The sequence below is a fragment of the Sceloporus occidentalis genome, unplaced genomic scaffold, assembly GCF_023333645.1.
Source record: "Sceloporus occidentalis isolate IW3139 unplaced genomic scaffold, rSceOcc1.0.p SCAF_17, whole genome shotgun sequence".
Taxonomy (NCBI): Eukaryota; Metazoa; Chordata; class Lepidosauria; order Squamata; family Phrynosomatidae; genus Sceloporus; species Sceloporus occidentalis.
The window spans coordinates 11,095,217-11,167,305 of record NW_028316997.1 but is presented as its reverse complement, the minus strand read 5'-3'; the positions used below and the strand labels follow the sequence as shown (position 1 = coordinate 11,167,305).

General features: G+C 40.3%; 3 protein-coding genes across 3 annotated transcripts; 1 reads left to right on the top strand and 2 right to left on the bottom strand.

The window, feature by feature from the left end:
• Window positions 1–16,239: 16,239 nt before the first annotated feature.
• Window positions 16,240–22,154, top strand: LOC149302842 (angiopoietin-related protein 5-like). Its single transcript, XM_089482015.1, has 6 exons — window positions 16,240–16,245; window positions 19,965–19,989; window positions 20,567–20,658; window positions 20,781–20,901; window positions 21,365–21,550; window positions 21,859–22,154. Exons 1-6 carry the CDS (start codon window positions 16,240–16,242, stop codon window positions 22,152–22,154), a joined length of 726 nt encoding a protein of 241 aa, XP_089338141.1.
• An 8,631-nt stretch (window positions 22,155–30,785) lies between these two features.
• On the bottom strand, window positions 30,786–49,323 carry LOC149302841 (gamma-tubulin complex component 6-like). The gene is made up of 25 exons (XM_089482013.1): window positions 48,577–49,323; window positions 48,054–48,217; window positions 47,204–47,414; window positions 46,439–46,612; window positions 45,665–45,786; window positions 44,705–44,780; window positions 43,352–43,461; window positions 42,674–42,765; window positions 42,458–42,597; window positions 41,855–42,004; window positions 41,172–41,253; window positions 40,998–41,086; window positions 40,575–40,690; window positions 39,588–39,726; window positions 39,342–39,455; window positions 37,243–38,527; window positions 36,284–36,296; window positions 35,826–35,953; window positions 35,565–35,733; window positions 33,353–33,494; window positions 32,518–32,712; window positions 32,207–32,339; window positions 31,804–32,017; window positions 31,034–31,233; window positions 30,786–30,877 (listed from the first exon to the last, which is right to left on the bottom strand). Exons 1-25 carry the CDS (start codon window positions 49,321–49,323, stop codon window positions 30,786–30,788), a joined length of 5,097 nt encoding a protein of 1,698 aa, XP_089338139.1.
• A 4,391-nt stretch (window positions 49,324–53,714) lies between these two features.
• Window positions 53,715–67,243, bottom strand: LOC149302840 (polyamine deacetylase HDAC10-like). The gene is made up of 20 exons (XM_089482012.1): window positions 67,179–67,243; window positions 66,635–66,769; window positions 65,890–65,986; window positions 65,394–65,491; window positions 65,136–65,240; window positions 64,656–64,724; window positions 63,870–63,996; window positions 63,061–63,126; window positions 61,432–61,491; window positions 61,258–61,347; window positions 60,558–60,664; window positions 60,133–60,200; window positions 58,858–59,084; window positions 58,361–58,465; window positions 57,325–57,410; window positions 56,215–56,271; window positions 56,035–56,119; window positions 54,994–55,182; window positions 54,615–54,777; window positions 53,715–53,722 (listed from the first exon to the last, which is right to left on the bottom strand). Exons 1-20 carry the CDS (start codon window positions 67,241–67,243, stop codon window positions 53,715–53,717), a joined length of 2,007 nt encoding a protein of 668 aa, XP_089338138.1.
• Window positions 67,244–72,089: the final 4,846 nt, after the last annotated feature.

The window sequence follows — 72,089 nt, the reverse complement described above, 5'->3', positions numbered from 1 at the left end:
GCTCTGATGCTCCAGTCATCAGCTGTCCTACTCAGAGTCTGTTGTGGTGTTCCAGTCGTCTGCCGTCCTGCTCTGTGTCTACATCTTAACCCTTTGTTAGCTGTGGTGCTCCAGTTGTCTCCTTCTCAGAGTCTGCTGCTACTTCTGGCTCACCACACCTTGTAAGAGAAAGACCTGTGTGTTGAAACGTTGCCTGCGTGAAATAAACTCACCTTATCATTTGAGTGCTGAGCCTCTGCTTCTTTATTTTGGATCCAGCTAGGTAGACAACATGGCAGACGCTCTTGCGGAACCCTGAGAGTGACCACGAGGACGGAGAGTCCTTGCATAGCGTGGAGGCGGAAGAGTGGAGACAGAGGATTTTACACATACCTACCAGGGCTGATTTGAAGGCTCTGACACAGCAAATCAAGCTGGATTTCGCAAAACACTTTCTGAAAGTCTTCAGAATACAATTAAAGATGCTCTCTCAGAGATTAAATCTGATCTCACAAGCCAACAACAGCGGATAAGTGTCCTGGAAGAGGGTCATGTGGCCCTCCAGATGGCACTGCGGTTTATGGAAGCTAAATTATTCACACAACAACAGGCCATCTCTCATGTCATGACACATCTTACAGACCTGGACAACAGAGGTAGGCGGTGTAACATTCGCATCAGAGGTCAGCCAGAGAGAGCCGCTGGGGAAGATTTAAGGTCCTTGGTGCCCATGATTTTTATCACGCTACTAAAAAGGGACGGGGCCAAAGCATTGACATAGATCGTGCACACAGAGCCTTGAGCAGTGGCGTCGCTATTCCTTGCCCCCCCACCGAATTTGGAACCACCCAACGGATTGCCCAGGACAGTCCCGCAATGGGACTTTAAGTCCCGGGCAGCCTCAAACGCTTTTTTTTTTGTTTGCTGACACGGAGGAGAGAGAGGGGTGCCTAGCAACCGCTCGGCTCCCCTCAGTCTCCTCCATGAGGCCTCTACCTCCGTCGGGGTGCCAGCGTTTCATGTTGAGCGGCAGAGCAGGAAGACATAAGCTTCGTTCTCCGGCCACAGAACTTAAAGGTGAGTGAACTACAAAGGGGGAGAGGGTAGATAGTAGGGAAAGAGGAGGGAGAGGGGTTAGAAAGTAATAAGGGAGGCAGGCAGAAGGGGTAGAAAGTGATAAGGGAGGGAGAAGGGGTAGAAATTGATAAGGGAAGGAGAAGGGGTAGAAAGTGATAAGGGAGGGATGAATGTGGAGGAATTGTCTGAATGAGGGAGAGCATGAGTTAATATGTGGATGCGTTGTCTGAATGAGGGAGAGCATGAGTTAATGTGTGGATGAATTGTCTGAATGAGGGAGAGCATGAATTAATATGTGTATGAATTGTCTGAATGAGGGAGAGCACAAGTTATTGTGTGGATGAGTTGTCTGAATGAGGGAGAACATGAGTTAATATGTGGATGAATTGTCTGAATGAGGGAGAGCATGAGTTAATATGTGGATGAATTGTCTGAATGAGGGAGAGCATGAGTTAATCAGTATGTGTGTATCATAGATGTATAATTGTGGAAGGGCAAAGATGGCACTAACAGGATGTTTGAGCCTTGGGGACAAAGATGGCACAGGGCAGGCTCTTTGGGGACAAAGTTAACTTGTGCTGGGCTATTTGGGGACAAAGATGGCAAATCTTATGTGTGTTATCTGGGTGCTGGTCAGTTTCTATGTGGGCAGTGAGGATGACAGGGCTGACTTTGGGGTGTGCAACCTGTGATCTATGCCTGTAATTTAGGGGGTTTTAAATATACCTTTAATGCCGTGTTTTTATGTGAATTCCAATTGATCAATACCTGCAACGCTGGGTTTGTGTGTAATTCTTTATATCCATATCTGCTATGCTATGTTTCCATACATTATTTATGTATACCTGCAAATACAGGGTTTGTATGTCTTGTTCAGTTGATTAATACCTGCAATGCTGTTTCCATGTATTTATTGGATCTATACCTGCAATGCTACGTTTCATATGTTATTATTGTATACCTGCAAATACAGGATTTGTATGTCTGATTCTGTTTATTTGATATATACCTTCAGTGCTGAGATCACAAGTGAATTTCAACTGATCTATACATGCAAAGCTGGGTTTGTGTGTTAATTTGTTGATCTATACCTGCTATCGGCAGCAGGGTCTAATATGTATATATATATATATTTATATATATATCGGCAGCAGGGACTAATATTAATATATATCGGCAACTGGGGCTAATATTAATATATATGGGCAGCAAGGGCTAATATATATATATATTAGACTTGCGCATTCGTCTTCGGACGAACATGGAAACGAGCACGAAGAGGCCGTTTTTTTGTTCGCTCCAAAGACACGCCGAAGAGAATACAGTGCCGGCAAAACGTAGGCGAAGACGAAGACTCACAAACACCAAAATTTCAAACAGGAGTGAGCTGATCCTCGTCTGTCCAATCAGCTCGCTCGTGTGACGTCACGCTAAGGTTCTCATCCAATGCCTGTGCTGCTGTTTTTTGAAGACCAGAGCTTGCCTGAGAGATCCATTCATTTTTCGCTGTGACTGCTTTGGCAACACTGCTGTGCTGCATCCAAGCGTTACAGAGAGAGATAGTTCTGTTCTGTGTGAGACTGGTAAGCCTCAGCCTGCCATTTATCACAGTGTACTGTGTTCAGTTCTACTGAATTAATAATTTTATTAATTTAGTCATTTTTTTTTAATTTTTTTTTCAGTGCTTCTGTGATCTGTCTGTCATCAACTGTGTAGTGCTGTTGAGTTGACAGTGCACCCAGTGCCTCACTGGCACTGGGGTGCCCTTGCCCTGGGCTGGCACTGCCTACTGCCTGTCCTGTCTTCACTTAGGTAAATTAAATAATAGAATTTATAAATAATAATTAATTAGAATATATAATAATTTAATACATTATAATATTATATATATTTGTCAGCCATATATATATATATATATACTATAGTATACTAGTGTAGCGTGTACTGTAGACATTCAAGACATCTACTAGTGTCTAATCTAAAATCATTATATTAGTAATATTATATAATTCATTTTAGCTATCTTAATAGTTAATTAGCTATAAATAAAATTCATAATTAATTACTACTATCTTATAGTTCAGCTAATCTAGTAATCGTATTAGTACTGGTGCTGCAGCTCTTTAATTTGTGCTTTGTTTTAGAAAGAGCAAGAGACTAAGTCAATTTTTCTTAATTAATAATATTTAATTTTATTTCATTTGTTTTGCTCACCTCAGTCAATCAGTGAAGTGAACTTGTTGGGCTAGTTATGCAGCCGCATAAGTGCTGTGTTCTTTTTTGATCAGCAAGCAGTGACGTTAACTGTTTTTCAAAGATTTTCTCATTTATTTTACATTTTATTTTATTAAAAGTTCCCTTAGTGTTTTGCTCACCTCAGTCCATCAGTGAAGTGAACTTGTTGGGCTAGTGAGTGCAGCTGCATAAGTGCTGTGTGTTTTTGTTCAGCAAGCAGTGAAGCTAACTGTTTTGCTGTGACATTTTATTTTCGAATTTCTTTTCAAGAAAGATTGACTGTGTGACGACAACAACTGTACTAAGCAAAGCTTCAAGGTACTAGCTGTAGTACTAAAATAATTCTAATCTTTAATCTTAATCTATAATATATTATATAATATAATATAAATTCTAATTCATAATCTATAATATAAGTAATTCTAAATTCTAATTCATAATCTATATTCTTCTATCTATAATCCATAATAAAATATTTATTATATAACATAATATAATAAATTCTAATTCATAATCTATAATACCGTATTGGCTCGGATATAGGCCGCCCCTGTATATAGGCTGCACCCTAAAAGTTTGGTGCTTTTTTAAAGAAAAAGTTTTTTTCTTTAAAAAAGCACCAAAAAAACATGCTGCCACTCTGTCCCCCTCCCCGAGATATGCTACCACTGTCCTCCCCCCCGACATATGCTGCCACTGTCCTCCCCCCCGAGATATGCTGCCACTGTCCTCCTCCTCCTCCCCCCCGAGATATGCTGCCACTGTCCTCCTCCCCCTCCCCCCCCGAGATATGTTGCCACTCTGCCCCCCCCCAACTTACCAGAGCAGACTCCCGGGTGTCTTGCGGGGCCGGCGGGGGACATCTACGCAATACGCGTATACAACTTCCGGTGCCGGCACTCAGCGGATATGCCGGCACCGGACGTTGTATACGCCTATTGCGTAGATGTCCCCCGCCGGCCCCGCAAGACACCCGGGAGTCTGCTCTGGTAAGTCTTGGGGGCAGAGGTAAAACGCATCGTGCGGACGGTCACCGGCGATGCGGGTAAACAACCTCCGCTGCCGGGACATCTGCACGATGTGCTTTAACAATCTCCCTTGCCGGGACTCCCCCCGTGGGAATTCCCGGCAAGGGAGATTGTTAAAGCACATCGTGCAGACGTGCCGGCAGCGGAGGCTGTTTACCCACATCGCCGGAGCCGGTGACCGTCCGCACAATGCGCTTAGACAACCTCCCGTGCCGGCACCCCCCCGTGGAAAGTGCTGGCAGGGGAGGCTGTCTGAGCGTATCGGAGAGTAGGATACAGGTCCCCTGCACCGCTGCAGGGGATCTGTATCCTAACCCCGCTGCCTGCCCGGCGCTAGACCCCGAATATAGGCCGCACCCCCACTTTAAAGACTTAAAGTGGGGGGGAAAAGTGCGGCCTATATTCGAGCCAATACGGTATATATAAGTAATTCTTTCTAATTCATAATCTATATTCTATATATAATCCATAATATAAGTAATTCTAATCTATTAATAATATTATATAACTTAACCTCACTTTAGCTTAGTGGGCTTGAGAGCGTCTGTGTAAGGTTTGTCTTACCAGAAGGAATCCGATATGCAGGACTGGAACACACTTGCTCAAAAACAGAACACACGCAAGGGGCCTGGTGAGGATAACAGGGCACTTGGTGGTGTAACTGTAAGCACGAGTGGTCAGAGGGCAACCGTTTAGCAGACCAGGGTCGGGACGCCAGAGGTACACGTAGTCGGGTCGGATAGCCAAGGTCAGGATGCCAGAGGTACACGTAGTCGGGTTGGATAGCCAAGGTCAGGATGCCAGAGGTACACGTAGTAGCAGGGAGAGCCAGGGTCAGGAAACCAGAGAAACACAGGAAGCCGTTTAGCAGACCAGGGTCGGATACCGGGAGAACAGGAACAAGATATATTTATATATAGGATACGGGAGGAGCTCACGTAATACGGACAGAACCAGTATAACTGGATACTGTGCTCGAGGTTTAAATAGCCCGGGGGGGCGTTCCCCGACGTCCGGGACGTGATCGCGTCCTGCGTCGCCATAGCGATGCAGCGGAATCCAGCCGGCGGTCAGCTTCATGAATATTCATGAAGCGGCCGCGTGCGTGAGCGGCTGCTTCAAGCTCCAGTCTGCGGTGCCGGCGTTTCTGCCGGGGAGGAGAAGAGGACGGCCGGGAGCTGCTTAAGGTAGGTGCCTTACAGTCTGCCTAGAGTTAGACTAGAATACTAAGGAATATAGCTTTAGGCTTAGCATAGTAGTAGGCTAGGCTCTTAGGCCCGTGTAAATTCAAATTAAAAATAAAATACTGCTAGTTAATATAGTTAATCTTGAGTTAATAATTTAAATAACTTGAGCACTTTGGCAGATTGCACACAACAGCACAGTTGCACTGAAGAGAACTTCCTCTAATTTTTTTGTCTAATTTTTTTTATCCCCTTTTTTTTTATTTTTTTGTTTTTTTATAGTTTTTTTAAACACTACACTACACACAAAATTTGAAATGGATCCTCCTTTTGGGACTAAGGAGGGACAAGCTCCATCTACCACCACGACCACCAGCACCACCACCAGTTCTAAGATGCAGCCTTTGCGTCAGTCTAGTCGGCCAAGTAGGCCAAGCTCTCTCTTATCATTTGGGGAAGCATTGCTTGAAGGATCATCAAGTAAAGGAAAGGCACCAAAAGCAGGCAGTAGTAGTGCTGCTAGGCCCACAAGCTCTATGGTTTTTTACGGAAAGCCTAAAGCACCAGAAGCATGTTCAATGTTCAAGGGTAGCACAACTAGTACTTCTACTAGCCCAGTGAGTAAAAAAGAAGTGCCTTTTGCCCCAAGCAGCATCTTCCCCATCCACAAGCAGCATGCAAGGTACCAAGCAGAGCCAAATTAGCAGCAAGACTCAGAGGGGTTTTCCCAAACCAAAGCGATCTCATTCCTTCGTAGGGAAAACCACCACCACCTCTACCGCCTCTACCACCACTAGTGCTGCGCCTACTGTTCCCACCGGTACTGCCACGCCATGTCCTCCTAGTACCTCTAGCAAGCCACCAAGTCCTTACAATATTTTTTTTGACAGTTAGAGAGAGGGCTACACATAGTGGAACTCCACCTAGCGAGGTAGCAGAGGAGCCTGAGACTAAGAGGCCAAGTGCAGAGTCTGTTCTTCCTGCTCGCTGTAACGTTCACCCTTCGCTGTATGGACTTGTTTAAACTTTGTGCTATTCATTTCATGTTTCCAGCCACTAGTGGCCGCCCTTGCCACTCAGAACCACTCAGACTGATTATCAGGTCCAGCTGCAGTTGATTACATGATCAAGACAGCCTTTACAAACCTGCCCAGCCCTGCAGTCTGGGCCTTGACATTAACGTTTGAGGACTACCTGTTTTGTTTCCTGCTTTGGTTCCTGCTTTGGTTCCTGCTTTGGTTCCTGCTTTGTTCCTGCTTTGTTCCTGCTTTGGTTCCTGATTTGTTCCTGAGTTGCGGCCAGCGCCCCACTAAGTGGACTCCCAAGTCGAGTGCCCTGCAAGTGGGCAACCTGCTGTGTGCCCTGCAAGTGGGCAACCTGCCGTGTGCCCTGCAAGTGGGCTTCTAGCCGTGTGCCCTGCAAGTGGGCTTCTAGCCGTGTGCCCTGCAAGAGGGCTTCCTGCCGTGTGTGCCCCATCCCGAGGGCTTCCTGCCGTGTGTGCCCCATCCCGAGGGCTTCCTGCCGTGTGTGCCCCATCCCGAGGGCTTCCTGCCGTGTGTGCCCCATCCCGAGGGCTTCCTGCCGTGTGTACCCCATCCCGAGGGCTTCCTGCCAAGTTACTTTCCTTGTATATATATATATTGTTGTACCATCATATGCAATACAACTCTTAATCCGCATCTTCTGTCTTTTGAGTTATTTCCTGCGCCTGTCTGTACCAACCCCAAGCCATCATGCATCGTGGGGTACAGACAGAGCCCCTCGTATCCCCTGCACCTGGGCTCCTATCAGACCTGCTCCCCCGGTTCGTGACACTCGCACTACTACTAGTCACAATATCAGTCTTAGCTCCAGCCTAGCAGGAATTCCATTTGATCTGGCTAATGAAGAACTAGACTATGAGCCAGAGGAAGTAGAGGAGATGAGTGGTCAGGAATCAGATTCCTCAGGGAGCAGTGTCCAAATGACTAGTGCAAAATTTTCCCCTGAGCCTCCACCTTCTCCGCTACGATCATCACCACCACCAGCAGCAAAACCTACCAAATCTGGCAGTCCCACTATGGCCAGTACTGGTACCACCAGTGCCACCACCACTAGTTCTGCCTCTGTTCATCCACCCCGAGCAGTAGAAGCAGCACCCAAGGCGCACTCCAAGGCTATGCGTGCCCCAATTTGGGAGCACTTTGAAAATGTTGAAGAAGGGCGCTATGGAAAGTCCAAACATTGTGGGAAACTAATAAGCAGAGGGAAAGTGTCTGGCCATTTTACCACTCAACACAACGCTGTGCTATTGGGGAAAGATGCAGATGTAAAACTTAGTGCAGGCAGCATAGCTGGTGGCCGTGGTACTACAACAACTAGTACCATCTCCAGAGAGAGTGGAAAAACCCCAACAGCTGCTTCTGAGCCAATAGCAGCAGCAGCTAGTGCTGGCAGCCAGAGACCAAGGCAGGTTGGAGCACTGCATGTCCAGCCCACTCTGGAACAATTTGTGGCATTCCACTCCAAGAGAACAATGCCCAAACAGCAGGCCAATAAAGTAACGCAACTTATTGGTCAGTTCATTGCTAATGGAGGGGCATCCTTCTCCATGATTGAAGGGGAGCCTTTCAAACAATTGATGGCGGCTGTGGCTCCACAATATACAGTTCCGTCACGTTCCACTTTCAGTAGGAACATTGTCCCCTCATTGTATCGGTCCTGTGTTTCAGACTTCCCAAAATATTCTGCATGCGATGAGGAAAATGTTTAGCCTTTGGGTGGGAGCAGAGGCAGGCACCAATGTTGAAGTTGGTTTTGTGGTAACTGACGGAGGTGCCAATATGCTGCGAGATGGTCATATTGTTGGTGTGCGCTGTGCAGCCCACATCATCCATCTTGTAGTGAAGGCAGCAATGTCAGAAGGAACTAATGTAGCAGCAGTAGTTCTGTCCCACTGCAGAAAGATCGCTGGGCACTTTTACCATAGTGTTAAGGCTAGCCAACTTTTGAGGGAAGAGCAAGAGAGGTCAGGTCTTCCCGTGCACTGCCTACAACAGGATGTCAGTACACGGTGGAACTCCACTTTAGACATGCTGGAGAGGATTTTGGAGCAGCAGAGGGCAATCCATAATCTTGCCTCAGAGCCTAATATTGAGTTTACATCTCCATTGAATAGGGAGGATTGGACAGTGATCGCCCAGCTAGTGGCAGTCGTTAAACCATTCAGGGATGCCACTGAAAATGTCCCAATGCTGCTGCTTCTGCTGCTGCTGGTGGTGGTGCCAGCGTCTCTTCTCTGCCAGTTCGCTTCTTGGCTAGTGTCATGCCTCAGATGTCCCTAATGCTAAGGGTAGTTTCTCCCCCTGGCTGCGTCTGTTTGAGGTGTGGCAACGCCTGCTACCTCCGCCAGTGTAGCAAGCTTACGCTAGGGCCTTGTGTCTGAGCTCTGGAAGTCCGCTGCCAAACGCCAAGGACTGACAGTGTTTGGATGCTTTGCTCTGGGGTGAAACAGGTGAGCGGGTCGCCAATTGCCCACTCATTCGCCTTTCCCAATGCTGCTGCTGCTGGTGGTGGTGGTGCCAGCGTCTCTTCTCTGCCAGTTCGCTTCCTGGCTAGTGTCATGCCTCAAATGTCCCTAATGGTAAGGGTAGTTTCTCCCCCCTGGCTGCGTCTGTTTGCGGTGTGGCAAAGCCTGCTACCTCCGCCGGAGTAGCCAGCTTACGCTAGGGCCTAGTGTCTGAGCTCTGGAAGTCCGCTGCCAAACGTCTAGGACTGACAGTTGTTTGGATGCTTTGCCCTGGGGTGAAACAGGTGAGTGGGTCGCCAATTGCCCACTCATTTGCCTTTTCCATTTTTCAATGCTGCTGGTGGTGGTGCCAGCGTCTCTTCTCTGCCAGTTGGCTTCCTGGCTAGAGTCATGCCCAAAATGTCCCTAATGGTAAGGGTAGTTTCTCCCCCCTGGCTGCGTCTGTTTGCGGTGTGGCAACGCCTGCTACCTCCGCCGGAGTACCCAGCTTACGCTAGGGCCTAGTGTCTGAGCTCTGGAAGTCAGCTGCCAAACGTCTAGGACTGACAGTTGTTTGGATTCTTTGCCCTGGGGTGAAACAGGTGAGTGGGTCGCCAATTGCCCATTCATTCGCCTTTTCCATTTCCATTTCCATTTAATTTTTTCCGTCTGATACACAACCTACCAAACATAACACATAACACAGTGACATAACACATAACACACATAACACACACACGTACAATTCACAAATCACAAGGACCTTTCCTCCTGTTATTTGCCCTGGCCTTCACTTCTACACTCACTAGCATTAACGCTATAACTCACACTTCACCCTATAACATTTTTCCATCCACATACCTGCCAACAGACCCAACTTTTTTAGGGACAGTCCTGCTTTTTTCCTGTCCCATCAAATTTAGCTAAACTAGGTATGCTAGTGCACATAGGTATAGCTGGGTAGGGTAGCACTACAACATTAAATAAATATAATAAAGTAAATAATAATAAATATAACTTTAAAATAAAATTAAATAAACCCCTATTTTTTTTTACACCCATTAAAATTTAAATTAAATTATTTAGACATAATACATCTTTAACCAAAACAGTGCACTGCTAATAATCTTAAACATAACCGTACATTAACCCTAAGCTATTTTTTAGTTCTTGTCCAACATTTTTCCTGCCAACACACCCAACATTTTCGTGGACAGTCCTGCTTTTTTCCAGTCCTGTCCAGTAAAAGTTGGGTTGTTGCAAAGTATGCCATTATAAATAGGTAGCAAATGTTAGGCATGTATTTAAAAGTGGTCCAAAATCGATTTAAAAATGTAAAATAATCCCTATTCTTTTATTAAACATCTATGGATGTCTGACTGTGTATGATAAAAAGGAGGCCAAGTTCCTTGGAGCATTTGTCTAGGTCTCAGACAAGACAACTGCTCGGAGGAACTTGGCCCTCAGTTTCGGGCAATGTGTATTGTGTACAGTACACCTTGGTACGTGTGTGCAACTCTATTGGTCTTTTCGGCAGGCGGCTCGCCTGCCATCAACGAATGAAGTGCATTCTGCAGTTCTGCAATTCATTTGTTGATGCCAGACCAGCCCCCTTCCGGCGACCAATAGAGTCGCACACACGTACCTTCACGGCGCGAACGCATCTGCTGCTGCTGCTGCTCCGATGTGTTCTTAACCCCGTATTAACCCTTGCTACGCAGCCGGGAGGAAAACGAAGATGAAACGAGCACGAAGAATGTCCACGAATATTCGCCCGAAAAGAAGATAGGAAAGGGCGAATATTCGCGGAATACGAAGATTTTTTTTCCCCGAAGACGAGCACGAAGACGAACACGAAGAGCCCCCTGGTGCCCAAGTCTAATATATATATATATATATATATATATATATATACATATATATATCAGCAGCAGGATCTAATATTTATATATATATCGGCAGCAGGGTCTAATATTAACGAAACTGCCAGTTCAGCTGTAATTTTGAACTCATGCTTCAATCATAGTCTTTACTCCAAAGAGATAAGTACTCATTATGTAGCTAAAAATGCATGTCTAACGCATATATGTGATGGGGCCATCACATAAATCAATAGTAAAGGGAGGGGCTTGCTGGGGGCATTAATACAAATAGTGGTGGTTGGAGGCGATCATACAAGGGTATGAGGGCACCACATTAATCTATACTAAAAGGGTGCCGGCTGGGGCATCAATACACAAGGGGCAAAAACTAAGGGGGTATAAACGACAATGCAGTGTGAAAAATCCATCCTGATGTAGATGTCTGTGATGTAGATTGTGTCCTGCTGTTTGTGTGTTTTTGGTTATCAGTGTAGCAGAGCCTGTCCTTGGGTGTATGTGTATAGGTGCTTGTGTGCCAGAGCCTGTCCTGGTGTATGTTTGGGTGTTGGTGTGACAGAGCCTGTCCTGGTGTGTGTGTGTGTGTGTGTGTGTGTGTGTTCGGGTGTCAGTGTGGAAGAGCCTGTCTTGGTGTGTGTGTGTTTGGATGTGGTTGTGGCAGAGCCTGTCCTGGGGTGTGTGTTTGGGTGTCGGTGTGGCAGAGCCTGTCCTGTTGTGTGTGTTTGGGTGTCGGTGTGGCAGAGCCTGTCCTGGTGTGTGTGTTTGGGTGTCGGTGTGGCAGAGCCTGTCCTGGTGTATGTGTCTGGGTGTCGGTGTGACAGAGCCTGTCTTAGTGTGTGTGTGTTTGGTCATCTGTTTGCTGGCACTTAACTTACAATAGGAATTATTTAATTTATACTTATCCAGAGATAAAATGCCCTCCTGAATTTGTAGTGACTTCAGGGGACAAAACGTTCAAGGCCCTGAAATCATTTAGTGAAAAAGTTAAGGTATTGTGTTATTTACTCTATAATATTTATTTCAAGGATTAGTCGTACTAAATTGTGGCTTCAGGCTTCCCATGTTGAATGATCAAGTATTATGTTAGTCCAATAACAAAAGTATCATTCCATAGCACATTACTTTTGGCAGTATATATATATATATATATATATATATATATATATATATATATATATATATATATATATATATATATATATATATATATGTTTTTTCAGTGGTATGATGGTGGAAATTATTAATGCCCCCCCAGTTTGACTGTGGTATCTTGTGTGCCCCCCCTATATATTGTTTCTAGAGTCGCCACTGGCAAAAAAAGCCTTAAGTTCCCTTTGGGACTCAATGTTCAGAAAGGAGATGTCCCGTATTCATTGCACAAGCCAGAAGAGGTTCTGGATTTCTGTAGAGCTCTGGACATACCGCATGTACAGTTACCGGACTGGTCTCAGCATGAGGCATTCACTTCTTTGCTACACCAGCTAGGGAACAATCCCTGGATACCTCGCCCACAGAGGAAGAAAAGAGCAAGAATGGAGAAGACACCTGGATCACAGCCACCTGCTCAGGCTTTCCGTGGGGGTCACTCCATGCCTGTGGACTGAGAGTCTCCGCATCCTTGGTGAATCTATCCCTGCTGGTCGACCAGTTTGGAGGAGGAAGGCTTGTCAGAGCCAAACAGATTGTATCCTTGGACATTCTCGCTATTTTGCATATATGTTCATGTCATTTTCTTTCTTATGTTAGAAGTGTTTGTTTATTTTGTTGGGCCGGACTGTCCAGTGGACAATTGGGAGGATGGGGGATGGGTAGGGGTATGAATGTTAGAGTGATGTGAGGGGGAGGGGAATACGAGGGGGGATTTTGATGCTGTGTGCGGATGGGGTTGTTATATCACTTGAGGCGGAGGGGATACCCACCATGAGAGAGCTGACTGTTTTAAGTTTGCTTTATACTGTTTTCAAATATCTGTAGCCACACTGTGCCACCTTTTGTCCTGGTGCCACGCAGAGCTCAGGTTCAGGTGGGAAAGTCTTCAATTCGGGGACCCCGACCTGTCCTTAGCACCCATAGGAAAAGGTACTGTGCTGTCAGTGCCTCAATGTTCTAATGTTTTATTTATTGTTTTATGTTATGTGAAGTTTTCTCACGGCTCGGGGGATGGCCCACTAGAAGAAACAGGTCCCTTGCATTGGTTAAACTAATCCTAAATGTCTAGGCTAGGTACACAGATACACCCCTCTCGGGTGTCAGTGATGTCCTTTAATGTAAGGGGATTAAACTCGCCTCAGAAACGCTCTTTGTTGGTACATGATTTATATAAATTTGGGGTTCACATACCTATGATTCAGGAGACGCACTTTCAGCGTCACAAGGTTCCAAAGTTCACTATTCGTAGAGACCATCATATGTTTTTCTCCCATTCGCCTTTTTGCAAAAATAAGGGTGTAGAGATTTTTGTTAGAAATTATGTTCCTTTCACACTCCTATATACGTGGACAGCGAGGGCATGGCGATCATCTAAAGGATTATTTGGGTGATGAAAAAATGACAGTAGCTAACATTTATGCTCCAAACTCTGGACAGCAGGGGTTCTTTAAAATGGTATTGAGGAAGCTGGAGACATTTGCGGAGGGCATGTTGATTCTAGGGGTGACTTTAATGTGACCATGGACCGCAGGTTGGATAGCTCTACAGGTATTACGCGTACCCGACTCTCTTATCTCCGCAAAACTAAGCAGGGACTTCTAAGGGCACAACTAATCGGTGGGCGTTCAACACAGAGGTCAAAGATTTTTCTTATTACTCAATACCTCCTAATAGGTATTCCAGGTTAGATATGATTTTCTTATCTCATAGATATCTCCACTTGGTTCTCATGCTGTCAGTGGGCTCTATAATGTGGGGTGATCATGCTCCTGTGTCCTTGCATTTAGCTAATCCCTCGAGGGCCCCTGCCCCAAGCTGTGGAGATTGAATGAATCCTTGCTGTCCGCCCCCTTGTATAAAACTCAGATAGAAGGCCATATCCGGGAATACTTCACCCTCAATGCCACTGATGATATTGACCCTGCGGTCGTCAGGGAGGCCCACAAGGCGGTGCTGAGGGGTCATTTCATAAATATGGGATCCCATGTTAAAAAGACGAGGCAGGCGGAACAAGAGAAGTTATGTGGGGAGATAGTATGCTTGGAGACCTTACATAAACAACACCTAGAGCCGGGGGTTTTGGCAAGTCTTCTTGTGGCCCAATCGAAATTAGCATATTTGCTGGTGAATCAGATACATAGGGCTCTCACTTTCATGCAGTCCAGGTATTATGAGTACATTAATAAACCGAGCAGAGCCCTGGCGAGGGGCTTGAGACATAAACAGAGTCGCTCATTTGTCCCTAAGATCAGGACCTCTAGGGGTAAACTGGCAACTAGAACATGTAGTGACCTATCCTATTTTAAAATAATTACTGTAAATCAAAAATTCTCAATGTTAATGTTCCACAAAGAAAGATCAACCACAATTCATATTTCCTTGGTATAAAAGCAGAATCAAATACTTGGGAATACACTTGTATCCAAACTTTTTATCCTTATATAAATATAATCACGTAGCTATCTTGAACACGATCAGAAATTATCTCACAAGATTGGCAGTCCCGGGCATCATTTGGTTGAGTAGGGTCAGTGTAATAAAAATAAACATCCTCTGTAGATTCCTCTATGTCTTGCAGGCCTTGCCCATCCAGGTCCACAAAGCTTACTTCAGATCCCTCTTGATAAGACATCTGGGGAGCAAGACAACCCAGGTTGGGATATGCCTACCTAATTCAAACCAGATTGAGATGCGGGCTAGCCTTACCAGACCTGGAGAAGTACTACAATACTATGTCGTTGGGTAGGATAGTGGGATGGTCCACAGCCAGACAGACGAAAGCTTAGGTTGATCTGGAGCACTTGTTTTGTGACATCCCACTCCACACCATGGCTCAATAAATGTAGACCACTCTCATGTTTCACACACCCCACCATATGACACACTCTAAGATTGTGGGACAAAGCAGGTAGGGTAGTAAAGATTAGACTTGTGCATTCGAATCAACGGTAACGAGGGTGATCTTCAAGAAACTGACAAAACCAAACTGCAAAAAGTTCATAATTTTGCTTGGTTTCGTCTGCTTTGTTGGAGGTCTAGCCTCATTTTCGTGGCTTTGCACAAATTTGCAATTTCCAAAATTGTAATATGAATATATGACTACTTTCTTCATTCAAATGGTAATGCTGTAATGCTGCGATGTTAAGGCCTTCAGCAACTCCGAGATCTGCAGGAGGGCCCGTCACCCAGATGTCAACGTCTAACATATATATATACAATATATGTATTGTATAGGGATGGACGCCCGATTAAAAAGGAGGTGATCAACAAGTTTCCAAGAGGGTCTCTCCAGACTCTCCTGAGAACGTTGGGTTGCAACCCCCCCTCAATGCAGGTTGAATACAGGTACTGCATACAGCCCAACCTTCCAAAAACAATGTGAATTAAAATAAATAAAAATAAGAAAAAAAAGACAGCCAAAAAAAATAATAAACATTTGGTAACATGTAAAAATAATTCCCTGCTAATGTCACCATCAGGGAAATCTTTCAGTTCCAACAAAAGGTTAAAAAAAAAGTAAAAAAATATATAAACATATAAAAGGTTTATTTTTATGAGCAAGTCTTTAAATTAGCTTTATATCTTCACAAAAATGCTGATATGTTAAATACCCATGGGGTGTCAAAATGTATGTGTAAAATGTATGATTTGATGGATAAACTGAGCCTGACATTGATGGTAGTGCAGCATAACCCCTATTACTTTATGCTAAGCCAGACATTGACGGGGTAGGCCTCTGCCCTCAAGACACCCTGCCTGTGCCAACACTGCATTTAAAACAAATATAACAAAATCAAATAATTAACAATAAGTGTAAAGTGCAACTTATAACACACCTCGTGAAAAAAACTTTAAATTTCCACATAATACAATATATATAATATATATAATAATACAAATAACAATAAACATAAAGGTATAGGCGCACATGCGCTTACACCTTTATGTTTATTGTTAACTGCATTTAAAACAGCCTGACTGTGACACCTCTGCTCTTAAAACAGCCTGCCTGTGCTACCTCTGCCAATAAAACAGCCTGCCTGTGTCACTGCTGCCCCTGAAGCAGCCTGCCTGTGCCAACTCTTTCTCTTTAGCTACATGTCTGTGCCACCTCTGCCCCCTAAACAGTCTGCCTGTCCCATTTCTGCCCCTAAAGACTTACTCACTTAATTAATTAATTCACTCATTCATTCATTCATCTCACACAGTGTACGGGCGCCATGGCGGTAAGCTGTGGGCCCGTGTTTGGTGGCTATCGCGGCACCCTCCTGATGAGTGGCACCCAGGGCAGACGGCCCCCCTTTAGGTACGCTACTGCACTGTACTCAAGAGATGTGGCTGAACACATATTGGGGCGTTGTTTGACAGTGACATATACTAGGAGCCATAAATTTGTACCAAAAGTGTGTGCTGGGAAAATGTTTTTTACTACCGCAAACTTTGGCAACAGCTGGTAGTAGAATTAGTGCCTGAAATGTACCAGTATTTGAAATCCCTTGGGGTGTCTAGTGTTCAAACATATATGGTTTGATGGGGTAAATTGAATTGGCCCCACTGATAAAAAACAGCTATCCTCCTTAAACTTAAATATCTTTCAGTAACTTTTTTTTACATGCAAGCAAGTTTTTGGGAAAGCTCCAATCTACCCATTTCATATGCCGGCTATAGACATACTCTCCAATGATTTATCATCCATCCCCAAGACATTAACTTTGTTTGTCAGCAATATTTTAGGATCTGTATGCAGGGGACTTGGTGGCTTCCCAGGATATGGACACCTTTATAACCCAGATAACTTTTGTGTATCTCACACCTGAGCACCCAAATTTGCTTAATAAACAAATTTAATAAACTAACTTTAAAAAGATGCCTGGCCTGGATGGCCTTCCTGCTGAGTTCTATAACATTAGGATCATACCTGACTCAAACCTGGCTTGGGTCTTGCCATGAGAGGGTGTTGGAAAAATGCTTATGTTATCCAAAATATTATTTGCTTACATATAAGGAAGTAGAAAATGTCATGTCTATGATATATGCACCAGTTCCCCCACCACGCTTCCTCTATGTTATTCTATATATATATATAGAATAAAGGGTCAAGTCTGGGCCATTTTTAATTATACAGTTTAATAGGCGTAATCTGCTTGAAAAGTAACCAATCATAATGATGTATGCTATTAGAAGTAGATAAGATGCTATATAAACCATGTAATCCAAACATGTAATCAGACAACGCTTCGACTTTTGTGTGTTGTGTGCCTTGTCTCGATTATGCGCATGATCTAAATAAAGGAAAACTCTTTCTGAGGAGAATTCGACCATTATTTCAACCAACAGAGGGTGACCCTGGTACTGCGGTCTCTGGCTGTGAAGAATTGTCATTTCTCAGCTAGAAATTACCATGACTTTAGGTGATATACTGGCACACTACGTAATGTGCGTAATGTGTTATATAGGTCGCAATATACGCACTGATGGCTAATGATGTTAAAACTTTAGTGAGACAGCACTTTAAAACTTATGGTTAAAACCTAAAACCCTTCCAATTTGAACCCATTGAATATGTTAGTATCCACTTAAGTGGGGGTAATAGATGCAGGCTGCTTTGTCAAAGAGAGGTGTTTTGGATTCGAACATCACAGACTAATGTAGAAAACCCTATGGTCTCAATATTGATAATTGGCATTTAAAAAACATTTTTTACTTTTGTTCACAGGATGCTTGAGTATATGGGTTACCCTACTTGTTTCTATAGGCTAATAAATACAAAGCTTTTGATTGAGCTTTTATTATTATTGTGGTTCAAGTAATCAGTGGCGTAACAAAAATTGCGGCGACCTCTTGCATGACTTAAACACACACATATTAACATACTTACACACGTGTTATTACATGTTAAAATTACATAACATAATAACTAGTATTTATATAGCACCTTTCTCCCAGTGGGACTCAAGGAGCTTTTTTAAGCATGTGCGCACAGAATTAATCAAATCTGTAGCTGAATAGTTACTATTTGTGGGCAGAACCATAGTTAACAGTTGCTCTAATACCTCAATGTCTTACTTGTTTTACAATGTCTTAAAATACAAGTTGGTAAATCAGAATCACAATAGCTGTCTGTCTCTCTCTCTTCAAACCTCAAACAAGCTTGGCTCCTATAGACTATCAAATACTTGGGCATTGTGTTTTCAAGAGATCCTACTTGTATGAACACAACTTTACACTCACTATTACTAAAATCCTTCAGCATCTGGAGTGCTGGATGTCTCTACTTATATCATTTACTGATTAAGATGACGAGAATCCCCTTTCTTGTTCTATAACCTTCATTTGCTCCCGCCTCTGCTTCGGACACATAATTGTAGGAACCGGAATAAAATGTTTTCCAAGTTCATTTGGAAGGAGAAAAAATCCTTTGCATTTTATCTATAACTTGTTTCAATCAAAATCTAAGGGTGGGGGTTAAACTTTCCAATCTTAAATTATACAATGCTATTTGTCTCCTCGGGTGGCACAGAACATGATTGCCCAGTCCATTCACTATACAGACTGGAGAAGGGACCATGGTTTTGTAACTTAACCTATTTTTACCGTTGCTTGGGTATGTTTTGTGGGTAGCTGAAAAATAATTGCTAATCAGACTTGAAACAAATTCATTAAAATTAAAATAAGTAATCTCTTTTTATTTGGTAACATATTTTCTTTACAAAACCTCAGTCAATGTAATGGTCTTATGTTTCTTTGTTTTCTAACCTAGATGATATTGTTAATTTATAAAATTATATTGATATCAGTCTTTGACATTAACTCCAGGACAGATTATATCAGCATGGAGTGGTCTTTGAGAAGCACCTCAGGGGCATTACAAAATCTACCTCATTCATCTATACTGTCTGATATCTCCAATACACAGTTTAATAAAACAATTTTTATACATTTTATAAATTGCGTTTCGATTTTGCTTTGGCACCTGTCCCATGGAGCCCTAAGCACTACCTTTAATTTAAGAGGTTATTCTAAATGAGAAAAAAAGGTAATTAGGGGCGATGACATAACAAAAACATGAAAATGGCCCTGATCCGTAAGGGTTTATTTACATATCAACGAGCAATGAAACTGGAAAGTATCACAGGGTTAACAGAAACTATTTGTCATGTAAATTGTCTCAGATTGTGTAACATACATTTGTAGGGAGGGGCTTGTGATCAGCGTAGGCGTAACTTATTGTTATTGGCTACACTTATTGGTTACTTGGTTTTGCTTTCAAGGATGGGCTATTTAATGACAGAGCTGGGATGAGGGACTTTGCTAATTGATAGTATTGCACTGATTGTAAGGTATGGATGTTCTTTGTCCTTCTTTCACTTATGCAATTCTTGTGTGTTCACCCAACATCTCTGACAGAATCTATATGTAATTGTAGCATGGTTTAACTGTTTCTCCAATTGGTACTTCTGTATGCTGTATTTAAAAGGTAGTCTATAATATATTCCCAATTATGTCTTTTCAGGAACATGAGAAAATTTTTCTTCCATATCGTTTGGAGTTGGCTGCTATTCGACTCTTATTTTAATTGTGTTCAGTCACAGGTAAGCCCATTATAGACAATCCTATAATTCTTTTCTATTCAGTTTTTATACCTTATGTGTACAGATTTATTACACACATAAACAGTAGATGACGGTGATTTTTGTATCTGAAAAAATATCTGAATAATATCCTATTACAATTTTTTTTTGTAACTATAGGTGTTAATATATAAAGGGCAGTTCTAGATCAAAATAATAAAAATGGTGAAATCACCTTACATCGCAAATTCCATTTATACAATAGACACTATAAGACCCGCTATTAATAATACATATTGTAAATATGCTTATTATTATTTGTGTTGTTTAAGATTGTTATTATTTAACTAATATTACCCTTTTGTTTGTGGCAGGTGGCTGAAACCCAAACACCTTTAGGTAAGTTTTATCCAACAAATATAACTTCGATACACATTGCCTGCAGTGCATTGTTTTGTAAATTGTATTTCTTTGTACCACAAATATTTTCCAAATATGAATCTAATAATTGTTTTTTGGGTGCATGAACGTATTGTTTGCAATTTAACTTTGGTGAAGGCTTCATTTTCTACAGACTTTACAGTTTCCATGTTTACAAAGCATTTTTCACATCTCCAGCAGTCTCACAGTTTACTTGAAACATATGCTGATGACGTCAATTTGACTGATAATACTTGCAATGGATATAGTCATTTGGGAAACAAATCATTTTAATGGGATGATTCTTTAGGTATATGTTAAATGAAACAGACCGTTTTATGGTTACTGTTTCTTTTAGGGCATAGCGATTATGGCAGTTCTTAGGTATATGAATAGTCAATAGAATTACAGGCCCCTTGTAGGTCAAGAAAGGGGATTTTTAGAGGTCATGTGCCTCCAGATTTTGACTGTATATAAACTAAACATTTTCCATGTAAAATATAACAAAGGTAGAGCAAGCTCAGGCTTTCCATACTCACTGAATGGCTTTTTTTAGGATATGATTGTTCAAACATATGGATAAGAAACCCAAAGTCTCCCACTGGGATTTACACAATAAAACCTATCGGAGCCAATTCAACTATCCAGGTAAGAATGTTTATATTCTTCAGCAGCCCGGATTATAGCTAGTGATCTGAATATAGTATATGAAAAAGTACTGCTTCATTATGCTCCCTATATAAAAGCAACGGGATTTATCTGAACTGCAGGTGTTCTGTGAAATGAATGATGATGGCGGTTGGACCCTTATCCAGAAACATGATGGACAGGATAATCTACCCTTTGATAGATCCTGGTATGACTACAAACAGGGATTCGGAAACATATCCGGTAAGGTCTGAGCTTTCTTACTTTATGCTTAGAATAGTAAAGTCAGCCTTTGATGAATTAAGTCTGTGAAAATGAATGCTGACCGGACTCCGTACAGTGTAGCAACATTGGCAATGGATGCAGACACATGGCGCATCACCAGTGCCCATAAGTGAAGGTTACAATTGTATAATTTTACTGTTATACATTTGTTGGCTATTTTAGCTTATACTGGAGACACCCACTCACACCACATATGTTGTTTCAAAATTAGATGAAAACATTAAAATGAATTTTAAAAAGGCATAGGTATAACTCGTCTAAATGAGCTTTGTTTGGTATGAGTAGGTGATGCGTGGCCAATCTGGGCCTAGTAAATTATACCATTTTAAATGAATCTGTTAATTCTATTCATACCTTGTATTGCACCCAGTTAAGAACTGTATTTGAATGATGTGAAATGAGTTTACATTTCCTGTTGAAGGTGAACACTGGCTTGGACTGGATAAGATATATCTGCTGACCAATCAGGCGAAGAGGATCTCAGAACTACGTGTCAGCCTTGGTGACTTTGCTGGATCTGAAGCCTTTGCTGCCTATAGCACTTTTAACGTAGGTCCTGAAAGCAAGTTCTATAAGCTGTCACTTGGTAACAATTCTGGGAATGCAGGTAAGAGTTTCATACATACATATCTTGTATATTTAAGTTTTCCTTGAGGGCATCCGTATGAATTCTTTATTTAGTGTCAAATCACTGTTTTTATTTTTCTTCAGTGTACATGCCATGTCAGAGCAAATAATTATTTATAAAAATTCTAGTATTTATAATAATTACAATGTTTAGGTCTTTAGAATGAGTATAGGTTATTTAAGGTTAAACTATGGGGGGGGGTTATTTGGGTTATTTTTTGGAATTCAGATTGCATGTTTTCTGATTCTGGGATATATTTAATAATAATCAAAATCTTTGGTTTCTAGGTGATGCTTTCAGGGGACAAAGCTCGGCCACAAATCAGGATGGAAGCCTTTTTAGCACAAAGGATAAAGACAATGACAATTGTAATGCTTGTAGGGTGGGTGATATGGCTTTCAGGAGCTGTAGTAATGATCAGTTCAAGTCTGGCTGGTGGTTTAACAGCTGTGGGATTGCAGATCTGAATGGCCAATGGCGTAAAAATGGAGAACACATTGGCTGGGTTTCTGCTGTGTCCTGGAAAACATGGAGAACCCTTGAGTCTCTGAAGTTCAGTAAAATGTCTGTAAGACACAACTAGTATATGTGTGAGAAATCAAAGCTATTCATTACTGTATGTTCCTGTGATGTAATAAAGTGGACTTTAACTGATCAGGCCAATGTGCAGCCTCCCAGACCTCCCAGTTTGACACTGAGTGAAAAGTACTAAAATGATTAATGTACCTTTATGTGAATATATATATATATATATATATATATATATATATATAAAACACTTTCAAAAAGAAGGTCAGCACTCCAGGTCTTTAAATAGACAATTTCATTTTATTCAAAGTCAAGTCGACGTTTCAGTCATTACTGACTTTCATCAGGACATCTAGCACCGGGCTTGGAATATTTGGAATGGTGTGCAATGGACTCTGTGAGTAAATATATATATATATATATACAAAAAATCTATGTTCATTTTGAAATGAAACATAACACACTGGACATGCCAAATGCATTTTTATATAAAACAACTTAATAGACAAATATGACCTCTTTGCGCACAATGAAAACATCAGTTATACCTGAGAATTTTTTTTTTTTGTAAATTCTTTATTGCATATAAGGTAAGACAAAGCACAAAATCTCAGCGATAAGAAGGTACAATCGTGACATGTAGGATACATGGTGTCGAGAGGAGCCGCGTATTTCGCGATTGCATAAAAGTAGAAATGTAACAAAAAGTCTTAGTTTAAAAAGTATGTCGCAATAGATGAGTAGGCTTAAGAAGGAGAGATATGTGCATTGTAAATACATGTAAATGACAGAAAGCAGTACAGAGTAATCTTTTGGTGTTAACATGGACAACAATAGTACCTAGAGAAGGTGAGCAGCATAAGGGCAAAGCGGAAACCCGTCAGGTTCGCTGCCTAACCATAGGTCAAGGGCACATAGGTACCAGAACATAATATGTGGAGCCAAACTAGGTGCGGCCATAAACCGAAAAGATGAAAATAATGAGCAATGGACTGAGAACAAAGACCCGATGTGTAGGCCAAAAACACCCGAAGACTCAATCCAAGGTGAGGTCCGGACGGTTTTCAAGAGAGGAGACATAGGATCGCCAGTTGAACCAATGAAGCTCCACCGTGCGGCGCCCGAGAGGACCTCTATATGATAGATATATTCAACACGACGGAACCAGGCAGACACAGAGGGGGGACTGACGGACTTCCAGGATCTAGGAAGAGTGGTGAGGGCTGCGTTAATCAAGTGGAATTTAATGGATCCCTTATAAGATTTATATGGAATGGTATTGTGGTGTAAGAGGATAGACGCCAGGGTAGCTGTAAAAGCTGGGTCAGCCACTGCCCGGACAACATCAGTCACCCTGTCCCAAAAGGGTCTTATAACAGGGCATTCCCACCAGATATGGAACAGGGAACCAGGGTGGGTGTTGCAGCGCCAGCATGTCGGTGGTACCTGAGGGAAAACCTATGGAGGTCAAGGGGCCCTTTATACCAGCGGGTAACAATTTTAAATAGTGTTTCCTGCACTCTGCTGGAGATGGTCCCCTTGTGTACAATCATAAGCATCTTCTCCCAGTCCTTCAAAGAAAAGGATAATCCTAGATCCCCCTCCCAGAGACTAAAATAGTAAGGTTTAGTGATCAATGCCGGGGTAAGTTCAATGGCATACAAGGTAGAGAGCAGGTGTGGAGGTTCCTCCGCTTCAAGACTGAGCTGTTCAAACGCGGTAGGAGGACGAGCACCACCCGCCAGGGCACCTGAAGAGGGGATAAAGTGCTTAATTTGATGACATACCTGGAGAGTAGAGACATTGGGAGGTACAAAAAGTGCTAGACGACCGGGAGACTTCCCCGGGGCAAAGTCAGGGTGGCCGGAAATAGGGAACAAGGGGGTGGGCAGAGGTGAAAGGTCCCCGCCCGCACAGCCCCTCTACCTGAGATTTTTTTTTACATAAAGATCATACAGATTAATTTGATGGCCCCCATACATGGGTCAATTATGGTAAAAACATATACTGTAAACGATGGGAGAGGACAAAGGCCTTTCTTCTTCTGACTTCTTCTTAATGTTATAGACTTGTGCATTTTATTTTCACATTTGTGACTTCATACTTTTAGTAAATATTAAACATGAACAGTTGCAATTTGTGTTTTAGATTTTTATTAACCTTAGTGTCCAAGGGTTTGGACACATTGCATTTAAAAAATGACTTCTTTTTTACTATGCGTTTGTTCAACAATGAACCATATCTTTAATATCATTTTGTACCTTAACATTATATAATCAACCATACTTCAAGTAGATGATCTCCTATAGAGCCACAGGATGTGTCTATGTATAATAGTACATCACCTTAAAGCAGATAGATTACAATAGACAATATTCTGTAGAACATTAAATTTATAGCACACAACTTATTCTCGTCTGGGTGCCAGGGTAGACCAGGATCTCCTTTTTCTTCTCTGTCCTTTTCCTCTGCCTCTCCAAATTCCATAGCTATACAGTTTTGTTTTTTTTCCTCTAATAAGGAGCTCTGATTCTCATGCTAACCCGTCTTACATTTTGGTGGTGGTTATGTTATCGGCATTTGGGGCCACAAATTGAGCACCATAGTCCAGGGTTATAGTTCCATTTGTTGTGTTGGATGTCATAAAAATGGCACCACTGTTCATGTTTATAGTTACTGTAGGTTGTGCCACAGACATGACACCATAATTCAGGTTAAGTTAGGAAATGTGATAGAGGCTCCATGTTTCTATATTGGAATGGTCATCATAGAATCATATAAAGTAAGAATCATTTGGCCCATCCGGTCTGCCCAACCTCTGACTAATTTCCTTAGGCCCTGGCCTTATCTTATAGCTAGTTTAGCTATTTAGCCTATACCATGCTTGCTTACATGTCTTCTTCCATAAATCCCACCTCTGAGTCTGCATCCGCAACATGCTCACTTAAATGGGCAAACTCAGGACTGGCTTCCCTCCTCCACTGCAACCATGTCTAACTGTCACCCAGCTATGCGCCTGGCTCCCTTCAGGCTGATCTACTCCCTCAATGCTATAGGCCCCATCTAAACTCTGCTCAGTGAGATTTCTTGCAAGATTGTCAATCTCTCTCAGTATTTCAATGTGCCTCTTCAGAGCTCCAACCTCAGCCACATCTGGCATGATGTGCACTGAGTGAGATCTCCAAGCTTGCTCATACTTTATGAAGGGACGTGAGTACTTACAGAATTGAAACAATTTCTGGCTTACCTTGGTTTCTCTTACACCTCTTGCTGTGTGGTGCACAAACTAGCCACTTTCTTCATCACTTGAAGAAATACAAGAAATGTTCTCTTTCTTATGGGACAGGGGTGACACTTGTTGGGACACACCCCCGACTCACATTTGGGTTTCCTTCATCGCCACATTGCCCATATGTATGGGTATAGGGTAATGGTTCACCACCTACTTGATTTATTTTTATGACACCTGCAACAGATTCACCCCATAGAAGGCAAGCATTGCTTATCCTAACATTGAATGTGGAAGGTTTAAAAAGAAAATAAGTAATCTGCCATCTTAATAAATTTAAACCTGATATCATATTTCTACAGGAAACCCATTGGGTAGACCCAGACATACATACTGGACATGCTACGTGGTTGTGGGAAAGTTACTTTGCTATGCACACAAGCAAATCAAGGGAAGCTTCCATTCTCTTTGCTAAAACATTAACATACACAGTTGAATCTATTATTAGAGAACCAGAAGGAAGATATGTCATATTAGCAACCAGAATTGAAAATGAACTGTTCACATTAGTTTGTGTGCATGCCCAGAGCCGGCCTTAGGCGTTGTGGCGCCCTGTGCGGACTACTCCTCTGGTGCCCCCCCCCTCACTACCTCCCCTCTCTGCCCCTTCAAACTACCCCTCCCCTCTGGCCCTTCAAACTACCCCCCCTCTGCCCCTTCAAACTACCCCCCTATGCCCCTTCAAACTACACCCCCCCTCTGCCCCTTTAAACTACCCCCCCTCTGCCCCTTCAAACTACACCCCCCCTCTGCCCCTTCAAACTACACCCCCCTCTGCCCCTTCAAACTACACCCCCCCCTCTGCCCCTTCAAACTACACCCCCCCTGCCCCTTCAAACTACACCCCCCCCCCCGCCCCTTCAAACTACACCCCCCCCCTCTGCTCCTTCAAACTACACCCCCACACACACTTACCTTGTTGCCGGAGTCCTGCGGTGAGAGCGGGAGGCATCTGTCTTCTCGCTCTGCCGGGGTGCCGGCATTTCATGTTGAGCGCCGGAATAGTCTGGCGCTCAACATGAGATGCCGGCACCGCGACGGAGTCACGGAGAGTTAGGGGCGCCGAGCGGTTGCTCGTCCCCTGCCCGGGACTTAGATTAAATTAGATTTAAACTTTATTTAACATGAATGATGTTAAATAAAGTTTAAAAAACAAACAAACAAAAAAAAGACCGATGTTTTAAGTTAAGTCCCGGTCAGACGCCCCTGCTACCATGGCGCCCTGTGCGGTCGCACAGGTCGCACACCCCTAAGGCCGGCCCTGTGCATGCCCCTACCTCTGGCCAACACTTGTTTTTAGCAAATCTCCACCCCCAATCTTATTTTAGGAAGCAATTTCAATCCGATAACGAATTTGACCTTAGACAGATCTGCCTCCAGTAGTTCCGCTGCCACTTTAACCACAGCACCTGTCCTTGACCATTTTGGGTTGGTACATATACATTATATGATGCATGGGCCACTGAGAAAGCTATACTTAACCAGACCTACCTGAACAATAAATACTTTAGAGGCAGTGACAGACCTGGCCAACTCCTGCTGAACCTTGTCATAAACCACAGAAGATTCTAAAAATCACACACCCACAAGGCACACATACAAATTTACAGATCGTTTCGCAAACTACTTCAAAAACCAATACAGTGCTGAACCATCTGATTCGGCTGCAATTATCTCAAATTTTCAAAAAGCGAATCTGCTCAGGTTAAGCACAGCTGCTAGAGAGCGCTTATTAGCACATATTTCTGAACAAGCTGTCACCACAGAGTCTCCATCTGGAAGCGCAGTTATGCAATTTATAGAACATTCTCCAAAGACAAACTTAACAGAGATCCTTCTTCAATATCCTCTTACCGACCTATATCCCTCTTAAATCAGGATCTGAGAAGACTATCCAAAATAATGGCTATCCACAATAATTGCAATTTAAGTTGGCTAAAATGATGGGCCCATCCCAGACATTCCACCAAAAATGTGTGCATGCTAATTGCAGCTTTAGCCCATACCATACTGCATCAATCTAAATCAAACATTATCATCAGCTGTTATACAAAGCGTTTAATCGTATATCCTGGCAGGGTTCTTTGGGGCCCATTTTCCTCATTTTTGAAAACCCATGCCCAGGTAACTGTAAACAATCTGAATTAAAATGATTTCCATTTAGAACATGGCAAGCGGCAAGGATGTCCCCTCCCACCCTTACTATTTAGTCTGGCGATTGAACCACTAATAATAATCTTAGAACAATCCCCAGAATACCCTGGAATTATCATTGGCTCTGAGGAAGTTAACTGTAGTAGTTGATTTGCTACTTTTCTTGTCACAACCCAAATCAATGATCAATTTTCAATTGCAAATCCTGGATTTCATAAGGCATCTAGCTTTTTAATTAATGCTCAGAAAACGGAGGCACGCTTTGACATATCCATTTACGTTCAAATGGTCCTTTTTACCACAGTTAAAATACCTAGGATTGGTTATCCCTGCAGATCTCCATCGCCTTTACAAACGTAATATCACTCCCATTCTTTCCAGAATGGAGCAAGATTTTAGGAACTGGTTCCCACTCTCCTTCACAGGTAGGTTCCATCTATATAAGATGGTATTTTTCCTACGACTCCTATACAGCTGCTGCCAATTTTGCTCAGAAAGCTTGACCTATTACAACACAACCAGTTAGTACAAAAAATCTTCTGTCTCAACAAAAAAGCATTTGTTCTTTTTTTAACTTCAGCATCCATCAGTCCTAGGGGGATTGAATGTTCCTAATATAATGTAATACAGCTTGGCAGACAATTTATGGGTGATTGTTGATTGGCTGACCAACTGTTCAGTGGTGACCTCTGATTTCCTGGACAAACAGACCTGACAGCAGAAGCCGGCATGAAAGCCGGAAAGCTGTTACATTTCAAACTGCCCGATCTCACATTCCCTTCCGGGTTACGTCAGCAGTGACACAACCCGGAAGGGAATGCCTGATCGCAGGGGATATCCTGTCCTCCGATGAGGCACAGGCGCTGTGATCTCTATGCACGTCTCTGAGGACCTGCATAGAGATCACAGTGTGATCGGTGCAGGGGGATCGCGGGGAGGGGAGTCAGAAACCATCTCTCTCACTCCCCCTCCCGTCCTGAAACAGAAGGAGAAAAAAAAAGTTTATTCATTTAAAAAAATAATAAAGAAATCATTAAAATAATAATATAAATAATAATAAAAAATAATAATGTGAGCTAAGTGATGTCATTGTGGCATGTTCAGGAGGTCCCTAAGAGGACCTCTAACCATTTTTTTAAAAAATATATATATAAAAAAATTTTAATTAATTAAATATATATAAAAAAGATAATAATCATAAAAAAATTTAAAAACCTTACATCCCATTGCCCTAGCATAACATCTAGCCAGTATAACGCTCCTGCCCCCGTTCACAACCCCCAAACCCGTTAAGCCATAAGCATAAAAATTCTACAAAAAATTTACACCTTTCTTAATCTTGCTCCTGCTGAAATTCTGACCACTACCACCTGCTCCCACAACGTGTGTTCCACTCCTGCAACATTTGTGTCCAATCCCACTCACCCCCTTACCTGAACTGCATATTTCCCGCGCATTCCCGCAAGGCTGCCTTCTCGTTGCTCCCTCACAGCGCCTCTTCTCTTGTTCCGCCCAGGGACCCAGCGGAGTCACGGGAAGTGATGTAAATTCGCATGACTTCGCAAGGTCTCTGGGCGGAACAAGAGAAGAGATGCTGTGTGCAAACAACGAGAAGACAGCCTTACGGGAGTGCGAAGGATTACTGGCACCTGTAGGTACACTGCCTGACCGATCGCACCCGCAAGTTTTTTGATGGGACCCGCATCCAGATGCAGTCCTCTAATGCATGCTTCCAAAATGGCATCTAACTGACCACTGAACTGAAGGGGCAGGCACAGACTGGAGATGCAAGGATGCGTGGCATGTCATTCTGAATTCATTCATTAGCATTTTTTTCTTCTCTCGTACATGCAGAGCACAAAGACCTCTTCGGGTCTTTAAAGCTTTTTTTTTTTTTTTTTTTTTAAACAGACGAAACAGGTAGCATTTTTGGTTCTAGAATACATTACAACAGACATCCTCAGAAAACCCTCTAGAATCTTCTGACCAGAGGATGTCCTAAATGAATAAAACTAAGACCTAAGAGGTCAAAGTGGAGCACCAAAACCTGTCCATAACAAAGCAGCAGCAACATATTCAGAGAAACAAACCAGACAATACCATATGAAATTAACAGAACGGTTTCCCTTTAAAAAGTCACCATGGTGGAACCTCCAGGGTATATGTGGTGGTACATGTATGCACATTGAAAGCTGCTCTGCTGCAATACCCACAACCAACAAGGGAAGCCACCATCCCTGCAACATACTGGGCAAGAAGGACCACCACCTATGAGCATGCAATCAAAGCATCATGGAAACACCCACCATTGAAGCTACAATCCAGTGCATGGTAAGAAAGTGGCATAAGCCTTTTTGCACAAAACAAAAAGAAAATGATTAAAATGCTATTTCCTAACACATTCATCCAGGCCACTAAAGGGAAAGGTCTACCACTAGACCACATGAACATCATGGATAGATCACAAAAAAATTGGTAGGATAGCAACACACACACACATTGGGGATAATGGTTAAGTCTTATATATGTATAATATACATTTTTTCTGCTCCAGCATAATTTGGGGTGGGGAGCTTGTTTGTTTTATTGCTAGGTATGGCAAGGGAGAACATTTTATGACTATATAACATTGATTTATATTGCTCAAAGAAAGTTAATATCAGAACGGACATAACACACAATTCGTTTTAAAAGGTTTTGGTTTGGCATTGAAAACTTTAAAGATTCCACAAAATGACAATAACAGATGTTTTTGAAAAGTGTCACTAAAACAGTTAATTCCGTAAATATAAAGGCAGGTATTCTCCCATCGGTACATGGAATGCAAACAGTGAAACCCTTATTGCTAGCGATTTATTCTGTTTACAACGTGTAATGAACATATCCACTTACATCACTATTGTAGCTTTGTGTATGGCTAAGTAACATGTAAAGCTTTGTATATATTCCTCATTACACATCTGTCAATAAACAATGGTGATTAAAAACAAAGGTCTTTATACAAAGCAGCTGAACTTTTACTATAACCCTGTGCTGTGTTTGCCGTCTTTGCTGTGTTTTTTATGATGCAAAAAACAAATCCCGCACACGTGATATTTCCATCAATCAAAAGCGACAAGCCAGTTATTTCAAAAAAAGTTTTATAATTTATTGGTCATACTATAATTGTATATACTTTTTATTAACAAACAATTATTTACAAAATAAAGCGTGGGACACACGTTTACAATGCAGCCATGGTGTTCAGGTCTCCTTGTAGTAGTTGTTGAAGTTAATTCTCAAAAGGAAATCTTCCAGATGTGGCTGATATCCTCGACTTACAAGTTTGGTTACCACTGGAGGGAAGAACAAAAAAGAAAACCTAGTGAAATATCTGAATGGAATCGACCACCACACAAAACCCCCTCTATACTAATGCCATTTTACGTAAGGCTGCAGATTAGGAACTGTAGAAGAGTAGGAGGCCAATACTACCTTTATATGGATCTTACCTTCAAAAAGGAAGTCGGAGTAATACTTGAAAGTGTTGTAGGACTGCTGCATCAGGCCAAAATTTGGGTGAGTAGCCATCTGCTTCCCTTTATCACAGTTCCATGGCTGTGAGATTAGCTGTATGCGGAACTTCAGAATAAGACTGAAAATGCTGTGAATAATATTCATTAGTGGGGCCGCTTTTTCAGTCATTAGTCCCCTGAGAAACAAAGGAAAAACAGTTTGAATGAAAATTAGCATCTCTGATTAATTTGTTAATACATATGAATAGTACTATCAAATCTGTAAAGTTCTCATCTCATATGGTAACTCTGTAATGGCTATATTGGGACTTGGTCACGGTCTACAACATGCTGCAAATATAACGGTCGTCACTACAGCCCTTCAGTTGCGTTCTGATATTTCACACTTGGTCCTAACCCAGCTAATGCACTGCACCTCCTAAAGAAATAATCTTACATTTTTCACAAAGAAATGTTAATTAACTAGTATAGTATATTACGATTAACCTAAACAGACAGATCAGGTGTCTTACAGACCAGATATTGTATATCACAACTAAATGTTCATGGGAGCAGCTGCAAATTTATACCTTTTTATAAGCATATATTATACATATAATTGTTATACTATATATAATTAATACTTTAAACACACATATATAGCAATATTTTTTGTATTAAAGTAACTGCAACAAAAAATTGTGTACAACTGACATATTTGCCAAGACACAAAACATTAATAAAAGCACTGGTTATACAGTTTTTACCTAAAAAGTGCCTTGTTGAGGTAATCAGCATGTGTCTTGTAAATTTCCTCCAAGTTGCTAACGGTACCCAGTTTGTTTCTAAACTCACACCAGGTAACATGCAGGATCTGGTTGGCGATATATCCCTGGATAACTTTAACAAAATGCTGCATCTCATGCCGGTAAAGCTGGAGTTGCCGATACTGGACAGAGGAAGATGCCTTGTTCACCAACGCTGTGAAGAGACCAAGAAATGAGCATGAAAGTGAAAAAGTACAGTACAGAAAACATACTGCTAATGCAGGACCTAATGAAAATCCATAGTGTATTAAAACACTATGTTTTAGCCCCATTAGCCCCATGTTTCTTATTGATCTATACAGCACCAACATACAGTATATCAGGTATGGGTCCAAAGCCTTACCAGTCCTTTTCAAGTGAAACCAAACATCTCTTAATGTCCACACCATGTGCTTCAGCTGAAGTAGAAACGAGAAGATCTTATTGTACTTGTTCATACAGGATTCTGTTATGACAATATTCAGAGGCCAACCAATCTGCCAGAGAGAAGAAATAAGATTTGCAGCTATAGTAGGTATAGTAGGTTCATTTGTAAAATCTAATCTAGATGTCAGACCTTGACAGACCTTCCTGTGAGTATCTCTTTTTAGGGCAATGTTTTATTTATTACTAATATTCATCATACTTTGAAAAAGAAAATAAAAAGTAGCTCACCTTGTATTTTAACTCCAAGCAACTTAAAGTATCAGGTGCTGTTGGTATAAACATTTCTGGAAGATATTTGAGTGCAAAAGAAAGATTGGATGCAAGATTTGAGTCCCCGTGCAGGCTATATTGCAGAGCTTTGTTCAATATGGAATTAAGAACCAAGGGAGTGAGCATCACACTTGGCGTTTGTCCCGATCCAAGCTGCAGAAGAAAACGTTCATCAAAAGTGTGGTACAAGATGTATTTTCTATATGAATTTGTTCTGACCCGGTTGAAGTAGCTAATCGTATATTAATAATACAGTTCAAACCTTAGTTTAAAAAAAAAAGATGTAATGCCTTATAAAGTGGTTAAAATTGAACATTAAGATGAAGGAGAAACCTCTCATTTGGTCCCAGCTGCGGGAACGTGATAATTCAGCCTGCCTGACCTTTGCTCTTGCAGTAATAATGTTATACTTATCCCTGCAAACTGCCTCCTTTACCTTGGAAAAGTATTCATTTTCCTTATAGGATTATTGTAATAGAATGAAACACTGTAATAGAATGAGTGTAGATTAGCGCATTAGTCATCATTCACTTATCTAAAGCTGATAACAGACATTGTATTTAGTGGGAACTGCTGTTTAGGAAGAAAAGAAGACCACATTACCTAGACTACACTGGAAGTGGCCTGGGGAGATTACGGGGGTTCACACTGATGCACAAATTAAAACCTCCTGGGGGGAAAACTGGAAATAAAACAGTGCCATATAAAAGCATATAATTATTTCCCTTGTTTGTTGCTGTTAATACCGAAATCTAGTCTGCCCATTTGTCTTGATGTCAAAATTCAGATTTACCTTTTCAAATAACAGGTCACTGAGAGACTGTGCAAACTCGCCATCTTCCATCAGTAGAAAATGTCTTATTGCTTCAAAATGCTTCTCCATGTTCAGTTCCACAAAATAGAAATCCACTATGGCTTTATTTACAAGAGAAACACTGGAGAAACAGAAGTAAAAATTGAACGCATGTAGCTTTTCATACCAAACCAGCTAGTTAAACCGACTTAAAAGCCTGCTTTCTGCAAAACTAATTATTGATCAATGTTATAGTCTACCAATGCTACCAATGATCAATGTTATAGTCTACCAATGCAAATGATTAAACTTTCAAGAGAAAAGCTCAAAATCTTTAGCTATGCATCGTTTGTATGTCAACTCTATAATGTGATGCGACTGCACAATGTTAGCGTATCTGGCCAATTTTATATGAATTAGTACAGTGGAAGATATTAGCCATTTTTAGCACAGGCCTAATACAAACTGCTGAATCAGAAGTTGGCAGAAGTAATGTATTCATTATCACAAGGTTATATGTTTAAGAAATCAGACTCTGAAATGAAAATGCCCTATGAACATACATCTGTTTTTCTTAACATTAGGACCGCTGTGTAGAACAAAGTTGTATATCCATCACTTATATGTTTTAAGTATTTTATATTATTTGTATGTTAATGTATGTATGAATATGTTTGTACATAATGAATTCATATTTTATATTAATGTATATGCAGGAATATATGTTTTAAAATGCATATAATCAAGTGTGATATATAATATAACTTAGTGCATAGTGAACTGAATCAAAACACAGTGCCCAACCGCCCGCAGCCCCAACCGCCCGCAGCCCCAGCAAGACTGCCCACAAGTTTTTAGTGGGTCCCGCCTCCCAATGCAGTCCTCTACTAGACAACAATAAACCCACAATATTTGCGTTTTATTGGATTTCTACTATCTTGTGTTGTATTATTATTATTCTTTTATTTATATAGCGCCAACAATTTACGCAGCGCTTCTTACAATACATATATTCAAGGGGTCTGACAAGACTAGAATTGACAGACTAAGACAAACCGATACATTAGGTGGAGAGAGCCCTGCTTGCAAGTTTACAATCTTAAGGGAATGCACTCTATTAAATGTGATACCTTACACTATATATATTAGCACAGGGCTTGACAAATTTGTTGTGAATCTAGGCGCCAGCTAAAAAAGTTAGGAGCCAGGATTTTTTTTTAAACTAACAGTTGGTCAGGCGTGATCTGATCATCATCAGCCCACTTACTAAACTCACAGCGTTTGACCTGGAGGCACCCTGGACTTTCAGGTCAGTGCTGTTTTTTGTGTTTTTTTGCAATTTTTTTTTTTTTTTTTTTAACGCTTTCGATGCTGATGTTCCATTGGAGCACAGCATTGACTGATATTTAGTCCCCACAAGCTTGTGGGGACAAATGTTAACCCCTGCAATGCCACGAATGTGTTATACACAATTGTGGAATTGAAGGGGTTAACGCTGCACTGTCGCTCTCATGGAGCGATCAGGCAGCAGGGGAGTGTTGTGTCAGGTCCCCACACTCATGTGGAGACCAAAGAACCCTCTCCCCTTGTCCCTGAAGCTGCCTCTGGCAGCTGGGACGCAATTGCTGGTCTATAGACCAGCCATTGCAGGGGGGGGTCTCTTTGATGACTGCTGTAGGCTTCCATGACTACAGGAGTCATCACAGGGCTTGTGGGGGCTCGTTTTTGCTGTTGCTGGCCTGCCTGGACTTCCAGGCAGACCACCAGCAGCAGAGCCCCGTACAAAACGGGAATTAACCCCTAAAATGCAGCGATCGCGGCATTGAAGGGGTTAACGCTGCACTATCGCTCTCATGGAGGGATCAGGCAGCATGGGGGTGTTGTGTCAGGTCCCCACACTTGTGTGGGGACCCAATCAACACTCAACCCCCTTTCCTGAAGCTGCTGTTTCAGCCTACAGAATCACTCCGTGGGAGTGATCTCAGGCTCGGGGGCGGGCTCTGTGTGGCTGTGCTGTCTGCCCAGACTCCTGGGCAGACAGCAGCAGCAGTGCCCCCGCGATCACAGGCTGACAAACACCTAGGCGCCAGGACAAAATTCTGAGTCGCCATGGCGACCTGGCGTCTGGGATTTGTCGAGCCCTGTATTAGCATACATGTGTGAAAGCAAAATGACTACGACCCTTAATGATGTCTTTAATAGTCATACTCACTGGGATACCATGGGAGCAGTGACAGAGTATTTCATCAGCACTGGCAAAGACAGAAGTTCAATGAGCTGCACGGCACTTTCATCTGTAGCTGAATGAATGTCAGGATCCATGGGGAAGGCGAACTGTCGGGGCATAATGTGGCTCAGCGGATGTGAAACTGGAGGCTCTGCTGTAGACAGTCAAATGATTTTTCAGTTACTTATTTTGAATTGTAGAAATTGTAATTTGCAGAACAGCTCCCTAATTTCCAAAGCCACTTACACATTATTTCGTAACGGTCTTGGTATTTTTCCAGGCAGTATTTGGCTGCCAAGGCCTGAAGATAATTTTGTTCTTTCTCCCATGTGACATCGGCAGCACAAGCATCCTCTTCTGCAGGATTACACGCACTGGGTGGGTGCCCTGAATTTAACTCAATGACGCTTGGCCCTCCTTCCTGGCAGGCAGAAGCACCATGCTAGGGGAACAGCGATAAAGACAAGGGCAGGCACATTAAAATATGAAAATAATCACCAACACAATTGCAGACAGTGTAGCCCCAGTTTAGGGGGAGGTTATTTTCTAATGCATAAGAGTTTTGTTCTCTTACAAGTTTGCTAGTTTAATATCCATGCTCAGATATCATACTTGTCACACTCCCAGAGACTTCAATAGAGTTCTACAGAGCATGCGCACAATGTATTCTTTGCGTTTCCGTGAATTTTCACTGCTTATGTGACTCTAAAGTCCTTTCTTGGACCAATACAGACATATCCATTTTTCTTGATTACCTGCATTTTGCATTTTTTATTTTAAACTGAGAGTGAAGTAACAAGCATGTAAGGAAAAATCATATAATTGGCTAAACAAATCACTGATGAAAATGGGTTACTTAAGCTGTAAATTAGCGGAGTAATGATTTACCTGGCCATCAGCAAGAGAGCTTGAAGAAACAGGCACTTGGCCCTCACTTGGATTTTCTATCATTGAAACAAAAAAAATGTAAAAGGTTAAAAAAGCAATGATTTCAGATACATACGTGCTTGTACAAGAGACTATTTTAGTAATGGAATGGGAGGGGCGCCAACAAGGGCCCTACAAAACTTTCATTTGGGAAGATTCCCATTCTACTAGCTCAGAGCAGGCTGATTTTAAGATATCTGCTGGCCACAGGGGCTAGTAATGTTTCCCATTCACATCACAAGATGGCGCATTCAACACTGGGCTCAGTTTATGAAACAATCTGTAAATGTACAAACGGAGTTTAATTTTCTGTCTCTGCTTGTCAGTTCTAATACTACGTAAAGACGCCATTTAAAAGTTTAGCTTAGCTTACAGCTTGTGCTCCCAAAAGTTAAATAAACACAGTTGAAGTTCAATGAATACAAAGTGGAAAGACAGTGGGTACTGGCTGCTGCTAGATGAACTTCAAGTAGCTAAGGAGAATGAATTTACAAGTCTGTAAATTGAGCTAAAAACGAGAGACTACATTATGGTATGCAGTTAGAATAGATAGGACGAGGAAAGTCAAGACAAATTATTACATTTGTACAATTAACTGTAATAATGCACAATTGCATTTATTTATTCCAGAATCCTGAGTGAATGTAAAGTGGACTGCAAAGTGCTTCTTTTTTAATGCTGAGCTGTTCCTTTTCTTTACTATAGATTCAATGAAAGTAAGAAACCACAAATGTACCTGCTATAGGTATATCTTCTGCCTCGTCTTCTTCAGGGCTAGGTGACAAAACAGTTACAGCATCAGATGAATCTGTATGCTCTGAAGTTTGTTCTTCTGCTCCATCAGCCCCTTTTGATTTATTTTCAATTATCTTGTTGGTGTTCGATTTTTTGCCATACATTAAATACTGAACTGTAGAGTCCGATGAATGACCAAATTCAGATTTCTGCACTCCTTTTACATGGATGTCTGAGGAGCAGTATCCCTCTTCAATACTAGAATGAGACACATGACCAAAGGCGCTATGGCGGGGTTTTCCTGGCTCAACATTGGAAACATATTCTCCAACTTGTATATGTGACTGTGAAGCATGTCCGTGAATATTCCATCGAGGCCGCAAACTTTCAACTTCAGAAACATTCTCTCCGATTTTAATATTGGCGTCTGACGCGTGCCCATGGATGTTCCATCTTGGTCTTGAAGGTTTCACATCTGAAACATTCTCCCCAACCTTAATGTTTCCTTGTGATGTATGCCCATGAATATTCTTCCTGGGGAGCTTTGATTCTACATCAGAGGCATACTGCCCTACCTTAATATGTCCTGAGGAGACATGGCCATGAATGTTACACTGAGGCTGGCCAAGATCCACATCAGACACATACTCACCAATATTCATGTGAGAATCAGAGGAATGGCCATATGCGCTAGCCTGATGATGGAAAACTTTGATATCCGGAACATAGTCTCCAATTTTAATAGCTGAATCTGATGCATGTCCATGAATATTCCAACGAGGCCTTGAATGTTGCACGTTAGACACATCTTCCCCAACTTTAATACTTTCTTGTGAAAGCCGTGTAAATGCCACAGGATTAAGAACTGTATTAAAATCATACACATTTTCAGACAGGGAACTTAACTCTCTAGTCTCTGGTACGTCAGATTGTGAAACAGGCTGGCTATCTGGTGTCTCTGTGGCATTAGTAATCTCTGAACCTATATACTTTAAAGCATCCTCAACAAGGGACTGCTCTACATTCAGTTCAACTTGCTGTGTCACATTAGGTGATGTAGGAAGAAAGTCAGCAATGTCCACATCAGGGGTGCAAAGACTAGACTCAAATGAATGTTTATCTAATGATGGACCTATATTGCCCCCTCCACTTGCACATTCTGAAGGTAAGCATAGATTTTCTTGTTGCGAAAGTAAAGTCAATATTTCCTTATTTTCACTTATAAGAATTTCTTCATTGGATTCTCCATTATTAGGGGTCAAGTCTGAAGACTCTGTAGTTGATATCTATAAAAAGCACACCAGAACATGTTGATAATACCAGCACACCATAAAGCAGTCTAGTTAAATAATATTAATATATTGGGAACACATTACTCAACATGCATCTTACACATTTTAATGGGCGGCGGTTCTGAGTATATTTTAGCTAACATTTTAGAAATAACTGCTAGCATTTGTTGAGCAAAACTGGCTATTGGCTCATAAAAATATTACCATTTCTACTTGATTTGGATTGTAATGCTATTATCAAAAATAACATAACTGACCACAACACGAACAATAAAAAGCAACAGTAATCTGCTCTGTAACCAAAATAAGAAGAGGTGCCAATTATGTCTCGTTCCCATGCCTGAATATTATGCGCAAGATCAATGTGGATATAACACAAAGGAGCTTTATGAGATGTCCAGTACATAACACAGCCCAGACTCTGAGACGGAGAATGTTAGAAGAAGAGACCATAGTCTAAAACTAGAGGGTCAGACGTTTAGATGTAATGTAAAGAAGTTTTCTTTTACCGAGAAGCTGGTAGATAAATGGAACAGCCTCCGACCAGAAGTGGTAGGGGCTAATACATAAAGGGATTTAGTTTCCAACCTCTTGTTCCAACATTTCTCCTCCATTGAAATTAACTTCCCTGTACTTTCTTGAGTTCCTCCATGCATGTTTCTCTCATACCCCTCTCATTCTCTTCTTTCCACCAAGCTATACATATTAAAATCCCATGAATTATTACCACCATTTACAAGTTTGGCACAATGTTCAGTTATGCTTGTGTCTTGCACCTAGAATACATATTTCTAAAAACAAATCCAACCTGAACACCACAAAGAGGACTTGAGTTTTCTGGGCAGTCTTGTTTGGTCTTGACAAGTGGTGAATTATCCATTTTTTCTCCAGGTGCTCCTACTGGATTTTGTGCCAGTAACACCTAAAAAAAAAAACCACAGATGAATAGATATAAACACATCTCACGGCGCTATTCCAAGCACTGTCAAATGTGTATGTAAGCAACTGGCAGAATGTAATTACACTACATACAGACAGCTGAAATACTACACACCTGCAGTTGCTTTTCCTCTTCCGAGAAAAAAATCAGTCTAGTAGTTTCAAGCCTATGACGCTGGAGCTTCCAGAGCGCCTTCTGTTCTTTCCGAGTTGCCTCCACAGATAACCCGCTGTAATGCTCAATAAGCTCCTGCCTACACATATAGAATAGAACTTCAGGCTTGTATCATAAATAGCAATTCACAAAACTACACAGGGGAAAACGTGTTGTAAATAAATGTTGAAACAACCTCCCTAGCATACTTTGAGAAGGCTACAGGATGATCAACTGCTCCGCTGCATATAAAACTCAGTTTTTTGTAAAAAATTTTCCTACATCAATAAAATGTACCATGGGTCAAAAATGAAGAACTAGTTACTGATGATATATGATACAGACATCACAAATTTGGCTTATGTTCCAAACAATTTTAAGCTGATATTCGTAATAAATATACAGATATATATTTATCCGGATAAAAATTCTTATTACATACACAACCCAGGATATCTTGCCATGTCTCACGCTGCTGTTTCCAAAACCGATATCTTCCGAAGTCGGTGATAAAAATCAAATGTGTTTTATTTCACATACATATTACAATTGTGTCATGTTTTTCTCTGACTGGATATGTGAAAGTCAAGAAAAATCTGTAAAATCTGTAAATTCCCTACAGGGGCAGGGGCATGCTAATATAGGCAATCATTTCCTGAATCTGTCCTCCCAGTCCTTCAGCATACTCAGCATTTATTTCTGGGATTTATTATGAGATTTTAGATGGAAAATGTGCCGTAAACCCTTGCATATTGGACACATATTCACTTGGACCGTTTAGGAGTAAGATTTCCAGGACAACATCCCCCAGGCAGCCAGCAACAGCGGTCCCGCTGCCGATTGCCCTGGGGAATGAAGAGAGACAAAATATTGTTTGAGGTGCCTAAGGGGTTAAAGCTAAGGTATTTGACACAGCAATCAATATTTAAGTGATGTGCAAAAAATTACTTTGCTTTTGCCTCCAGTTCTTCTTCTAACGCCTTCAACCTTTGCTCACGATCACGCAGCTCTCGGGCGTAGCTGAAATCATCATCAGCCTCTTCTTGTTTCACCGCAAGTCTCCTCTGCGGTAACAAAGACAAACAACACATTTTCATATACTGATTCTTCCTTACATTTATGGCGACAACTCTAGGTTAGATTAGCCTTTTCATTATGCACGGAACAGTATAGACCACAGAAAATCAAAAAAAGGCCAAAGCACTGCAGGTGGCTGACATAGATTAAGCATCCACCGACTCTATCCTATATCAGTCACAACAAGAAGATGGCCCGGCACTCCTATAGTGTGAAGGGCTAGGGTTAGTTCTAGATCTAATTTTCCTGAGCAATTGCTTTAAAGGGACATGGATTGTGGATTAAAACAAATACCTCTTGGTCTTTCTCATATTGATCTTTTAACTTCTGAAACAACTCTCTCTTCTTTGTATCCAGGTACGCCCTTTCTGCCAATTTCTGATCTGTGATCAAAATGAAGAGAAAAATAAAAGTGTAAAAAAAAAATATATTTATTTCACAACTATCTGATAATAAAACGAATGATACCTTTGAACGTTTCCAGGATTTTCTCAGTTGCTGCACGAGCCTGGATTATTAACTCATGTTTGGCAATTTCAGCTTGTAAATTCTAAATAAAAAAAAGTAAACTGTGATGTAAAAAACCTATTATTTTAGATACATATCCATATGAACATAAGTAACACGAAGTGTCGGATATATGCCCCATAGCTCCATTGCTTACTTTACATTGTGAGGGAGTGGCACTTAATCCATTGAACAACCAGTTTAACCCACTTCTTTGTGTTGATACAAAATATTCAGAAGCAAAATCAGGGTCACCTGACCACCCCCTTTCACCCTTTTTTTCATAATCTATTCATATTGAGGTCTCGCGTTGTACTGTTCACTCAGTTCCCATGCACTGCTGTTGGAACACTTAAACTTCATATTTGAAGCTTAGTGACAATTCTGGTAACAAAAATAAGTGAAAGTTTTGTTTTGTGGTTTTGGCCTGCCACAAAGACAGTGGAATCTTTTAGGATTAACTCCTCTGTTGAGGTGTGTCGTAGGTCACATACATTCAAGGGTTTTTGTTATATTACTGATGGGGATTTACTTCACAGCATACGCAATCAACAAATACCAACTCAGCCAAAAGAAACAATGAATATATTTCATATCCAAGGCTACAGGTGAAATATCCCAATACTGTCCCGATCGGGCCTTACTTTCTCCTCCCTGCTGATGGAGCTATAGCGCGCTATTCGTTCCATTCGGGCCACATAAATGGCACAGTCTTTTTCCATCTCTTTCAGCTCTTCTAGGGAGAATGTTATACATATTCTTGGCACTGGGATATCAGACCAGCAAATGTAATGCTGTAAAAAAAAAAAATAAAAAAAAATAAAAAAAAATAAGTAAGTTAGGTCGGTTAGCATTACAAAACACATTCATGTGCAACTCAGTGACAACAGTAGACAAACATACAAAACTGTGCTATAGATATCGTATTTTTTTGTCATCCTAGTCTGGATGCCTTTTTACTATGAGTTGTTTTTTATTTGCTAACTCAACATTGACATTTCTGTCAAAAAGTTGAGTTAGCATTCCATTGTTACCCAGAATATGATGGCGCTATATAAAACAAAACAATAATAATTCAGCCTTCCCCCTCTTTATTGGTTAAGCTACTAGGAGTCAGTCTGAAACAATATCTATACAATTTTGATTATGTTAAATGTCAGCATGAGATCACTTGACACTAATGAGTATCTCCGTAAAATCCTATGGCCTTAGGGCTCACTCTGAACATACAGCATACACAATCTTACCTTGGGGCAGCACAGTTTCAACAGGTTTATGGTTTTCCCACAAACATAGATCTCATTAGCAAGGTGCTTCAAAAACACAGGAACACAGTCTTCCACGTCTTTAGAAATTAAACTGTATCCATGGGTCCAATATCGTCTATCTAATAAACATGATATACCAATGTTAGGAGTGCATGTGGATGTGTAAGCAACACAAAAAAAAAATGTGAACTATACCTCTAAACCCAAGGAAGTCTTCATTTACACGAATCATAAACTCTCCACAAACATCCCTGAAGACACCACTGTATACCCAATCATAGATAAACCTGAACAAATAAAACAGTGGTCAGTCCAAATATCCAACAGAAAATTGGTCCTGTGTTCTGAAATCATACATCCATAAACATAAGACTGTTCGCATATTGCATGTTTTTAACCTGTCTAACATAAGTTTGATGACAAATGTAAATCAAATCAAAGTCCAGGGGAGTGAATATGCTTGTAGCATTGAAGGCAAGCATCTTATTAACCTACCACTTCCATCATATAGTTATAGGGTAAGGAGCGATCGTTTTACAGATGTCTCTGTTTTATAATCCAAAACATGACCTGAGCAGCAGGCACAGACTGCACTTCTCGATCCACATTATCGAGAGGGTGGTAGATAAGTGGAGAAGTGTCCCAGCAGAGTTTTTAGAGACTAACGCAGTGAGGGAATATACACATGCATGAGATAGGCATAAAGCTATTTATGAATCTAAGATGAGACCAAGGTCTGATTAAAGTGTGAGTCCTTATATCAGGAAAAACGGGCAGACCAGATGGGCCGAATGGCTCTTATCTGCTGTCAAATTCTATGTAAAGCTGCCAATTTGGTGGAGCTTTCCGCATGAAGGGTATATGTAAGTTTACCTTGTGTATGGCTCACAGCTAGTTTTTAGCAAAGACAACAGGACTGGGTAATTTTCATTGCTGCTGTTTTCAAGAGCCTCTTTGTATAAATATGAAAGTAATTTCACTCCCTGAAGAAAAGAAAAAAAATCTGAATGAACAAAGAGAATATATTATGTTGGTCAGCACTTGTAAGAAAATAGGTAATTCAAGTACAATGATGTGTACAATCATATATCTCAAAACAATCACTACTATTTAAATGAACAAATTGTATGTTTTCTAGGTTTACAATTCTTGATTTGCATGCTGCTGTGTCCGACTGACTAAATCAAACTCAAGTTTTAAAACTTGTTTTATTGAAATTTATATCATATACAATAACAAGGTTTGGCTTTGTACGGTGTGTAATCATCTATAGAAAGTAATAATATCTCCCTACTTCCCTGTAATGCACAGCATATGAGACACCATACAGACGGAATGTATAAAACAAAAAAAACCATTTCAAATGATGTAATATCAGAAATGTATGCGCAAGGAATAAACATGTTCATGGGAACATGTTAGTTGACCTTGGCATTGCTTGTGAGCTATGTAGTTTAAATACAGCAATTATGCAAAGATCCTGCACCCTATAAACATCTAAAGTCACAGCACCTCTATGAACGGCAAGAGCTGTTTGCCTCAGTGAAGTAACCCAGGAACCACTCTAATAATGAATCCGAGAACAAGCATTTGACACCCTCAGATAGCCAGCAACATTATGATATAATAGGAAAAAGAACTTCAGAGAACATGCATGTATTGAAGAAGTTGTGGCTGCCCCCTTGAAGTAGTCTTTGATGTCTCATCCTTTGATATGTTTCCTGGTAATCAGGTTAAATCTTGGTCGTTAGCTGGCTTTGTTTAATTGGCTCCTCAGTAAGTTTACTAACAAACATCATTGGATTTTCTAGCTACATTTTATGGCTAGAATTTGGGAGAGGACCCCCTACAATTCTCTCATTATTTTGTTCTACTATATAAGTCCATTTTCATCATGGTGTAGTTGACAGCTATGTAAAAGGCTAGCAATTCTCAATAATTCGCAACCTTTAAAATTTCCACTATTATCTGTTTCTTTGCCACATCTGTAAGGACAATGATTATCAATTACCTAGTACAAATAAAAAAAGGGTTATCTTAAAGTAAAGCCACAGTATCATCAGCTTGTTATGAATGCAGGCATTTAAGATTGTTGCATTAAACATTAGCTTCAGTATTCAAACTATAAAGCAGAATTACAGTTATTGTAAATTTAATTTACAGGATAACATTTGTGAAGATGATTAAATAGCAAGGAAGAGTGTTGAAGTGCATCAAGACACTTACCGTAGGAAACAATGTGTTGTTTCCCCTGTTTGCCCCAGCGCAAAGTGTCCCAACACAGCACAGCTCGGCCAAGTACCTGAAAACAAGTTGTGTGTACAAGTTAAGGCCAACATCCTGATGATATCGGAGTCTATAATATTTCCTTAAATGCATAGGGGAATAAAATATTAGCATATACATACATATAACCGGGGTCCTCACTTTCTGTAAATCAAATGTATGTATTACATTAGCAAGGTGTATTATAGTTATGGCTTATACACTATATGACCAGAAATATGTGGACCGCACTCCTAATTATTGAGTTGAGGTATTTCAGTCACATCCATTGCTAACAGGACTATAATATCAAGCATATAGGCAGCCATCTCCATAGACAAACACTGGCAGTAGAATGGGTTGCACTGAAGAGCTCAGTGACTTTAAATGTGTCACCTTTGCCACAAGTCAGGTTGTAAACTTTTTGCCCTGCCAGATCTGCCCCAGCCCATTTTAAGCGCTAGCATTGCGAAGCGGAAATGTTTAGGAGTATATATGAATATAATTATATTTGTGGTCGCGCATACAGTGTGGGCAACATAGTGTAAGTTGGAGAATGATTAGGAAGAACAGCAGTATCGGAAAGTAAGATATGGAAGAAAGGTCAGTTTGTTGCATTGCGGTGAAAAATCTAGGTGGTGACGGCTGGTAAGATGGCAAGCCAGCTTAGAGGGCTCATCCTTAAGGGGGTAAATGTAATAGGAGTGGAGGGGGTTTCTGGCAGAATGTCTTAGGAGGGCTGTATAAGAGAGCTTTAAATAGACTTCCAGCCCTTCCACAAATGTAGGCAACACCATTTACATATAATGGCTATCCAGGCCAAGTTTTACAGTCACATACTCTAAGTGGGTTCAATTATTAACAGAAGCCCTTGAAAACAAAATTACTCAATTATCCGGACAAACCGCAGTATGTATTTACCTTAACTGGCGTCCTAGTTTTCGGAAGAGGAAACTGATTGTCAGCAAACTTAGCGTTGCAGGAGTGGATAAAACGCATGCCCGATAATACTGTAGGTATTTTCTAAGGCCACTTGTGAAAGCCTGAAATTAAAACAATAAAACACGAAAGTGAGAAAATATATTGGTTTACAAAGCATGCGGCATATTATTAGTAACCATTGCAATGTGGCATGTTGGAGATGTTCATATGAGCCATCAACTGGCAATATTCTGTAAAATCAGGTCAGATGGGTAAATTCACCTATGCAAGATGGTTTGCAAGTTTGATTTTTATTTCATTATTGACTTTATGCAAGGATCAAAAGTCAGACTTGTGAATTTATTAACACCCAGTTCACCATTCTCAGGGAACTCATGGGAAAAAACACCAGGGCCCCTAGCTGGATCAGAGTTCCATGGAAACACGGTGAAATCAATGGTGATTGCAAGGTACAGATTCTCTCTGGGAATGGTAAATTTGCTTAACTCTTTCCCTCATGATAGATCTATGAGCTTAGATTCATTAAATATACAATAAATTAATGAAATCATAAGTCATGAACTATAGAATATTCTTTGCCTGTTGGCGAGGGAATGCTCTAAGTTAGTTACATGTTTAATGATAATGCCCTAATTGGGCACACAAAATGCCTGCGGGATATGGTGTCTTGTGAGTTAAATTTGTTAGGTGTATGCTTCGGTGTGCTTCTATCCCATATTACTGAACAGTACGTTGTGTGACGATTTACACTACCTGAAACACAATGCCTTTGTTATGCGATGAGTCCAAAACAGTCCGTAAAGAGAAATGACTCAGTCTGATGTAAAAGGTTCCATATTCCCCAATTTGAGCCAAGAGATTGCTTATGTTGTCAGGAGATGTTCCGGACAGGTATATTCCTTGTTTGACCACAAAAGCCTGAAGTGACTAAAAAAGAAAAATAACCCTAAATTTACCGTTTACGCGTCGTCAGTTTTGAAATCAAGGCTATGACATAGAATAAAAAAAAGACACCAAAGTAAATGCTCTACTTGTAATACACACACAAAATGTATAAAATGCTTAACTGCAAATGCAGAAGCACACATGGTTTAAGAGAATTAGCTGGATGCATCCTCACACCTTATGAAAAGGCATACACTGATGAATAGCTTTCGGGCAATTATTCAAAATGCACAGAAACATTTCATCTTACTGATTGAACTGTGAACTTAAGATCCATACCCACAAGGGCCAAGATGGCCATGAAAAATGCTTCTGAGGAATTCATTGATTTTATCTTACATATTCAGCCAAAAAATTGTTTTACTTCACTGCAACCTACATTCTAGTCAATAAACCCCTTTTATTTTCTTAATCTGTGTCTTATCTGAACTATGGAGGAAGCCAACTTTACAATCTATCCCGCCAACTTTTTTAGCATTCAGCTATATCATGCGCAGGATGCCTAATAATGCTTCTGTCTACAATCAATTTCTAATGTGCAAACTGTTCATAGTAGAAGCTGTGCTCAATAACCTGATTAAAGGAAAATGTAGTGGATACAACACCAATGAGGGCATTGAGAACATCATTCACAAGCTCCGATTCTCTAAGCATGACAAGGTGCGGTGGCTGTAAACCAGTATTGCTGAGGATCTGTAGGGCTCCCTCATGAAGTTTATGCAGTTTGTCAAAAGCTTCTCGTCCAGCCTCTGTAAAATAGGGATCTTCTCTCTTACCAGGTGGGCTGGAAAAACAACAGAACATGGAAATAATAAAAATGTGTGTACTTAAATCAGATGTCTGCCCACATTCACTAGGCTAGCTCACTCCTTCTTGCCTTAGAAGTTCAGCAAAAAGAATGTACTTCCCCAATTCATTGTTTATATAAGTATATATTGTTTAAATAAATATTCTTCCCACTAGACTTTAACCTCAACTCACTAACCTTTCAAAGGACATTTAACACCATGCTGGAGTTTGAAAAAACATAAAAACAATAGGAATCATAATATCTATTCGCGGAATTCATGCATTAAAGAATACATATCTTTGTGTGGGGATAAAAGTAAAAGCATCTTTCATCTAGGCAGTGTTACTTTGGATCATTTCTTAAAGAAATATTGACGCAATGATGACAAAACGTCTTCATTATTTCCTCAGGAAAAAATGCTCAATAAAACCCCCCAAACTCAAAGCAAGTACACAAAAAGGCACAAGTCAGACACAATAGCTTTCTATGGAGAAGATTTAACGGGTGAAATGAGAGGCTCTTTATTTATTTGCTTCTTTCTATGATTTCTTGATATTAACCCTTTTAGTGATATTTGGATTAGTTTCACCATTGAAATAACCACTATGCTATGGATAATGAACTGAAGCATACCAGCCTATTCTTTCCCAGCAGCGACGTTTGCTGGGTCCATATGTGAGAACTGCCTCCCATAGGTCGATGTCAGGGGTCATGCTAGGCTCAGATTGAGAATCTGGAGTCATGTTCGACGCTGATTGGAAACCTTCATCTTCAGACTGGTCTATACTCTGTGGCACCTGAAAGACACAAAGAGGACCAAGTATATATATATATATATATATATATATATATATATATATATATGAATAAATGAATAATAAGGGTAATAATGTACACAACCAACACTTATTTACTTACTATGGTTTACTAGGAAGGGAGATGTGTTTCTATATATATTCATTTAAATAGAAGAATGATTAGGAAATAATATAAGTAAATGATGGGGAATATCAGAACACATTAAAAGAAAGCTACACTAATCAGAAATTTCAGTACTTTTATTTTTATAAAGTTAAGTAGATAAAAATACACAAGAAGTTAATTTAAGCATCGAACATTATAATCAATGAGTAACAAAGAAAAACAATCTACATACTTTAATAGCCAGGCCAGAGACATCAGCGCTGTCTGGTACAGGCGGAAAATCCAGCTTGATATCCATGTCATTTGTACGACTGTGAATGAGAGCTCCAAAAAGTGACACGCGGGTTTCTTTTTCAAACCTATCACTGATGGGGTAGTTCTGAGAAAAAAGACCCATGGCTGGCAGCCCAGCTCCAGGAGCACCTTCCATGATCTGGAGCGTCCTGTGTACAGTGTTGCTTATTTCACACTCCTGGTGCGCCAGAAAGGTCCCAAGGTCAGCTTCGAAAACACTAACATCATAATAATCATAGCCACTGTAGCATGGTTTTCTACCCACATACTTGTTGTTTTGAAAAAGGTCACGTTTTGGTGGAAGGACCTGAGGTGGCCCAGTTCCTGCAAGGTCTATCAAGAGCTCAAGGACAGAATAGGCATCTCCAACTTGTGCACCATTGAGCTTTTCAAGATGTTCTACAAGCTCTTCTAAGCGATCTGCTTCCGAGCTCATCCCACACATTCTCAGATTAAAAGATAACATTAGCATCTTGTTTTTCACAGGGAGCCTTGAGGAATTTGGTTGTAGTTGTCGGACTTCTTCTTGGAACAAATGGACAAAAAGGGTGTCATACGCCAGTTTCTTAAGACTCCGTTTGGCTTTATTCTTGCTTTGTTTTCTTCTGCCAAATCCATGATTGCATAGGAATCCTGCAATGTGGGACTGGCATAGGTCATTAAAGAGCTGAGTGATGCTGTTCATCTTGCTTGGAAGACTAACCTCTTTAGAAAAATGTTACTCTTCTTCTTCTTCACAAACATGTGACATGGTTAATGGCAACATCTGTAAAATATTTAACAAAACAAAAAAACAAGTTAATTTTAAAATAAAACTTTGAGAGAAGGTTAATACTAATTTTGTACCAGTAGCCAGCTCACAACAAAAAACTATTTTCATTTTGTTGTAACATGTCTGGGGATAAAAATAATCACAGGATGATGATGAGGAGGAGTCGTATGCATTGCTATCCATGGCATAGAGGTCTGTGTGAAATGAACTGTATGAACTGTAATGAGCTGAATGCTATTCATTATTAGGCCTAATTAATAAGCTGGGAAGGGACATGGATCACTACAAAAAATAGACACAGCTTTCTACATCAATCTTAATAACAGTATCATTGTTAGAAACAACTGGGTGTCATATTTACAACACCAAGAGATGTGGTATGCTTACAGCCTTAGTATTAAGAGATGGGTGTGATAATGTGTCCCTGTGATACTACCCACAGAACATACTTCATCTGGGGACAAATATCACTTCTTAGTAAGCAGTAGAATGACACAGAACCTGTGTACACATGTTGTATCTTACAGCTCATAGGCGTTTCATGTAAATCAGGCTGTAGGGATTGTGCCAGATGCCTTAAAACAAAATGCTGATTACCCATCAGCATTATCATTAATGAGAAGAAAAATAAACATTACTTCTTTAATATGCTGTAATAAGATATGTACTCTTATAAATACCATCCTTAGAAAGCTGTTAAACAGTACCAAAACTGAAAGGAAGTAATTAGGGAAAAGTGTCTATTCTGTATATACACATACTTAGCAAATTCCTTCCTTACTCTTCTTATAGACTTGATACGTCTAACCATACCTAAGGGTGGACTCAAACATACGACACGAAAATGATCTGTACGCCTGTATGTTAAACCTAATGTATGTATTATATGTATAGTCGCTCGCCGTCTCTGTATATATGCTTAATAAGCTGTGGAAATCATTTTTATATAAAACTGCAAAGTGGCACAATCACTAGTTACATACTAAGCGGTCATATTTTGCCGTTTTCCCGCTCTTACCCCCGCCTGCACATCTAACGATTACAGCTTCAGCATCGCTTTCACGCCGCAGTCAATAATCTACTTCCGCTTCCCGTCACAGTGCTGAGCTTCCGGGTGCTGCTGCTGGTTGTTAAGAAACTGGTGGGTGCTGCTCACAGAAAGTAAACGATCTGTTTACTAGTATTGTATCCCCCCCCGTGCAACTTTACTTATACTTCATGATAAACATATTTTCCACACACTCGAAACAGTAATGATACAGTAAATATTATTATTTAGGTGCAGACATATCACTTCTGGCGATTATGATGCTAGGATCTAAAATAATCTTGGGGTAACGACCAATAATAACCGTTACTGTGAGATGCCCTGTGTGGTGCACCAAAAATTAGTGAAATTCCTATCCCTTTATACATGCATGTATATCAGATTTGCGCCACTTGTACCAAGGCTAGCCTGGAGTATGCAGTTGTCCCTGTCTGTGTAGAGGGAGACCCCTTCCTTTCACATACACTCACTTTAACCTGCACATGCTAACATCATACACTTACCCTATACACACACACTCTCCTCTCTTCCCCTCGGCTCAGCCATACATTGACACAAACACTTTGCCAACAATAACACCCACACGCACGCTAATACCAAATGCCAGCATACGCTCATAGTAACACCAGGTGAGGGCTGGCAGCTCCTGGGCCAGAGGCAGGTAAAGCCAAGTGGCTCCATCAGCCTTTTGCCCTTTCCGCAATAACTCACATACATACAGGCATACATATTTACACACACTCAAACACAGTTGCACATACATGCTAACACACATTAATGCTAACATACACTCATGCTAACACACACTCATACATATCCATGCTCACTTACACTTGCACTCTCACTAAACATATTCACTCCCTCCCTTCGTACTCTTACACAAACATGCACTGATGCACTAACACGAAAAACGTACACAAATTCACTTCTTCTCACAGCTCTCCATCTCTCCCTCACAGTTCTCCCGTTCCTCTTGTCCCAGGTCTGCTGCTCTCTCTCTCCTGCTGCCTGGGTGGTCTCTCAAACTCCCTCTTACCTTGAGAGGAGCCATTTCTACATGCAGCTTGCACTGGGCACCTCAGTTAAGGAGGTACCTAGGAGCAGGACAGGTGGGAGCATGGGCCCTATTATTATTATACTTTATTTATAAAGTGCCAACAGATTCCTCAGCGCTGTAGAAGATAAAAGAACATTTTACAGATAACGACAAGTACAATACAGTAATTGACACACAGCTACAAGAGGAATGAAGGGCCCTGTTCCTGCAAGAACTTACAATCTTTGCCCTATGCCATGTATGGTCAAAAAGGTCAATTAAGTATATAACTCACATGCAGGTGTTACAGCAAACATGTTTAGGGAGACAGAACATCAAGTTTATTTACCAACATTGTATTACAATAAAAGTCAACTTACTAACTAGGAATTTATCAATGTATGGATAAGGATTGACATCTGGAGAACAAGACTGGCGCCAATACGAATACTCCAAATAATGTGCTGGCCCAATCGAAATATAAACATAACAAGATATGTTAATTATTACTTAAGAGAATGTTACAACAAGATGGGGGGCACAGACATGTTCTGACAGAGATGCCTAAGCTGGAGGGGACACGCGTTCTTTATATGACATATTATCCATACACTCAAACGCGTTTTACATTCTGACAGATTACACTTTGAAACAACTTTGGGAAGAAAAAAACTCCTTTGGATGGAATCAAGTTAAGAATATTAATATAACTTTTATGGCAAAGTGGTTGGAACATTAGCAGAGGGTCGGTACGTAGGACCCAGGTTCCTCCACAGCCCCTTCAATTTACAATCTACTTTCTCTCCCAGGTTGTAGAGTAGTCAAAGGGCTTTTGTTTGGTAAAGAACAGAGCAGTGAAAGCATCGGCCGTACTAGACCAGGCCATATTGAATCCCCCCCCCACACAGTATCTGAGAGGAACTTGGTATAAAGAAAAACTCTTCATTTTTCCTTTGTTAGTTTAGAACTGGAGCAGCAAAGGACCTTTATTTTATTTTTATTTTAGAGATTGTCTATTAGCGCACTGTTTAACTAGTGCACATTGTAAAACCGTATTAGCTACATAAGTGTTAAACCAGCACACAGATGATGATTCTTTAGGTCAGCCCAGGTAAGCAGCTTAGACCCAAGAACAGCCCTATTTTTATTAAATCCGTGAATACTTTTGATTAAACCAATCAGCTGTTTACATTTTACCGGTGCAAACACTTGTGCTACTGAACCAATTAGCTGTTCAACATCACTTTAGCCAAAATACCTGACCTGTCCTGACTTAAAACTTGACCATACCTACTTCATTGTCCACTTTTCTATCCTAGAAAGTTCATGATTTCCCTCAGGGGGCATGGTTCTGATCATGAAGTCCAGAAGTCTTGGCACGTTTGCGAGTAAAATATCAAGCAGCATCGAACCTGTCTGTTTTGTATCCCTGGTGTATCTATGGGCTCTGCTGAGCTCTCGTTTTACTCCATAAAGGATCATCACACCTGGGCATCCTTTTGAAGAGCTTATAGGTAGCTTCAAGTTATCATTTGGAGCCAATCTTATTAGCAGAACCATTACTGTTTATTTCCACGGTTTACCATACTGTTTTTCACTATATCCATTCTCTTACATTTTAGCGTCTTCATATGCACATGAGGACGGAATTTATTTTTTACATTTATTTTTTTCTGTAAGTGCAGAATTCATTATACCATATGTGATATATATATATATATATATATATATATATATATATATATATATATATCTATATCTATTTGGGTGTTTTTCACATTTTTTGAGTCACTTTGCACATGGTTATTCTTGTATTCTTGTACCCTATGAGCACCCTGCCTGCTATTTGTATTTTTTTCTATAAGCCACCTCTTATTTCTTTTAAAATTTTGACCCAGTAGATAAAGATTGAAAGAACACTCTATATGAATCCCTCTATACATTGAATGCAAAAAGATATTATATTCATTAAAGTGTAGATGATGGCCGGAGCGTACATTTAAAATAACACAAAATAACCCGGAGCAAGGATGCTTTTATTTGTTTGGGGTTGAAACACCCAGTATATCATAACACTTGATTGTTTTGTGTTTAAGTCAGTATTCCTGCCATGGTTCCAACAACACTTTGGTTATCCGTGCTGTGATGCTTAAAACCACGCGTTGACTGGAAAGAATCTCCCAGGGAACTTGACAACTAAGTTTCTATTTCCAAAATCGTCTAGCCAACTAAGATAGAAAAGAAAAACACAGAAATTAGATTTTTATACAATGATACAAAACACAATACATGAGCATAATTGATTGTGATTAACCCCTTCATTACTGTTATACTCTAGATTAGATCAGGGCCCTCAGCTGTTGCTCTGTAAGTCAAATTGTTATGTTATATACTACTTGTTATATCCTGCTATCCATTGAACAGCGCTACGGAATATGATTAAGCTATATAAAACAATAACACTGTTCTCATTTTTTATTTTTTATTTTAAATTCGGCCTCTTCATGTTTAGTGAACCCGTACAAATGTGATACAATTTTTATGTATAGAGTAATATGAATAATATATGGAAAAGCAAAACTTTGTGACATCCATAGAACTCAAGACATCTATCTACATGTTGCAGTTCACCCCAAGGACTAACATTAACTGAGAATCTCAGTTCTTTCCAGTCAGTAAATGTGTTTTTAAATCACTTTGGGAACCCAAATTGTTACAAAACGTATGACCTCAGTGGCTGCTTATCTGAAACATCAAGACATTTCTGATTCTCTATAAGATTACCTAGACAAGTGGCTGTTAAAAGCAGAAACGGATCACAAATGGATCACACATCAGACTTCTTCAAAAAATGTATACTTAAAGAAGTCCTCTATATACATCTTAAGCTTTCATCTTAGATACATCTATGGCCGAGTCTGGTTAAAAGCTGCGCAAAGCACTGAGCTACCATCAGATATCTAGGGCCCCCTGCCCTATCCTATGCTCCTCATAGTGTTCATGACAGATCTGGGACGATGAGCCTCCTAGGGTGGTCACAACAGATGTGTGCAGCAAATAACTACTTCTGATAATGCAATCATACAGTGCTTTCACACTTACTATGCTGAATTGACTTACAGCTACACTGAAGCATTTTCCATTCTTTCTGCAGGATGTCAAGTTGTACTTTCAAGGTTTTCATGAAGTCTTCGCTAGGACATTTGTGAGGTCCAAGCTCCCTTGCTCTAGAAAAGCCCATCAAGCTGCTGGACACAGTCACTGCAAGATCTGATTCAGATTCCTTTTAGACACAAAACACAAGAAATCAATAAAGCAGTTCTTACTGTGCAGTAATGTAGCACATTTTTCCCAGGGTCAGGTACAATTAGTAACATAACAGCAAAAATAGATTTCATGGGGCTGTTAATTAAACTGAAAAAAAAAGTATTCATGCCATCTCACATTATGTAATTACACAGACAACAAAACCGACAGCGCTAAGGAATTGCCATCTTACCGATATAACCGCAAGCATTCGTCCTTCTGCCAACCCTTGCAGCATGCTTGTTAGCAGTGAAATGTCCTGAATACCAATACTTCTGTTACTCCCTGCTGCCACCAGAATTAAATCAGGCTGGAAGCTGTAGGCTATTGGAAGTATTAACCGCAATAGCACATAAATAAAGCTGCTACCTTCACAGGAATTCTGTAAAAGAATGTTTAGCAAACAATCAAAATATGGATCTCAAATGACATCAAGAACCCCATAAAAATAACACCATTGAGATGATTTTCACCTCCCCCCTTTAAATACAGATTATGTGTACAATGCAGCCTCTTACAAGAGATGCTCACTCTTGATGCGTATACGAGTGCGAGTTGAATATTTGAATCTTCTCTCAATACATGTTAGTTTTCAACTCTGTCTTTATGTCACTTTACAACATCACTGAACAATTCTACCCAGAACCAGTCCTAGACCAAACGGCACCCCAGGCTAAAATGTTCAATATGTTTTTACACAATGATGGTGTATTTAAAGTTTCAATCATGAACACATTGTCACATGTTTTATCCAAACATTATTATGACTTTTAGGGCTGCCGAACACCGTTATACACACCATACATCAAGCTTTTAGAAGGAAGTGGCATCAAGGAGGTTAAGAGGGGCAGAGATATTTAGGCAGCAATAGACTAATCTTCCCCTAGGAAGACCGTTACCACTTTAGACCATTCTCTCTAGGAATACGGCACCGCTTGGCATTCCAGCTGTTTCGGATGCCTGGAGATAAGACTGGTGCTGATTCTACCCTACACTTACTCTTCAACAAGGTTGGCAAAACTGACAGTTTTATAAAGCCAGGAGCACAAGTTCTCTTGCCACAAAAAAGCTGTGAGGTACATCACAAGCTATCCAGTGGTGGCAGCAATTAAGTATTTGCAGGTTAGAGAATCCATGATGTACCAAGTTGGCATATTAAATGTCCAGCTGGTAAGGTTTAGAATTATTATAGTTTAGATTTTTTTATTTTTTTTTACTAATTATTGTTACTTACTTCTCCCCACTTCAGCGAATGTTGATATTTTGAGTTGATTACTTCAGCTGGTTCATCTCCAAGAATTCTTAGGAAAAATGTTTTCCTGCAAAAAACACCTGTGTAAGTTTTTTTTTTTATCTAACTAAAAAATACATAACCCCAAAAGACAAAAAAATGCTACAAAACGAAAGCACCTACCCATCATCTTTCAAGAGCGGTTTCGAATCGAGGTCACCGATATGAATGTAGAACACCCTACAGGATACAAAAATCACCATGTGATCTGTAAGGTTTTCTGCTTTTTCTTGTATATCAAATTACATATCATACCAGCAACATTAAAAAGACTAACACTGTAGATATAGGGCAAAGGAAACAAACTGATGCATCTCTGCAACCAGTTGTGAAGAATAAATCAAAGAGAAAAAAAAAACATTTTAACCTCACAAAACACACACACACACACACATATATATATATATATATATATATATATATATATATATATATATATATATATATATATATATATATATACACACACACACACACACACACGTATAATATATATACATATATATATATATATATACACACCTTTTTAGGGTTGCAGAACATTCCAATACACCCATAACCTATGGAGAACATTAAAGGAGGAAATAGGGACAATTCCCTCCAAAAGCATATACAATTTCATCCGTGGTAATTTAAATAAAAAGATTAAAAAAAAATAACTTTCCCAATGGTGTCATGTTCAAAGGAACACAATCTGAGATGCGGAGTATGTTTTGAGTATGGAAGCTTTGGACAGCATCCTTTGGTTTAGGACAAGTGTAATAGATGCTGGAACTGTAATTTTATACTGCCTTTTAGGGGGTTTAAATTGTTAATAGATTGTGTTCTTTTGTATCTTTACTAGTGTGTCATGTGATGACTGGTGGTCTGCTTCTTTGGGAGACGTTTTTTCCCCATAGGGGCACTTTTACTTCGAGAACTGGAGCAGCTATGCGTCTTGTAGCAGGCTTTCACTACATCGATGCCCTGGTTCTAGTTACAAGTATACATTTACACACACATATATGTGTACATATATGATTAGATCCAATTCCAAAATGTAGAGGTCTGTGGCTGGGTAACTTGTTTTTTTAAAATGGTTTATTGTTAGGTTTATTGTGGTTTTGCAGGCAAGGTGCCTGGGTTGACTACTAATGCAGAAAACAATAGACCAATGGCTGGTGTCTTTTATTTGACTATTTAATATTAATTTCTTATCTATTAATTTGTACTTAACAGGAAGTAGAAATATACCTTTGTAAACCCACATGTAAAGCATGTTGTAGCACCACAGCAGCTGAAAGTGAAGTATTCGGTGATAAAGCAATGGCATTCCTTATCTGTAGGGATTTAAGATAATCGGAATATATTAATTAGGTCCAGGCAAGCCATCACAAGTAACACAGGAGAAGAGTGGAGTTTGCAACCCAGGGCTCGTATGCTGCATGAACCCATCTTGTACTGCCTGGCTTGTATCAGCAGTGAACGGTTTGGAGGATTTAGGTCTCAACCACAAGGGGGCAGCAACCTCCCTGTATCACAGAGGAAGGTGTGTATTCATTGTGTCCTCTGCTGCACATCCAATATAAGTACTGTACAAAAGCTTTAGACAGATGTAAGGACATTTCCTAAAGTAAGAATGATTTCAAAAATAGATATGTTAATAGTTTTTTTTTTTATACCGCGTCTACGGTCCTCAACATTGTCTGTTTCTTTGTGCTTTGTCAGCTTGGAAAGAACATCTGGAAACTCCTGCCCGAGTTGAAATTTCTGCCTGGGAGAGACCTTGCTGATGCAGTATAACTACCTTGACATTAAACTGTAACCTACATATTAAATAGATCATTAGCACCTGTTGGGTATAACTGTACCCCTAACTATATGCCTACTAAATCCCTGCAAGTGTATCTAGTAGAACTGGTGCTCTTTTGAAGGCAAAGGGAGATCAAATGCTTATTTCATTTAGATTTTTCTTCTGTTTTCGTTTTGTTAAATGATAAAAAGAAATTTACATGTCTATTTTTGAAAGCATTCGTGCTTTACAAGTTTCGTCACACCAGATTTCCTGTACCTTATGTCAGCCGGACGCAGCTGTAACATACTAATGTGCAGGGATTGACTGGTGAATTAAATCAGCCCTGGCTAGTTCTTTCATTTGGCTAAATGGGAAGACTAACAAGCTATCACTTAGCGACTGTGTGTGAAGGTTTGGGGAAGCCGAGTTTGTAACCTATCTAGTGCCTCGTAACATGTTAATGCAGCTCTGCACAATTTGACAGCTGTATCTTACCTGCTTGTTAACAAGTTTGTTGATGACTGTCAACATTTTGCCCAGAGAGGTTAATACATTTTCTGTTTTCAGAAGTTCAGAGAAATCACTGAAAATACAAAAAGGCTTATACAGAAAGTGGACTGGAAAACAAACTTCCTATATCATCCAGGCTGTCATATTCACTGGCCGAGCACAGCAGAGTTAAATTAAACTGATCATCTGAATGGCCAACCTGTGAAGTACCCGGCGCATGCTAAAAGAATCCTCCCTGACATGTTAAGACACAAGATTAGGTGAGGTTTTCAATTCAATGCCATTAAGCCACAATCGAGACATACAGTACAAATACCCAAAGTGGATATGGCATTTCCCACAGGTCTTTGACCACTGATTTTTTTAGATCTAGAAACTGCTGTAGACTGAAAAAAAAATACACCTTATGATTGCTGGGCATTTGTGGGCTTTTCCATCCATTAAATATTGTTGAGAATTTACAACACCTACCCGATGATGACATCAGTTTGTTCCTTTGAAGCCGTCTGGTCTTCCACTTGCACACCAGCAGGTAGGGTAACCGTGTGGCCCTCAGGGATCACAGCAGAGGTTCTAATGGCAGGAGTGGAATTCAAAACTTCTTTCATGTGAGTCTCCAGGAAAACATCAAACACAGACGCATCTCTGCCTTCCTGTGGTGGTTCAGGGGGACTGCCTGCAGTGCTGGGTTTATGTACTAGATGCGCGTCTTTAAATAAATTGAGTAAAAAACAGAACCATTTTGCTATTGTAAAAAATACAGAACACTACCGACATTTTCAAGAGAAGATTGCGCTCCAAAGAGTGGAGAGGAAATTGGCTTTTTGATATTAAGATTTGATAAATCCAAGCTAAAAATGAAAACTCTGATGATGCCGTGCATTTGCAAGACGGAATACGGATAGGGCTGCCCTCTTCGTTTAGAAGGAGGTACCAACAGATTAGGGAGCAGGCTTTACTTCCTAGGAAAACAGATTTGTTACTTTCGTTGAATCTTTGCGGCTTCTACAGCACATCCGGCATCTATTAGCACTTGTGTGTAGTAGGATTAAGAGATGATGGGTTTGCCAATGTCAGGAGGATGAGTGTTTGAGCGAGTGTGTGTGCGGGGGGGGGGGTTATTATTTGTCTCATTAACTTATTTAGCTTTTATAGAACTAACATTTTATTATTACTTTTAGGGAACGCATTGTATTTTCTTAGCCTTATCTGTGGTTTCATCTTCCTGACTTTAAATTGTAAATGACCAGCCCCAGTGAACTTCTGCCCCATGAATGAAGTGGCCAGTGAATGCTTTTGAAAATCAACTTAGTGATTGGACTATACATTATGCAGGACAAGCTCATATGTCTCTGCAGATAAAAAATATCAGAGGTGGCCCTTTATAATGCATCATCATCATCATTCATTATTATAATCTATCAAAAGCCTCTGATATTAGCATCTGAGAATTACATTGATAGCAAAATAACTATAGCCATACATGGATTCCTACATCAATAGTATTGTTTCATTTCAACTTATGATGCATCAATCATATAATAATTGGACACAGAACAAAGAAGGACAATTTAAAAGACACAGACTATGCAACCATTACTTTAGTATCACAGATGTGTTAACTTGAAAATATGTCCTGTATTATAGAAATATAGAATTGATGGCCCATCTATTCCACACATTTCCAGCCATTTATCTAACTATTACGTTGAAGTACAACTAGTGTATCAAATAAAGAAGCTGTAGAACATAATTACCATCAGGAGAAAAGCAATGCCAGTATGGAGCGTGTGCTGCCCTTACATTCTGAATGGATTCTAAAGCACTGGAATAGATAGTAAATGGTTTTGTATTAGTCATACTCTCTTCTCTTTGTGAGTGTGAGGATGCACAAACGCATAAGAGGATATTGGCCCTCTTTCCTTTAAGAGACAGGGAAGTTATTTGCTAAGGAAAGAACATGGCTATAGAACACGGCTTATGCCAGCCCATAACAAGCCATTCAAACAACCACACAAAGACCATATTATTACATGGATACAAGCTGAAATAGAGTACCTGTTGCTCCAAGTAAGCAAAAGAAAAAAAAAAACAAAAAAAAAAAAACAGACAAGAGACTACCACCAGAAATCTGCAAAGCATTCTCTGATTATGCAGTAGGAACGATTGTTGGTGTACATACCTATGGCACGGCGCCATCTCCCCGGACAGCCTTGACACGGCATCTCCAAGTAATGTCCTTACAGTCATGCACACAGACTCAGCCAGTGACCTTAGATGGTAGCCTCCCTGTGTAAATGGTATGACGGTATGAATGCACAGAGTTTATAGCGCATATTATTTATAACACAAAATTGGCGCGTAATAAATTTGAAGGCCAGGTTAACATGTAATTTCACTTAAGTAATTTTAATAACAAAGAGATACCAATCTCAAGCTTCTTCTGCCAGAAAGGCTCTGCATAATACCAACTCAGCCCTTTCTTTCAGGAGGAAACACTTTCTGGTGAACTTTCAAAAGGACAATAAAGCGGATGAGCTGTAAGGCACATACACAAAAGAAAATCTACCATTACATATTATTACTATTTGTACCTAATAGAGAGGACATACTCGCTACGCTTTTCAGACCATACAGCATAAAGTAATTATCCTTTTTTATGTGGCATTTAGCACATTAGTTTAGCGATGTTAAATGTAATGATCTGGTTCTAATCTAACGTTAGGGTTATGGCTACCCTTAAGGACGCTTGTAGCATAATACAAACAATTTGTATTGGTCGAAAACATCATTAGAACAGCTGATTCCCAGAAATTATGGTATTCTAAATAGCAGATGAAAGTAAAGCTCAGACACTGAAAATGTAAACTAAAAAGTTTTACCTCCAGGACAACACACAGTTTTCCTCCAGTAAGGTTCATGAGCATATGAGTGAGATGACTGAAACACTCGGGGGTGGCACGCATACAGCCCTGCAACGATTCACACATGCTACGATCAGTAAGAAACTCAGCCTCACTAACAGAACCGAAACAAAATTTCCTCCAGCTACCTACCTCTGGGTCGCCAATTCCCGAGTCATAGCCCGACGACACCAGAACCAGCTCTGGATCAAACTGTGAAAATGAAAGCATTGTTTAATGACGGGCATTCACAGAAAACATCTATTATATGATCATTCACAATTTTATGGATGTACAAAGAAGATCTATACAAAGACACCCGTCAAATATTACATACGAATAATGTAATTATATATATTTTTATTTATTTATTTATTTATTTATTTATTTTCGGAGCGTTATAGCCCTCCACAATAAATAAAGATGACTTCTATAATTCTTACATCCATTGACCTGGAAATGTAAGTGGATTTAAATGGTTCCTTTTCTGGGTATCTATCAAGCAGGATTTTTTTTTTCTCCTCCCTGTCGTATTTTGCCATCATGACACAAGCATTGCAAGAATGTAACGACTACGTCAGGGGCGTCCAACATGCGGCCCGCGTGACCTCGAGGTGCGGCCCGCGTGAGATCGGCAGCCAGGATCACAAGCCCTGCCGCTTACTTGTGGGAGGGTCTATTCTCTGCTCCAGTCCTGCCTCCTCTGTGGGGAGAACGAGGGAGGCCGCGCCCCCTGCTGAAGTCTGTGAGCGGCATCAAGAGCTGTAGTAGTTAAGGGGGTGGGGGAGGTTGTTTGAATGAGTATGCCTGTGAGGAAATGAATGTGTGAATGAATGAGTATATGAATGAATGAGTGTGTGTGTGATAGCATGGATGTGTAAGTGCTGGAACCTAGGCATGATGGGACAGTGATTGCTGTTAGCAATCACACTCCTATCATGCTAAGTCAGCCAGTACATGCTAAAACCTGGCTAGCTGCCCCCCTTGTGTATTGATGCTGCCAGCAGTATGGGGTCTGCACTTACAGCCACCCTGTACCAGCATGTACTGGCTGAATGGCATGATAGGAGTGTGATTGCTAACAGCAATCTGCTAACAGCAATCACACTCCCATCATCAGGTTCCAGCATTTACTGGTTGCCTGGGTATAAAAAGAGTGTGTTTGCTGTTAGCAATCACACTCCTATCATGCCAAGTCATATTGTTGATTTTTTTGTCCAATTGTGGTGTGTTACTTTTAATAAAAGTGTTGTTACACACTAAAATTGGACAAAAATTACTGGTACAATGCCCAGCCAACCAGTACATGCTGGAATCTGGGTATGCCTGAGATTGCTGTTAACAATCATAATATATAATTTTTTGTACAATTTTGGTGTGTAACTTACTTTTATTAAAAGTGTGTGTGTGGGGGGGTCATTTTCAGTTTTGGCTAAGTGAACCCTGAATTTTCGGTTTTGGGCCCGAATTTTCATTTCGGTATATCCCTAAAATAAATAGAACTATTTCATTTTAACTTATCCAGAATCCTGAATTTGTAGTCACAAAACTTTCTAGGCCCAGAAATCAGTGAGAGGAAAAGTAAAGGTTTTGTGTCATTTACTTTATTTTAATCTGCATATTTTATTAAAGGCCATATTTTCTCTCAGTGAAATATGAGTGCGGCCCTCACACGTATACAATTCTTATGAAGCGGCCCACTGCAGAAAAAACTTGGACACCCCTGGACTATTTTTTTTTTTTTTTTTAGGTTATATAAAGATATTAACAAAAAGCAGTTACCTCATATGCTATCGGGAGGAGAACATGCAGGAAGGCTGCGATATAATCTGCATTCCCCATTCCAGTCTGCAAACATACAGTAGTAGATGCGTTTATTACTATATATTGAAATATAATAAAGCGCACATGTAGAACAACCGTAATTTAAAGTAAGCCAAGCTCCAAAGAATTTATATTCTCATGGGATTTCCTAACTAAAAAGCGTGCAGCATAATAGATTAGTTATTTCAACTGGAAATCACTATATTTATTTCATTTAAATGCAGAAGGATGCAAAAACTATATTAGGCGTAACTGAATTCAATGTGTGAATAATTTATTCACATATTATTTCACAAAGCTGCCGCTTACAGAGTTTTCCAGGAAATAAGGCGGCTGCTCCTTGCTGAATACATGTACATTTTAATATATATATTTATATTTTTAAAGTAGTTAGGGCCCACATTTTCTAAATGTAAATGATGTCATAGCATGGCCAAACATTCCCCATTATGTCACAAAAACATTATTCTACATCAGTAGATTGCTAAATAGTGAGCAAACAAACATCAAACTCCACGGTGAAGAAATGTTAAAGAAACGAAAATAGTAAAAAACACAGAATGATGGCATTTTAATAAATGATGCCTATAGGCCAGCATTTAGTAACTTGTCAGATGGAAAGATATTTCAATTGCAAGTATAGTTGAGTTAATATTCACCGATTCTCATTGGGCTCATTATACTAAACAGTCACTAGAAACAAGATGAAATATGTCCAAATCAAGCCATTGGTGTTATACATATCCCAGCAAGTTAATGTAACACACCTTGTTCCATGGTAGGTTTATGTTGAAGCCAGTTCCTTTATCTTTGCCAACATAGCCAAAGTCGGATTCGCCAAGATTTGGCCAGAATGACCCGTGCTCGTAACGATGCCACGAGAAGTACAAAACGCTGAAGGGAAGATGGTGACAGGTGAACAAACTATTTAATCACACAACCCATCTCACCCGTGGTCTTGTGGCCTTACACCTATGCCATGCATGTTTAAATTCAGTCACTGTATTAATGTCAACCACTTCTGCTGGAAGGCTGTTCCATTTATTTACCACTTTTCAGTGATGTAAAATATCCTTATGCCCAAGCCTCTAACAATCTACTATCAGATTATGGCCTTTTCCCTAATAAAGAATATTAACAAGTAGGTTTTATTAAACATTATGAGGGTTTCTCTATGCATTTTGAAGGGCCAACCACAATAAATGTATAATTAAATCTGTGGGATTTCTTGAAAGTCATTTTACCGACCTCACTATATATAATGAACAGCCAATCCTTGTGAGTTAATCTAGCGAGAAGATTTTAACACTGACCTCCATATTGAATACTTAACATGGTGGGATTTAATGAGCCGACAACTACGTGCTATTAAAGGACAGCATACTGAAGTCCGTCAGGTTTATGCTACTATACCCGTGGCTCAGTGTAGAATATAAAGATAATGGACCCCCCCCAGTTCATTTAACAGGAACAGAGAGCCACAGATAGCATCCTCATAGTTCCACATAAAACATCACTTCCAATCCCACAATCCAAGCAAATGCACTACAAACCTGGGGTCATCCTCAAAGACGTACTGGATTCCTTGTCCATGGTGTATGTCCCAATCGACAATCAAAATCCTGCACAGAGGTGGCAGAACAGGAGAACATATTGACATATTGCACAGGAACTAATTCCTTATACATACATTGGTAACGTTTGGAAAAACATCTCAAAAATTTCAGATTTAATAGGTTTCAATAACAGCAACGAGCACTACAGATGCTGGGAATATATTTTAATGCTTTTAGGAAGATTGCAGCATTCCCAATACTGTCGCTGCGAATATTCTGCGGCATTGCATTATGAATTAATACGTATGTTACCGTGAAACATTTGATATAGCGAAAAAATATTCTATGCAGTGTAGAGGAATGACGTTTGCCTTTTCTCCCTTAAAAGATGGCCAACGCATCATTCCTTTCCTGCACATTACTCTCGCTGAAAACACTTAGTGATCCCACCCAACAAATGCTACACAATACACTCACCTCTCAAGCTTGTACTTCTTCTGCGCATACTTTGCTGCTATTGCAACATTGTTGAAAATACAGAATCCATTGCTTTGACTCCACTGACTGTGATGACCTGGGGGCCTGAAATGATATTACATATCTCAAGTCAGTTAGTTAATGGTGCACACATATAACATGGTGTGTACATTAGTTATGCGAGAGCAAGCTTTGATGATCTAGATGCTGTAGCGACCATGGTGGAGATAGAGTAACATTAAAGCCGCTAATGATTACCTTACAAGAGCCATTCCATTGAGTACCTGCCCAGACAATACTGCATCTACCAGCTGCAAGGTGCCACCCAGGGCCAGCTTGGCACATCGGTAGGAGTTCTGGAAATCAAGATAGAGAGGTAATCAACAGACAGGTGCACAGTGTGGAGAACCCATTTCACTTTTGAAGAGCATTAAAATAAGAAGCATTTGTTTCTATGCCAAAATGTACCTTTTTAGCTTTTAACTCAAAATGTAAACATTGGAATTTGCCATTCCTCTGAATGTTAGGTTCCCTAGCTGGACCTGGCAGAAAGGACTTTAACTTCTAAACACCTGTTGCTGGGAAGCATGCTGTGTCCTCGAAGACCACTGCATTTTGGTTGAATGGTAATGTTTGTCAAGAAATACATCATAGATTCCCAATTATTGGAAGCGCTGGGTCTGCAGCGTTACTGCATAATTATCATTACTGACATGTTCTGGAATTAGTTACAAGGTTTTGATCTGTGTCCCACCTGGTGGAAATATGCAGCAACATAGTTCTGTGATGTTTTTTTAAGCTCCTCTTCATTCATTGTCTGGGTGCTCTTAACAATTTCCAGATAGTCGGTGCTGAAAGCACAAAAGTTTTTATCACGGAATGTTATAGCAAATATACGGCGTAGGTACCGCTAGTGGCATTTAAATTACATATAGGTAGTGAAAGGTGTCAAATAATGTATGGTATCATTACGATGTGAAAAAAAAGGAGCTTCATGTTCAGGAATCAGTAAATCCAATGTGTTTACTTCACCGATTCCTGTTTCCCTGCTTGGTGAATCATGCCCTATCACTCTCTCCAATTCATTCTTTCATCACAGAGGATTTCAGCAGGGAACTCAATGGTACCCTATCGGTGCCATCAACAGAACATACGCTTGATAGACTAAGGCATATGAAAAGGAAAGAATTTAGCCCTATATTAGCTTTGTTCACAGAAGCACATTCTGTGATGTAGGGAGTCAATATTTTTTTTTTATGCGTGTATACTATTTTGGAAGGTGAGCAAGGAGTTACCTTCCAACCAGCTGTACCAATATGTACAATAAGTTTATAGAACCTTCTCTAGATAAACTTCTGTAGATGAACTCTATGTGGCTATGGGAGAATATCATTCATATAACAAAGTAAGAATCAGTGTTAACCCAAATACACGTGTAATGTTGTAAGCAACCACTTCATGTGTATTTCTGCAACCTCATAATGAAACAATGACCAGACCTGTGAACCAAGGCGATCTCTTCCTCCGTAGCCTCCCTGACAGGTAACCCAACACATCTCTGCACAAGGTCGTAATGCTGCAGACGCTCGTAAGATGAAGATAATCTCTCAGGCACCTCAATTGCGCATTCTGGGCTTCAAAAAAAAAAAAAATTACATTTAGAGTACATGTGTAGCAACATGGTACATTGTAATTAAACCCACTGGAATTCTGATATAGTGCATTAAAGCTGACAGTAATTGGTTGTTTTAGAATGACCTCCGATGTGAACAGATTAGATGCCTTAATTGACTTGCCAAAAGAAATGTATGGTTACATGAAATGCGTGGAGTTGTGAAAACTTGAGTTTGAATGTCTTTAGCCTTGGTCTTTGTACACTGTACTAGCAATCGCGTAGGTGCACAGGTGGACATCACTAAACAGCGTGGTAGACTTCTTTGAAAAATGATGTTGTGTTTGTGGCCCTTGCAGTCAGGTTTGGACAATCCCGTTTTAAATTGTTATTCAATTGTCTTCACATAGAGGTGTAATTTGTGTACTTACTCATCCCAGAGCAGCCTGTAGTTCATCATTTCTTCATCGTAAACCAATGCTGTGGTAGAAGCCATATCTAAAAGAACTGCTGCGCTTCTGTATAAGACAGAGAGGATCTACATACGTCTAATGAAAAGGAGAGACAGAGCAATACTATATTGTAAATACGATGTATTGAGAACTTGAGAATGTCCTTAAAGAAACTTTATCACCTCCGACATACCCCGAACAGTGACCCAACAGAACATATTCATTTAGATTATGGCATGACTTTAAAATGTAAAATTGTTACCTGTTGGCCAACACGGTGTACCAGCTGTGAGAACAGTTTGACTATAATGCTAAAATACACTGCAGGTGCACTGTTCCAGCGGCCAGAATGCCTGGAACAAACCCTAGGTGTACTTTCCAGCTGCCAGAATAAGCTGCAGGCAGAGTTCCTGCCACCAGAATGGCTGGAATATGCTGAAGGCAGTCAAGAATTCTGTCATCAGCCAAGGGAGGCAACATAACTGGAGATAGCCCTGTCTGGTCCCCCAGTGAACTGCTGCTCTTCCTTCCGATCGGCTGAGTTGCAGTCTCCATATCGATCTTACTCAGCCCCACATGTACTTAAGAGGTATAACACCCAGCATGGATGATGGCAATCATGGAGTGACTATTGAACTGCTCTGGGGGGTTTTAGAGCTGAGCTAGAATATCCCCCAGAGTTGATGCTTCAGCTGCCCGAATGGCTGGAAAAAACTCCAGGCATGGTGTTCCCACTTCCCAACAGGACCCATGCAGATCCGGGCAGGCATACTTTATTTCCTGGAGTTTTTCAGCTTCATTTAACGTTTCCTCGCTGCCTCTACTGAAAGCAGGGAGCATACTGTGGTATGATTCTTGCAAACGCTCAGTAGAAGGAGTTGAGCTCCCTTTGACATCAATAGGAGTAGTAGGAGTAGGAGTAGAATACATGTGATCAGCTGATGCTTCAGTGACTTCCATGGAAACGCTACTGAGCATGTGCAAAAAGTTAACACAATAACGCTTCCTGTAGAGGCAGCCAGGAGGGTAGAAGTGCAATAAAATGCATTAGCACCCATTACAATTTTACACATAACCCCAACATATAACAAATATCAATATTTTCACATTTGAAACCCCTAAGCATGGTTAGACACCCCACCCCAATCCAAAGCCAGTTTAGCAATTACCCTCATACACAAATGCACACAGTATGGAAGGGATAGGAAGTTGGGGAGCACTTACAGCTCTCCTCATCTTGGAATATTGGGGGGCTGCCTGTGCTTTTCTAAACCCCTCACAGCCAATGTATTTACCTAGATCTTCTTCTGTCATCTGCTGACAGATTTATATTGCTTGGCGCAACCAACTAACACTAATTGTGCTAAAGAGACCAACTATAACCCATCGGTCCTAAGTACCTGCTTGTTATGTGCATTCCAGTGATAGAAGTAATCCGAAGACTCTATAAGATTGCTTACTTACTGTGCCCCAGTTTATACCCACGCCAAAGTCCTCGTTGTCAAAATGTTTTAAATTTGAGTGCTAATAAAGTTAAACAGAGTAGTATGTACTAGAGACAATAGGATCGCTAATTTCGTTATTAGCCTAGTTAACATGCAACCGTTTTTGCCTACGCCAAAGTCCTCGGTGTTGAAATGTTCATATTGTTCTGCTAATAAAGTTAAACAGAGAATCCAACTGAGTACTATGTACTAGAGGCTACAACCAGTTAGCGTTCTCTAACCTGTTTGCTCTGCCAGTTGACTTACGACCAAAAAAGCCGTTTTTACGGAGACCTATATTTATTGTGGTGTATGAAATCGACAACGCCAAAATGGTTCAGTGAAAATAAGATCTCTTGCGTTTAGAGCTCATGTCACGAAGAAGTGCCCGCATGATGCGAAGTAGCTGTAGTGTTTAGTGCTGGAACGTGGTTTTATTTAAAAAAGTTGTTTAACCCCTTCGTGACAAAGGCTGATTTTACTTTTTGTACCCTTCGTGACAATGGCCGCTTTAACATTTCTGCGCTGCTCGTGTTTAGCTGTAATTTTCTTCTTCCCCGTTTACTGTCCTGAGTTTAAAAATACCCAATGTTTTTATGTTTTTTTTGCTTTTTTCTACACATTATGGGGCAATATGTACAGGTCGCGTTTTGCTATTTCAAAGCCATTTTTTCCCAAATCTGGTAATTCCCCCCATGTGCCATTTTCAGGTATATTTGAAGCCGGCCCACGCAATTTACCCCATCAAATCATATATTTTTGAAAACTAGACAGCCCAGGGTATTCCAAATGCTAGTATTTTAACCCTTTCCAAGCACTAATTCTACCATCAGCCTTTGTCAAACTTTATGGTAGTCATTTTTTTTGCATTTGTTTTTTCACACACATTTTACTTTAGGTATGAATAAACAGGTTCTGGTATATGTCATTATCATAAAACACCCCAATATGTGTTTAGCAACATCTCCTGAGTACAGCGATACCTCACATGCATGATTTTGCCTGGCTGTTTGGGGGCAAAAGGGCCACATTTGGGGCATGCGCATTTTTCAACTGCCCATGTCCTATTTGGTACATCTTTGAGCCGGGCCATTTCAGTGTGCCCAACAAAACCATATATTTTTGAAAACTAGACACCCCAGGGTATTTGAAATGCTGGTATTTTAACTCTTTCCATGCACCATATCTACCACCAGTCTTTGTCAAACTTTGTGGTAGTCATTTTTTTGCATTTGTTTTTTCACACACATTTTACTTCAGGTATGAATAAAAAGGTTCTCGTATATGTCACTATCACAAAACACCCCAATATGTGTTCAGCAACCTCTCCTGAGTACAGCGATACCTCACATGAATGATTTTGCCTGGCTGTTTGGGGGCAAAAGAGCCACATTTGGGGCATGCACATTTTTCAATGTTGAGCTTTGGCATTTGGGGATCCACTGCCCATGCCCTATTTGGTACATCTTTGAGCCGGGCCATTTCAGTGTGCCCAACAAAACCATATATTTTTGAAAACTAGACACCCCAGGGTATTTGAAATGCTGGTATTTTAACTCTTTGCATGCACACATTTTACCACCAGAATTTTTTCGAAGTTTGCAGTAGTATTTTTGTGTGTGTATTTTTCCCCCACACACCTACTTTATGTATGAATTTACAGCTCCTGGTTTATGCCGCTGTCACACGACACCCCAATATGTGTTCAGCAACATCTCCTGAGTACAGTGATACTCCACATGCATGGGTTTGTCATTTTTTGGGGGAACTAAAAGGCCACATTTGGTACGTGTGCATTTTTCTAATTGGAAATTAGATGTGTGGCCATCCTTCCCCCCGTGTTATTTGGGACATTGTTGAACCCGGCCAATTCATTTTACCCCATCAATACCCCATTTAATATGCCAGTATTTTAACTCTTTCAATGCGAGAATTGTTTTAAGCTAATATGCTAATTTTAGGACTTGCTCACAAAAATATATTTTTTATATATATATTTTATTTTTTTTGCCTTTTTTTAAAAAAAAATTAAATTTTTTTTTCAACTTGAAGGTTCCCCTGATAGTGACATCAGTGGGAAATTATTTTTACATTTTACTGTTTTTTTACTATTTTTTTCTAATTATTAATTTTATTTTATTTTTTTATTTATTTTTACTAATCACACTGTGATTAGAAAGCTGGGCTCCATTGACTTGCATGGTTGAATGCAGTACCTGTATTCAACATGCAAGTGGAGCCAGAGTTCTCTAGAGGGTCTGGAGACCATCTAGCGAACTTTTTCGTCTTTATTGTTTTTTTTCCCGGCTGTGACCGCTCTCCGGATGTTGACACCCCGGGGAGGGGCCAGAGATGGCATTCCTCGAGGCATTCAGCAACGCCGTTTGGGTGCAGAAAGCGAAAGTAGATCGCTTTCTGCACCTGTTTAGAGACGTGCCGGTCCTGGCACGTCAATTGTCGTTAACGACTTGATTTTCCGTGACGTGCCCGGACCGGCAATTGTCATCAAGGGGTTAAGTCGTCGAACTTGTCTTGCTTGGGAAGGGTCACAAACATAGAATAATAAAACGCAGGCACGCGTGATGTTTGTTATGGCATAACTGAGTGAAAATGTTTATGCGGGTGAAACCAGTTTAATTTATGTATTATTATACGCTAATAATGAAATTATAGTTCCAATTTGAATTAGCACTACTACCGAAAGTTGTACACGATCATGTTATATAACATAAAAGTACAGTATATGTGTTTTTCAAATATGAATAAATATTTACACAAAAATCATTCTAGACAGACAATTCACTTGCACTTTACATATTATTGGAATTTTAAATAGCTGATCTGAAACTTTAGAGCTACATAGAGGTTGGCAAGCAACCTGCGCTCGGTTTATCGGGCTAGATTTACATACAGAATAAGAAAAGTCTTCATACCGAAATACTAAATAAATGGGTGATTACGCTTCAGTAGCTGGACCTATTTTGACTTGAGCCCAGCTTCAGCAAATGTGAGATCTTCATACAGTTACATATACTGGTATTCTAGCGTATTACAGGCAACCTGGGACTATGGGTCCTGGATCCCAATTTAAAATCATTCAACAGATGAGCATGAACACGCTTGTCCCATTTGGGACACGGAATGGAGAATTAGAGAAGCATCGCATTTCTTTCTTTTCTTTCTATTCTACTCATTGTGGAACAAACCAATTTAGCGATTTTGTGATTATCAATGCAGTTGTACATAAAACATGATTAGCTAGATCAAGGTGTTGTGTTACTGACTAAATAGTGAGTTTATTTATCTCTCGCACTTAAGTACACTACATGTCTAAAATTATGTGAAGAAACAGTACTTACCACACATCTTATTCCAAAATCATGGGCATTAATATGGAGTTGGATCC

Coding starts and splice junctions, on each gene's coding strand:
- LOC149302842 (XM_089482015.1), top strand. Junction 20,659..20,780: donor GAGCCAATTCAACTATCCAG/GTAAGAATGTTT, acceptor TCTGAACTGCAG/GTGTTCTGTGAAATGAATGA. Junction 20,902..21,364: donor GGGATTCGGAAACATATCCG/GTAAGGTCTGAG, acceptor TTCCTGTTGAAG/GTGAACACTGGCTTGGACTG.
- LOC149302841 (XM_089482013.1), bottom strand. CDS start 49,323: ATGAACAGCATCACTCAGCTCTTTAATGACCTATGCCAGTCCCACATT. Junction 42,766..43,351: donor AGCTGTGAGCCATACACAAG/GTAAACTTACAT, acceptor TTATTTGTTCAG/GTTTATCTATGATTGGGTAT. Junction 39,456..39,587: donor AAGAGGAAAAGCAACTGCAG/GTGTGTAGTATT, acceptor TTTTTTTTTTAG/GTGTTACTGGCACAAAATCC.
- LOC149302840 (XM_089482012.1), bottom strand. CDS start 67,243: ATGGCTTCTACCACAGCATTGGTTTACGATGAAGAAATGATGAACTAC. Junction 58,466..58,857: donor CTTCAAAGGAACAAACTGAT/GTCATCATCGGG, acceptor TTTCTGTATAAG/CCTTTTTGTATTTTCAGTGA. Junction 54,778..54,993: donor GAATGCTTGCGGTTATATCG/GTAAGATGGCAA, acceptor TGTGTCTAAAAG/GAATCTGAATCAGATCTTGC.